This window comes from Silurus aristotelis, assembly GCF_946808225.1.
Source record: "Silurus aristotelis genome assembly, chromosome: 7".
Lineage (NCBI taxonomy): Eukaryota > Metazoa > Chordata > Actinopteri > Siluriformes > Siluridae > Silurus > Silurus aristotelis.
This window is the reverse complement of record NC_139580.1, coordinates 21928297-22000385: the sequence shown is the minus strand read 5'-3', so window position 1 is coordinate 22000385 and position 72089 is coordinate 21928297. Positions and strand designations below refer to the sequence as shown.

At 35.5% G+C, this 72089-nt stretch overlaps 2 protein-coding genes across 4 annotated transcripts; one reads left to right on the top strand and one right to left on the bottom strand.

Moving 5' to 3' along the window:
• Nucleotides 1-13082: 13082 nt before the first annotated feature.
• On the bottom strand, nucleotides 13083-22064 carry prr5l (proline rich 5 like). 2 transcript variants are annotated; one of them, XM_083546054.1, is made up of 9 exons: nucleotides 21844-22064; nucleotides 19693-19846; nucleotides 17894-17974; nucleotides 17678-17726; nucleotides 16572-16629; nucleotides 16267-16358; nucleotides 15985-16119; nucleotides 15647-15758; nucleotides 13083-14369 (listed from the first exon to the last, which is right to left on the bottom strand). In XM_083546054.1, exons 2-9 carry the CDS (start codon nucleotides 19803-19805, stop codon nucleotides 14023-14025), a joined length of 987 nt encoding a protein of 328 aa, XP_083402180.1. In that variant the 5' UTR covers nucleotides 19806-19846; nucleotides 21844-22064; the 3' UTR covers nucleotides 13083-14022. The 2 variants fall into 2 exon arrangements, with proteins under 2 accessions (XP_083402180.1, XP_083402181.1); XM_083546055.1 differs by lacking the exons at nucleotides 19693-19846; nucleotides 21844-22064 and adding an exon at nucleotides 18234-18386.
• An 18698-nt stretch (nucleotides 22065-40762) lies between these two features.
• Nucleotides 40763-55504, top strand: tafa5b (TAFA chemokine like family member 5b). 2 transcript variants are annotated; one of them, XM_083547360.1, is made up of 5 exons: nucleotides 40763-41119; nucleotides 41266-41410; nucleotides 48188-48337; nucleotides 54825-54952; nucleotides 55048-55504. In XM_083547360.1, the coding sequence occupies exons 1-5, from the start codon at nucleotides 41093-41095 to the stop codon at nucleotides 55054-55056; spliced, it is 459 nt and encodes a 152-aa protein (XP_083403486.1). In that variant the 5' UTR covers nucleotides 40763-41092; the 3' UTR covers nucleotides 55057-55504. The 2 variants fall into 2 exon arrangements, with proteins under 2 accessions (XP_083403486.1, XP_083403487.1); XM_083547361.1 differs by lacking the exon at nucleotides 40763-41119 and having other exon boundaries at nucleotides 41229-41410.
• Nucleotides 55505-72089: the final 16585 nt, after the last annotated feature.

Sequence of the window (72089 nt, the reverse complement as noted above, 5' to 3'; positions counted from 1 at the left end):
CTTTTTTTTTTTTTTTTTACTTGTTTGGCCCACTTTTAATATGAGTTACATAGTGTTGAAGTATGGAAAACAAGCCATGCTGGTTCATTAGGCTTATTGACTGCTTGCACAAGACAGATCTACTAGCTCAGTGGGTTAAGCATAGGTTTTCTGGTCAGCAGATCCCCACTTGGTTGTGGGTTCAAACCCCAGCTTATGCTTGGTAGTATAATTTTTTTTATATATATATAATAGTTTGTCTACTTTGTGATATTAAACTGTAAATCGATTTGTTAATTAGAGAGACCTGTTTAAAAGATTGCTTCATTTATTTGTCCTTTTTTAAACTTGTTTGGCCCACTTTTAATATAAGTTACATAGTGTTGAAGTATGGAAAACAAGCCATGCTGGTTCATTAGGTTTATTGACTGCTTGCACAAGACAGTTCTAATTGCTCAGTGGGTTAAGCATAGGTTTTCTGGTCAGTAGGTCCCCACAAGGTTGTGGGTTCAAGCCCCAGCTTTTGCTTGGTAGTATTTTTTTTTTTTATATAATAGTTTGTCTACTTTGTGATATCAAACTGTAAATCGATTTGTTAATTAGAGAGACCTGTTTAAAAGATTGCGTCATTTATTTATTTATTTATTTATTTTTTTTACTTGTTTGGCCCACTTTTAATATGAGTTACATAGTGTTGAAGTATGGAAAACAAGCCATGCTGGTTCATTAGGTTTATTGACTGCTTGCACAAGACAGTTCTAATTGCTCAGTGGGTTAAGCATAGGTTTTCTGATCAGCAGATCCCCACAAGGTTGTGGGTTCAAGCCCCAGCTTTTGCTTGGTAGTATTTTTATTTTTTATATATAATAGTTTGTCTACTTTGTGATATTAAACTGTAAATCGATTTGTTAATTAGAGAGACCTGTTTAAAAGATTGCTTCATTTATTTGTCCTTTTTTAAACTTGTTTGACCCACTTTTAATATGTTACATAGTGTTGAAGTATGGAAAACAAGCCATGCTGGGTTATTAGGTTTATTGACTGCTTGCACAAGACAGATCTAATAGCTCAGTGGGTTAAGCATAGGTTTTCTGGTCAGCAGGTCCCCACAAGGTTGTGGGTTCAAGCCCCAGCTTTTGCTTGGTTGTATTTTTATTTTATTTTTTTTATATAATAGTTTGTCTACTTTGTGATATTAAACTGTAAACCAATTTGTTAATTAGAGAGACCTGTTTAAAAGATTGCTTTATTTATTTGTCTTTTTTTAAACTTGTTTGGCCTACTTTTAATATGAGTTAAATAGTGTTGAAGTATGGAAAAGAAGCCATGCTGGTTCATTAGGCTTATTGACTGCTTGCACAAGGCAGATCTGATAGCTCAGTGGGTAAAGCATAGGTTTATTGGTCAGCAGGTCCCCACAAGGTAAGGGGTTCAATTCCCAGCATTGGCATGGTAGGCTTTTTTTTTTTTAATAATAGTTTGTCTACTTTGACAAATAAAAATAAAAATACTACCAAGCAAAAGCTGGGGCTTGAACCCACAACCTTGTGGGGACCTGCTGACCAGAAAACCTATGCTTAACCAACTGAGCTATTAGATCTGTCTCGTACAAGCAGTCAATAAGCCTAATGAACCAGCATGGCTTGTTTTCCATAATTCAACACTATGTAACTCATATTAGAAGTGGGCCAAACAAGTAAAAAAAAAAAAAAGACAAATAAATGAAGCAATCTTTTAAACAGGTCTACCAGGGTACTGGAGAGGAGAATACGGCCGATAGTAGAACCTCGGATTCAGGAGGAACAATGTGGTTTTCGTCCAGGCCGTGGAACACTGGACCAGCTCTATACCCTCTACAGGGTGCTGGAGGGTTCATGGGAGTTTGCCCAACCAGTCCACATGTGCTTTGTGGATTTGGAAAAGGCATTCGACTGTGTCCCTCGCGGCGGCCTGTGGAGGGTGCTCCGGGAGTATGGGGTCGGGGGCCCTTTACTTAGGGCTGTCCGGTCCCTGTATGACCGAAGCAGGAGCTTGGTTCATTAGGCTTATTGACTGCTTACACAAGACAGATCTAATAGCTCAGTGGGTAAAGCATAGGTTTACTGGTCAGCAGGTCCCCACAAGGTTATGGGTTCAAGCCACAGCATTGGCATGGTAGTATTATTATAATTTTTTTTAATATAATAGTTTGTCTACTTTGTGATATTAAACTGTGAACCGATTTGTCAATTAGAGAGACCTGTTTAAAAGATTTCTTCATTTATTTGTCTTTTTTCAAAAACTTTTTTGGACTACTTTTAATATAAGTTACATAGTGTTGAAGTATGGAAAAGAAGCCATGCTGGATCATTAGGCTTATTGACTGTTTCCATAAGACAGATATTATAGCTCAGTGGGTAAAGCATAGGTTTACTGGGCAGCAGGTCCCCACAAGGTCATGGGTTCAAGCCTTGGCACGGTAGTATTTTTTATTTTTTTTAAATATAATAGTTTGTCTACTTTGTGATATTAAACTGTAAATCGATTTGTTAATTAGAGAGACCTGTTTAAAAGATTGCTTCATTTATTTGTCTTTTTTTCTTTTTTTTTTTTTACTTGTTTGGCCCACTTTTAATATGAGTTACATAGTGTTGAAGTATGGAAACCAAGCCATGCTGGTTCATTAGGCTTATTGACTGTTTGCACAAGTCAGATCTAATAGCTCAGTGGGTTAAGCATAGGTTTACTGGTCAGCAGGTCCCCACAAGGTTATGGGTTCAAGCCCCAAATGTGGCATGGTAGTATTTATTTATTTTAATATAATAGTTTGTCTACTTTGTGATATTAAACTGTATATCGATTTGTTAATTAGAGAGACCTGTTTAAAATATTGCTTTATTCATTTTTTTTTTTTTTACTTGTTTGGCCTAATTTTTAATATAAGTTACATAGTGTTGAAATATGGAAAAGACGCCATGCTGGTTCATTAGGCTTATTGACTGCTTGCGCAAGACAGATCTGATAGCTCAGTGGGTAAAGCATAGGTTTACTGGTAATCCACTCCCCACAAGGTTGTGTGTTCAAGCCCCAGTTTTGGCATGATAGTATTTATTTTTTATTTTTTAAATGTAATAGTTTATCTACTTTGTGATATTAAACTGTAAATCGATTTGTTTATTAGAGAGACCTGTTTGAAAGATTGCTTCATTTATTTGTCTTTTTTTAAAAACTTTTTTGGCCTACTTTTAATATGTTACATAGTGTTGAAGTATGGAAAAGAAGCCATGCTGGTTCATTAGGCTTATTGACTGCTTGCACAAGACAGATCTAAGAGCTCAGTGGGTAAAGCATAGGTTTACTGGTCAGCAGGTCCCCACAAGGTTGTGGGTTCAAGCGCCAGCTTTGGCATGGTAGTATTTTCTATTTTTTATTTTCTTTGAATATAATAGTTGGTCTACTTTGTGATATTAAACTGTAAATCGATTTGTTAATTAGAGAGACCTGTTTAAAAGATTGCGTCATTTATTTGTCTTTTTTGAACTTGTTTGGCCTACTTTTAATATGAGTTACAGTGTTGAAGTATGGAAAAGAAGCCATGCTGGTTCATTAGGCTTATTGACTGCTTGCACAAGACAGATCTAATAGCTCAGTGGGTAAAGCATAGGTTTACTGGTCAGCAGGTCCCCACAAGGTTGTGGGTTCAAGCCCCAGCAATGGCATGGTAGTATTTTTATTTTTTTATTTTTTTTAAATATAATAGTTTGTCTACTTTGTGATATTAAACTGTGAACCGATTTGTCAATTAGAGAGACCTGTTTAAAAGATTTCTTCATTTATTTGTCTTTTTTCAAAAACTTTTTTGGACTACTTTTAATATAAGTTACATAGTGTTGAAGTATGGAAAAGAAGCCATGCTGGTTCATTAGGCTTATTGACTGCTTACACAAGACAGATCTAATAGCTCAGTGGGTAAAGCATAGGTTTACTGGTCAGCAGGTCCCCACAAGGTTATGGGTTCAAGCCCCAGCATTGGCATGGTATTATTATTATAATTTTTTTTAATATAATAGTTTGTCTACTTTGTGATATTAAACTGTAAATCGATTTGTTAATTAGAGAGACCTGTTTAAAAGATTGCTTCATTTATTTATCCTTTTTTTATTTTTTTACTTGTTTGGCCCACTTTTAATATGAGTTACATAGTGTTGAAGTATGGAAAAGAAGCCATGCTGGTTCATTAGGCGTATTGACTGCTTGCACAAGACAGATCTGATAGCTCAGTGCTTAAAGCATAGGTTTACTGGTCAACAGGTCCCCACAAGGTTGTGGGTTCAAGCCCCAGCTTTGGCATGGGAGTATTTTTTTTTTTAATATAATAGTTTTTCTACTTTGTGATGTTAAACTGTAAATCATTTTGTTAATTAAAAAGACCTGTTTAAAAGATTGCTTCATTTATTTGTCTTTTTTTTAAACTTTTTTGGCCTACTTTTAATATAAGTTACATAGTGTTGAAGTATGGAAAAGAAGCCATGCTGGTTCATTAGGCTTATTGACTGCTTACACAAGACAGATCTAATAGCTCAGTGGGTAAAGCATAGGTTTACTGGTCAGCAGGTCCCCACAAGGTTGTGGGTTCAAGCCCCAGCAATGGCATGGTAGTATTTTTATTTTTTTATTTTTTTTAAATATAATAGTTTGTTTACTTTGTGATATTAAACTGTGAACCGATTTGTCAATTAGAGAGACCTGTTTAAAAGATTTCTTCATTTATTTGTCTTTTTTCAAAAACTTTTTTGGACTACTTTTAATATAAGTTACATAGTGTTGAAGTATGGAAAAGAAGCCATGCTGGTTCATTAGGCTTATTGACTGCTTACACAAGACAGATCTAATAGCTCAGTGGGTAAAGCATAGGTTTACTGGTCAGCAGGTCCCCACAAGGTCATGGGTTCAAGCCTTGGCATGGTATTATTATTATTTTTTTTTTTTAAATATAATAGTTTGTCTACTTTGTGATATTAAACTGTAAATCAATTTGTTAATTAGAGAGACCTGTTTAAAAGATTGCTTCATTTATTTGTCTTTTTTTTTTTTTTTTTTTTTTACTTGTTTGGCCCACTTTTAATATGAGTTACATAGTGTTGAAGTATGGAAACCAAGCCATGCTGGTTCATTAGGCTTATTGACTGCTTGCACAAGTCAGATCTAATAGCTCAGTGGGTAAAGCATAGGTTTACTGGTCAGCAGGTCCCCACAAGGTTGTGGGTTCAAGCCCCAGCAATGGCATGGTAGTATTTTTATTTTTTTATTTTTTTTAAATATAATAGTTTGTCTACTTTGTGATATTAAACTGTGAACCGATTTGTCAATTAGAGAGACCTGTTTAAAAGATTTCTTCATTTATTTGTCTTTTTTCAAAAACTTTTTTGGACTACTTTTAATATAAGTTACATAGTGTTGAAGTATGGAAAAGAAGCCATGCTGGTTCATTAGGCTTATTGACTGCTTACACAAGACAGATCTAATAGCTCAGTGGGTAAAGCATAGGTTTACTGGTCAGCAGGTCCCCACAAGGTTATGGGTTCAAGCCCCAGCATTGGCATGGTATTATTATTATAATTTTTTTTAATATAATAGTTTGTCTACTTTGTGATATTAAACTGTAAATCGATTTGTTAATTAGAGAGACCTGTTTAAAAGATTGCTTCATTTATTTATCCTTTTTTTATTTTTTTACTTGTTTGGCCCACTTTTAATATGAGTTACATAGTGTTGAAGTATGGAAAAGAAGCCATGCTGGTTCATTAGGCGTATTGACTGCTTGCACAAGACAGATCTGATAGCTCAGTGCTTAAAGCATAGGTTTACTGGTCAACAGGTCCCCACAAGGTTGTGGGTTCAAGCCCCAGCTTTGGCATGGGAGTATTTTTTTTTTTAATATAATAGTTTTTCTACTTTGTGATGTTAAACTGTAAATCATTTTGTTAATTAAAAAGACCTGTTTAAAAGATTGCTTCATTTATTTGTCTTTTTTTTAAACTTTTTTGGCCTACTTTTAATATAAGTTACATAGTGTTGAAGTATGGAAAAGAAGCCATGCTGGTTCATTAGGCTTATTGACTGCTTACACAAGACAGATCTAATAGCTCAGTGGGTAAAGCATAGGTTTACTGGTCAGCAGGTCCCCACAAGGTTGTGGGTTCAAGCCCCAGCAATGGCATGGTAGTATTTTTATTTTTTTATTTTTTTTAAATATAATAGTTTGTTTACTTTGTGATATTAAACTGTGAACCGATTTGTCAATTAGAGAGACCTGTTTAAAAGATTTCTTCATTTATTTGTCTTTTTTCAAAAACTTTTTTGGACTACTTTTAATATAAGTTACATAGTGTTGAAGTATGGAAAAGAAGCCATGCTGGTTCATTAGGCTTATTGACTGCTTACACAAGACAGATCTAATAGCTCAGTGGGTAAAGCATAGGTTTACTGGTCAGCAGGTCCCCACAAGGTCATGGGTTCAAGCCTTGGCATGGTATTATTATTATTTTTTTTTTTTAAATATAATAGTTTGTCTACTTTGTGATATTAAACTGTAAATCAATTTGTTAATTAGAGAGACCTGTTTAAAAGATTGCTTCATTTATTTGTCTTTTTTTTTTTTTTTTTTTTTTACTTGTTTGGCCCACTTTTAATATGAGTTACATAGTGTTGAAGTATGGAAACCAAGCCATGCTGGTTCATTAGGCTTATTGACTGCTTGCACAAGTCAGATCTAATAGCTCAGTGGGTTAAGCATAGGTTTACTGGTCAGCAGGTCCCCACAAGGTTATGGGTTCAAGCCCCAAATGTGGCATGGTAGTATTTATTTATTTTAATATAATAGTTTGTCTACTTTTGTGATATTAAACTGTAAATCGATTTGTTTATTAGAGAGACCTGTTTGAAAGATTGCTTCATTTATTTGTCTTTTTTTTTTAACTTTTTTGGCCTACTTTTAATATGTTACATAGTGTTGAAGTATGCGAAAGAAGCCATGCTGGTTCATTAGGCTTATTGACTGCTTGCACAAGACAGATCTAAGAGCTCAGTGGGTAAAGCATAGGTTTACTGGTCAGCAGGTCCCCACAAGGTTGTGGGTTCAAGCCCCAGCTTTTGCTTGGTAGTATATTTTATTTATTTATTTTTATTTACTTTGTGATATTAAACTGTAAATCGATTTGTTAATTAGAGAGACCTGTTTAAAAGACTGCTTCATTTATTTGTCTTTTTTGAACTTGTTTGGCCTACTTTTAATATGAGTTACATAGTGTTGAAGTATGGAAAAGAAGCCATGCTGGTTCATTAGGCTTATTGACTGCTTACACAAGACAGATCTAATAGCTCAGTGGGTAAAGCATAGGTTTACTGGTCAGCAGGTCCCCACAAGGTTATGGGTTCAAGCCCCAGCATTGGCATGGTAGTATTATTATAATTTTTTTTTATATAATAGTTTGTCTACTTTGTGATAATAAACTGTAAATCGATTTGTTAATTAGAGAGACCTGTTTAAAAGATTGCTTCATTTATTTGTCTTTTTTTTTAACTTGTTTTGCCTACTTTTAATATAAGTTACATAGTGTTGATGTATGGAAAAGAAGCCATGCTGGTTCATTAGGCTTATTGACTGCTTGCACAAGACAGATCTGATAGCTCAGTGGGTTAAGCATAGGTTTACTGGTCAGCAGGTCCTCACAAGGTTATGGGTTCAAGCCCCAATGTGGCATGGTAGCATTTATTTTAATATAATAGTTTGTCTACTTTGTGATATTAAACTGTATATCGATTTGTTAATTAGAGAGACCTGTTTAAAATATTGCTTCATTCATTATTTATTTTTTTTACTTGTTTGGCCTAATTTTTAATATAAGTTACATAGTGTTGAAATATGGAAAAGAAGCCATGCTGGTTCATTAGGCTAATTGACTGCTTGCACCAGACAGATCTGATAGCTCAGTGGGTAAAGCATAGGTTTACTGGTAATCCGGTCCCCACAAGGTTGTGTGTTCAAGCCCCAGTTTTGGCATGATAGTATTTATTTTTTATTTTTTAAATGTAATAGTTTATCAACTTTGTGATATTAAACTGTATATCGATTTGTTTATTAGAGAGACCTGTTTAAAAGATTGCTTCATTTATTTGTCTTTTTTAAACTTGTTTGGCCTACTTTTAATATGAGTTACATAGTGTTGAAGTATGGAAAAGAAGCCATGCTGGTTCATTAGGCTTATTGACTGCTTGCACAAGACAGATCTAATAGCTCAGTAGGTAAAGCATAGGTTTACTGGTCAGCAGGTCCCCACAAGGTTGTGAGTTCAAGCCCCAGCTTTGGCATGGTATTATTATTTTTTTTTTTTTTTTTAATATAATAGTTTGTCCACTTTGTGATATTAAACTGTGAACCGATTTGTCAATTAGAGAGACCTGTTTAAAAGATTGCTTCATTTATTTGTCTTTTTTTTAAACTTGTTATGCCTACTTTTATTATAAGTTACATAGTGTTGAAGTATGGAAAAGAAGCCATGCTGGTTCATTAGGCTTATTGACTGCTTGCACAAGACAGATCTGATAGCTCAGTGGGTAAAGCATAGGTTTACTGGTCAGCAGGTCCCCACAAGGTTGTGGGTTCAAGCTCCAGCTTTGGCATGGTAGTATTTTTTTTTTTTTATATATATATAATAGTTTGTCTACTTTGTGATATTAAACTGTAAATCAATTTGTTAATTAGAAAGACCTGTTTAAAAGATTGCTTCATTTATTTGTCTTTTTTTTAAAACTTTTTTGGCCTACTTTTAATATAAGTTACATAGTGTTGAAGTATGGAAAAGAAGCCATGCTGGTTCATTAGGCTTATTGACTGCTTGCACAAGACAGATCTAATAGCTCAGTGGGTAAAGCATAGGTTTACTGGTCAGCAGGTCCCCACAAGGTTATGGGTTCAAGCCCCAGCTTTGGCATGGTAGAATTTTTTTTTAATTGTAATATAATAGTTTGTCTACTTTGTGATTTTAAACTGTAAATCGATTTGTTAATTAAAAAGACCTGTTCAAAAGATTGCTTCATTTATTTGTCTTTTTTTTTTTTTTACTTGTTTGGCCTACTTTTAATATAAGTTACATAGTGTTGAAGTATGGAAAAGAAGCCATGCTGGTTCATTAGGCTTATCGACTGCTTGCACAAGACAGATGTAATAGCTCAGTGGGTAAAGCATCGATTTACTGGTCAGCAGGTCCCCACAAGGTTATCGCTTTAGGCCCCAGCTTTGGCATGGTATTATTATTATTTCTTTTTTTAATATAATAGTTTGTCTACTTTGTGATATTAAACTGTAAATCGATTTGTTAATTAGAGAGACCTGTTTAAAAGATTGCTTCATTTATTTGTCTTTTTTTTAAACTTGTTTGAAAGAAGCGGAAAAGAAGCCATGCTGGTTCATTAGGCTTATTGACAGCGTGCTTAAGACAGATCTGATAGCTCAGTGGGTAAAGCATAGGCTTACTGTTCAGCAGGTCCCCACAATATTGTCGGTTCAATCCCCAGCATCACCAAGGTAAAATTTTTATTTCTCTTTTAAAATATAATAGTATGTCTACTTTGTGACATTAAACTGTAAATCGATTTGTTAATTAAAGAGACCTGTTTAAAAGACTGCCTTATTTGTTGGTCTTTTTTGAAAGGCTTGTTTGGCCTACTTTTAATATGTGTTAAATAGTGTTGAAGTATGGAAAAGAAGCCATGCTGGTTCATTAGGCTTATTGACTGCTTGCACAAGTCAGATCTGATAGCTCAGTGGGTAAGGTGTAGGTTTACCGAACACCTTGGTTGCCCCCCCATGGTTGTGTAATTTCGAGCCTCAGCATTGCTATATTATGTTTTTATTTCTCTTGTGTGTTGGTTCATTAGGCTTCTTGACTGCTAGCTCAATGGGTAAGATGTTGGTTTACCAATCAGAAGGTTCCCACAAGGTTGGGGGTACAAGATCAGGCATTGCCAAGGTAAAATTTTTATTTCTCTTTTGAAATCTACTAAGAAAGGTGGTTATAGAGGAGATCCAGGCTCTGGAAAAGACTCTATAGGACTACATCAGTTCTGGCAAGATTCCTGGTAAAGGCCAGTGCATGGAGTGCATTGAAAAATCCCCAGCACCACTTCAAGGGAGAGGTTGGGAGGCAGTAAATTTTTTTGTAAAAAATCGCATTGATTCCATGAAGCGAAAAATGTAAAGGTTAAAAGCCTTTAATGGATTTTTTTTTCATATGTTTGTTCAAGGCAACATGTTCAGAAACATTTTAGTTCAAGTTGCTGACAAATAAATGTTAAAGAGATTCAAGATGTCACAGATTCTTGTTTTTGTAAAATTGCCCAAATATCCAAACTTTCCAGGTGGTTGTACATGGTTGTACATCAAATATCTTCTACTTCTACCTAATATTTATATAGATATATTATATAGAAATATATCTTGCAACACGATTGATCACATGCATGTTCTGTTTTAATTTAAATAGATTCCAGTATGCAGGGACGATGGTGTAAATAAACATAAACATTCAGACTCTCAGAATTGAAGAGAGTTGAATGTGTTAAACAGGAAGCGAGGTAAGGCTTTTTTACTATTTACGTTCTTTGTAATTGTCTATTCAGACACAGGAAAAAAAATTCATAATGATAAATAAAAACAGTTAAATTCTCCCTTTTGAACAACACTTTAGTTATTCTCTGAATTTAATCTTCATCTTCACTAATGTTATACACAGTTATAATTGCATATAAATTGGATAATCTGCAGATAATTTATAATAGTTGGTGGTAAGACAAAATAGGGACGCCCCCACCAGAATAGAAAAACTGGAAAAAATGGTCTGAATTTAATCTTCATCTTCATTAATGTTATACACAGTTATAATTGCATATAAATTGGATAATCTGCAGATAATTTATAATAGTTGGTGGTAAGACAAAATAGGGACGCCCCCACCAGAATAGAAAAACTGGAAAAAATGGTCTGAATTTAATCTTCATCTTCATTAATGTTATACACAGTTATAATTGCATATAAATTGGATAATCTGCAGATAATTTATAATAGTTGGTGGTAAGACAAAATAGGGACGTCCCCACCAGAATAGAAAAACTGGACAAAAATTAAGCTTTCTAAACTTGTGTATTTCTGAAAATAAAGATGATTTTTGGGAAACAAAAAATCCAAAAGAGACGTCTGATTTAAAATTGTGGCCTTAATGTATTTAGAAATCGCTGTCCCCACGAGTAATCACCCAGTCAGGAGTCCCCACCATGTAGCAAAAACAAGTATGTGTGTGTGTGTGTGTAAGAGAGAGTTAGTATGCTCTTAGATTTATATTGCATTACAACATTTGACCTTATACATGGCGACTTTAACTTACACAAATGAGCAAGGCCAGCTCAAGGGCCCAGCAGTGACAGTTGGGATCTAACAACTTTCCAATCAGAACCCTACATCTTAACCACAGCATTAGTCTTTCTTTCTTTCTTTCTTTCTTTCTTTCTTTCTTTCTTTCTTTCTTTCTTTCTTTCTTTCTTTCTTTCTTTCTTTCTTTCTTTCTTTCTTTCTTTCTTTCTTTCTTTCTTATTTTCTTTCTTTCTTTCTCACACTCTTTTTCTCTCTCTCTCATTTTAATAAAGAACAGAATCTGAGTGCAAGTAAACAAATGTACATGCTTATTCAATTTGGGCATTTTGGGGGATTTTAAGTTAAAGTTTGAGAAATAATTTATGAGTTACGATGTCCCTGATTCAATCATAGTTTGAATAGGCTCCAGAATAATTAACAGTTTCAGGTTACAGATGACAGATGAGTAGTAAATTTTTTTTTCACTTTAAAAAAAAACTTTAAAAAGAAATTTCCCCACTGTGGGACGAATAAAGGTTTATCTTATCTTAAAACTTCATTTATGTATTTACTCTAGGCCCAAGCTTACAGATTGGAGGAAATATTATGGTAACAGATGGGCATTCATTCTTCATAGCTATTATTTTTAAAAATCCGTTTAAGAAACTATTTAGTAGAGTAATGGAATTGAGATGGTGATATAACCTGTCCTGTGGTCTCTGGCAGGGCACCATGCTCATACACACACAATGGCACATTCACTGACACTTATGGGAAATTTTGAGAGTCTGACTTCTATTTGTTGTGTGCTGCCTAAACTTCAAATGTTATATTTTATTTCTAAAACATGCTTTTTAAAGTTAAATTAAAACTGCTACTTTTCTACTATGCAGCCTTGCAGACTTTGGATTTTACTTCAATTGCAAGATGTGGAAACTGTTGTAATAATCGTTGAATCAGTGCTTCTGGAAAAACCCTAAATATTCCTCAGAATATTTAAGATTCAGTTGCCAGAATATATACCCCTATATTTACTTTTTAACTGTTACCGAGTAAATCCAAGCTTCTGCTGATTATGTTTAAAACCCTGCATGATCTCCCATGGAGCTTTCTCATCCTTACACTACAACTCACCCGCTCAGATCCTGTGGTACAGAACCTGGAACATCTGTTCATCTCAAGACAACTATTTACAACCATGTTTAACACATTATGTTATTCTTGATATTTCATTGTGTGACTGATCAGAATCCTGCTATCTGCTGTTAACCAAAAAAACCAGGGGAGGGGTATTTATTCTCTATAATCTTTCAGTAAATTGTAAGGCATATAAAATGTCAAATCAAAACTGTTTTGTACACAGATCAAAATATTCCACTTGTACTGTTATCAGTGGTCATACTCTCATTAAGTATCACCTTCACTCTTCTCAGCAGGGTCAAACCCAGCAACACTGCCACACAGATTTTCTGTGCAAGGATCAGCATTCAAATAAGGCCACTAAAGCTCTTTAACTGCTTTTCTATTCTTGGAACACCACGTTGAATAAGAGTTGATTTTAGCCCTGAAGGAAACAAACCTACTGTGAGTGTCCCATTGGAGTGAAGACATAATACACTACTATGCTTGGAAACTTGATGTGTGTTGAAGGTGCCTTAGACATGCAGTCATGATTGTATCTATAAAAAGTATAGTGACTGACCAAGAATACAATATTATACAAAGGGACACTTTATTACTACAAATGTATACAACACTGCACATCGATTGAAAGACAATATTTGTAAATACACCCAAACTGAAATTATAATTAAGACTAAAACATTTCATTAAATAAATTACTCTTTTTACGAGTACATCAGCAACTCCACCACAAACAAATTCTACATTACATAGTAAAATGGCTCAAAATAAGAAAGTGTCACACAGTGTAGTCAAGTCAATGAATCTAAATAGCTGAAAGGCGCAAAAAGATTTTGCCTAATACCTTTGCCTAATGCATCTGTGTAAACGGTGTAAGCTCAGCAGAGCAGAAATTTCACATAGATTTGCCACTTCTACAGCAGAAAAAGAGCATGGCTCTTAGAGCAAAATACAGGACACGGCTCAGCTAATTATAGTATTCTTTAACCCTCCCACATGCTTTAAACATTCAACCAAATAATAATGTAGTTTCTAAGTAAGCAATACAGCTGTTCATCTACACAAAATGCGTTGTAACAGAAACTTTGGCAAAATGCAAAAAGCATACCCTCTTCCACCAAAAGGTAAAATATGTACAGGTCACAGTTAAGTATTGTTTTGTGTACACCTAATAAATTACTACTTCTACAAATGTATAGCTGATCCACTATCTGATTTTGAGGAAGTGGTATGCTGCTGAACACTCTAGGCAGAAAAAAAAAGGCCCAAACTTAACATTAACTGCTGTGGTAATCCATATTACTCCAGTGATATAATTAATATAAATAACTGAAATAATGACAGTTCTAGGATTGGTTCTATATTATGATTCTTACTTATCTGGTCTGCAGCATGTTGCATGACCAGATAGTCAAGCACTGCCTTTTAGTGTTCATATAGTGACCAGTCAGTACCACAAGACATTATCACATTTTGCTGAAAAGCATACTCCATTATCCATTAGCAATCAGTTTTCAGCTCATCTCAGCAGAGTTTTGCAATATGTGTGATTTTGTTGCAGTTGACTGTGAGTCCAGTATTACCAGTTGATTGGGGAAAGGCCTGTGGGAAGCAGTTGTTTTTGCCTTTGACACCTGGCCATTATCACCACCATCAGTTCGGTTTGTCAGGGAGAGAAACTGGATGTCTGACTGAACATTGGCAACTGTGTGGCGCCTTATTCCTCCAGTCCTCTCAAGATATGCCTCGCCTTCCTGCTCCACAAGAGGCGTCAACGATTCTGCAGCAAAGTGTGTGATTGTGATCTCTGGCTGGCCAAAGTGAGGGGCACTATCCAAAGTAGAGTTTTCCGAATGACACTCTGGTGCAAGAGTAGAAAGGGCTGGTTATATTATGTCAGTATGAATATGGCATGTAATTGTAATAATCTTAAGAAAGAATGTAAAACATACAACCCACAGGCTGGGGCTGTGCTCTAATCTAGCTCACTAAATAAACTGAGAATTGTGCACCATAATACAATTGAAAGATAAACAATAAATAATTTCTGTTTTTCCACTAAATTAGAGCACTAATCATGGGACTACTACTACTACTACTACTACTACTACTACTATCAGCTACTGAAAAAATTGTTATACATTTTTTCATTATTGAAGAATTGTATACAACTGTGTAAAGGTATACAATTGTATACAATTCTTCATTAGGAAGCTACTGTAGAATTTTACAGTATAGCCAAATCACACCTCAAAGGTTATGTTCACGTAATATAATGATAGTTGCCTATAATTATCATTTGAATTTCTCTAATGAATTGAATCCTGTTCATTTGCTTTGTCTGTATGTACATTTGAATAGGAAAAACTTGCTTATTTTATGCAGTTATTCAATTCGTCAATCGTATGAAAAGAACACAATAAAATAAATTATGCAGATTCAAATTAAGAGTTTCGGGAAACATTTTTATCTAGGTGACTCTAAAAGTGACATTGTTGTACCAGAAACTATGATCTCCTGGGGAATTTCACACACAACAGTCTCTAGAGTTTACACAGAATGATACAAAGAAAAAACAATAAAAGCCCTGTGAGCAGAGGGCCTGCAGGGTGACAGGCAGTCAAATGAACAGGTGAAGTTAAAAAAAATAATAATCACCTGAACATTTGCCAGTCAGCTGTCCAGATTGGGTGATTCTGTGCCCATGATTCCTGTCCTTGTCTGACAGTAGCACAACCTGATGGGGTCTTCTACTATTGTATCGTATCCAACACAATGTTTTATGTGTTGTGCAATCTGATTATGCTTTTTGGATCGCAAAGGTTGTAAACAGTGTTTGTAAAGAGGGTAAACATCTTCTAAAATACTCAAACCAGCCAATCTTGGCCCGGATCTGAATGGCTTTTTTGCATTGCATTTCTGCCACATGATTAGCTGATTAGATTGTATAAACGTAAATGTGCATGTACACAATGAGTGGTCAATTCATTTGAGAATTCAAATTGTTAATGAACATATTTGTTGTTTAAGTGTTATTGATTTATTAAACAGATTTTTTTTGGTCCTGCCAACTTGATACCTGAGGTGTAGCCTGTGGGGTGTGGCATGTAACACCCCTGGAATAATGTAAGATCTTACCTGAATTGGAATTCCTGTAGAGGTAGTTACTCAGGTAAGGTGAAATCACCATATCCACTAGTCGCTCTAGAAGGTAGTACTGTTTACTAGGCCCACTAGGCTCATGAATGCCCTGTGATAAATATAGTAACTGAGTGCTACATTGTACACTTGTGCAATGTGTGTGCATGTGGGCATACATATGTGAGTTGACATTTATTTTTTAATTCTCTTTAGAGTGCATATGGCATTTGAACACAGTTTTATTTAAATACATTTAAATGAAACAATGAGCCACCATCACAGAAATATGTGAATGTCTTTAAATAAAGTGCAGAACAATATAATAAAATTACCACCTGCAGTATGAGAAGCATCTGCACTATGGCAGGAGGGTATGAGGTGGTATGCAACATGTTCTCTAGAGAAAGCTTCAGCAAGACTTGGTCCCTAAAACCCAGCAGAGCCATCTGTCTCACAGTCAGCTCCTGACCCTGTGAGCATGCATGCCCATACAGGCACACACACACACACACACACACACACACACACACACACACACACACACACACAATCACCACATTGTCTATGGACTAGGTCTGGCTAACAGCATTTTTTTGTAAATGACACTACTCAGTTACCTGAACAGGATAGAATATGGCTTGAAGAGTTGGCAGAATCTCTGTGAAAAAATGTATCCACATCTCAGACAAAACCTGGAGACAGTTTTCTTCTGGGAAAAAAAAAAAAAAAAAAAAAAAAACAGAAGAGAATCTCATCTTATATTTAGCATACTACTCCACAATAACTTGTGATATACCTGAGTCAGAAAAATACATTCACCACCATACAATATTTCTAAAAACATAAAAGAGTCTTTTGACCTGCTTTATTAAAATGCCTTGATAAACATTATAACAACACCTGTACATAATTCAGTACTGACCCTCATGAAGCTGGATTTTCTCCAATATATGTGCCAGTCCTTTGTTCAAAAGCTGATCCTATGTAAAATTAAAACAAAATAATGTTAGTTATTTTTTTAAGTAAACATATATGAAAAATCTGTCATTATTTACACTATCTTTTATAATTTTTATTATACAGCAATACAATTTTCAAAACTATATCTGGAGTAGTCTAACAAGTAATCAACTTTTCAAAAGGTTGGAGACAATGTTGGAGCACCATACACAAAGTTTCAAGATGCTTTGTATCTTATTTATATGTCCATCTTAAATTTAGAAGCATGTTTCCCTTAGGGTTCAAATCTGGAGACGGAGATAGCTAAAACATTAATATTTTGTTTCTGGAGCCATCTTTTGCATGATATTTATGCAAATTTGAGGTACTTTTATTTGATAGCATGCTTGAAACACTTTTACTTGTCTGACTCTAACACATAGTTTACAGTGTGGGTCTATTAATGGCTATTAATGCTAATGATGTGATCTTTTTGGGTTGTTCTCAAAAAGGGCTTTTTTTGTGTTACAGTTCCAGAGAATGTGTAATTATGCATGTGATTTTCTTTGGTGATTGTGAAACTCAAAAACGATAGAAAAATTTCAATTGTGTCATTCAGAAACTATGTACCTGACTATTTTTTACTATACCCTTCACTGTATAGGGCAGATCAATATGGCTAATGTCCTTCTTCAGGCAAATTAAAAAAATAACTTTAAAATTTTTTATTAAATATCCTTAATATTTAAGGTATTTCATACGAACAGATTATTATTTTTTTTTATGTATAATACTTTGTAGTATTTTTACTAAAATGTACAAAATATTAAATACTTAAATTATGCTATCAATTAGTATTTACTAAAATGTACAAAATATTAAATACTAAAATTATGCTTTCAATTAGTATCAATTTTGCTGTGTTGTTTTAAATACTATTATAAACTATTCTGAGAAGAATAATTGTTTTAGAGGAAACAATATTAATTTTTATATAAAAATTTTGTGTTATAACTATTTAAGGCAAACATTTTAGCTTTTTTCATGTGAACCTTTCATTTCATTATCAAAAGAAATAACATGTTCCACCTGAAAGTATTCTGTGATGAAGGAACCCAGTTCTGTTCTTTGAAGCCACCTGAGAACACATGATATAACAGAGCGATATGAGCAAAAATCCAACATAATGTCCTATCACAATTAAGCTTGCACTACAAAATGAAGAAAGAACATGATACGTTAACATTAAAAAAGAAATTTAATATTTCAGTGCAGATATGACATTTATTGTTTATTTTTGCCCACCTGATGCTTTCATTCAGACTATACAGCTCATTGGCTTGTAGCCCTCCTTCTTGAAATACTTTGATGACAGCAGTTTGGACACTGGAAAGAACATCAAGTGAATCAGCTTCTAGATCCAAATGTGCTCTCACCCTTTTAATATGGAAATTTTAGCACGCAACAAGCAGTCAAAATTGCACAGTCATGCAGTGATAATACGCAGAACTTCCTCAAGGAATGTGCCACATTCCTTCACAAATCCTTTCTGACTAAATGAGGATGTGTATTTCCGTCTCTAAAGCCACCATACCCTCCATTTTCGGCCCTATACCCCTTAACAAATGAATAACATCCTGCTCACCATTTCCTGAGTGTGTGGCAGCAGTAGCCCTGTTTCCAGACAGATACAAAGAGGGCAAAAAGCATAATAGACTACTTGTTTTTTTCCGTGTACATGTGCACAGTCAGCATTCAACCAATTTTACATAGTATAAAATATGTACCTCCAATTTTTATAGCATATGCAAACCATGAAACGATACAACTAAAGGTGTAAGGTTTTTAGTATTACCATGTGTCTTTAGCAGTGATTTAACTCTACTAAAAGTTAAATCAGAAGCTAGGTGTTTTTAGTCAAAAAGGAATTTTGACTAAAAAAGAGGAATTTTTATTAAAAAGGTTTTATATATTTTTCAAGAAGCACACAAATTGAGGAAGAATTTACTTTTACTGTTTCACTGTTGCATATTTCCTCTGAGCTGTGATATGTTAATTTTAATTAATTGTCCTTACAACCTCCTGAATGTGTTTCACCTGGCTAAGACAGGAATAGTTTTGGTGTCTCATGGTCAACAAACATCAAAACTGCAGAAGTTGTGACAGTATTCAGCAGTGAAGCTACAGGAAGATACAGGAAACTCAAAATAGAGTAGTCTAAAAAATTGGTTTTAGTTGTCCAAAAATTGTGGCACAGAAGTTTGATCACTTATCTAACATTTGGCTACAAATATTCTCTGTTCATCAGCGTCAAATACACTTTAAGTAGGCAAAAAAATAGTTAGCAGAATTAATGAGTTCATGTGAGCCACAACACATTCATCATGTTCATATGGTGATGCATAAGGCAATCATCTTTTCACCTCCAGAGACACTGACTTATTGAATGGTAATTGTGAATTACTGTTGCAAACGGTCAATTTTGGTTGACATTTGCAGCAACACTCCACCCCAGGGCTGTTTCTAGTTTGCTCTTCTGTAGAACCCAGTTAAAATTCTTACAATTTTGAGACATTTTGGAAAAAATAGAGCTGCTGCGTATACTAGTTCGTGAATATTCACAGTAGGCAAAAGGTAATAAACACAAACCATAAATGAAAGAATGGCTCACAATAGTGGTGCTGACCAATTTTATGTATAGTTTACTGTAACAACACAAGAGCCTGCAATGGAGCCTGGTTTGGAGCTTGGATGTGCACAAAATGTGCATGTATTACACTGACCCCAAAATATAAGCTCTTGCATGCTTTATATATTTTAAATCCCTACATTAAACCAATAGCCTTGTAAAATCTGAATAATTATGTGTCATTTGTAACTCTGTATATTATGACAATATTACAATAATCAGTCAAATGTATATATAAAAGTACTTTGTTTAGTTTATGTTTTAAAGTTCACAGAATCTGGTTAAATTTTAATTTTCAGGTGTTTTATTTAAAGGACAAAAATAAATAAAAATCATTCAGTATTACATAAAGCAAATTCCAAAGTCCTTTATACATTATTAGGATGTTTATGTATCTGTAGAAGCTTACACCCACCTATTCCAGATACTTGCATTGGAGAGTTGTAGAGATGGTGAACTAGCGTGAAAGCGGGCGAGGTCTGACAGCACTGGTGAGCTCATAAAGCGTGGACGCCGAAAAGATCCCATCACACACTAGACTGTGAAGGCCACCAGGTAACAGTAGAACACTAGTGGATTCAAATTAACTCAAGTCAGCTTGTACTTCCTCTGTAGAAAGTAACTCACGTGAGAGAATTCAGTACAGAAACGGTTAGAGTTGTTTGTGCTGTATTTATCTGTGGTGACTCACAAAGATATATATGTATGTCATTCTGAAAGCCACATACAGCGCCTAAAACAGCCGAGCTCACTTCCTTTAGTTTGAACTCTTCCTGCCTAACCCCTGCACGATGATGTGCCAGCATGTCTGGCGTATATTTATACAGTATCGTTTTTCATTTTATTCAAGTAATGAACATTAGTGGTCTGTTACAGAATTCCGATGCTGCTGATGCATGCGAATATGACAGCTGTCTCCTTCATGTCATCCCTCCCTCATCAACCCTTGCTCGCATATTTAATGAATGTGTTGTATATTTCTGACTCAGGCCATACTGCTCACACATATCCAGGCAGCACTCCACCCCAGCACACTCAATCCTACGCACATCTGATACCAGATTCAACGGTCTAAAAAAGTTTGACAGTACTTTGCCAAAATGCTAAATGTAACTGAATTAGAAAAGACATATTTCCAGGATATATGGATTTTGTAGTGAATGAATAGCTAAAAATTATATAGTACATTGGAACTTTGTTTAAAAAACAAACCTAAAGACTAAAATCCACTTTCCAAGAAGCCAGTTTCCTTTAACTGTACTCAACCTGATGTATTACACAGCTTAAGTAAAGGCATAACAAGAAGACTGTAAACGAAAAAGACACTCTTGCTTGCCATCTGGTAAACATGGGCATATAAGCTTGGCAGGATTATGCCCTGTTCTGTTGATTCATGAGCAGCCTTTAGGCTCTTGGAAACACACTATAATGATAGCTTTCCAGTGAAAATGCATGATATCCATCCACATGATATTATATTACAGACCTCCATTTATTATGCATTCCCTCCAGACCCCAGTCATGAGGTACAACTCATAGTTTGTTTACATCTGGGCCTTTACTGTTTTGAGGCAGTTTAGATAGAGTGTTTTGAACTTTTTTAAGCTTATGAATGTACTGTCATGAGAAGACCTTCACGAGGGTTAAACCAGTTAATGAAATTAAACCCACAGGTCCAATAACTGAGCAGGGACTTGATTAGATCATGTCATGATTAGCTTAGCTTACATGAAAGCAACAGTAATATTTTAGGGAACTGTGAGATTTGAATAGGATTCAGAAAACAAACCATTCGTGTTTTCCTACAAATGAAAAAATAATAATAACAATAATGGTTTCATTTTCCTGCTGAAAAATCCAGCATAGGCTGACCAGCTACCAGCTGCCAAAACACAGGAAAAGCTGGTCAAACTGGTAGGCTATCCTTGCCAGATGATAATTCTGGTAGATAGAAACATTGTGTGAATTACTGCTACTAATGCAATATTATAGACTAATTATTTCAAGAAAATAATATCTTACTATAATATGCGAGGTATAGGAGGAAAAAAATAAAAAAATATGTTGCTAGGGCTGGTCAAGTAATCAGGTAAGTGGAAAATTACTTGGTTTACCTGTTTGACCAGCTTAGTTTTGGATAAAGTTTGAATAAGCTGGACTATTCAGGAGAGTACAGTTACAGTCGTACAGTACCACTCATAACTATAACGCCCATTTAGACTTTTCTCTATATTACGGTTCATGAAGGTATAGAAAGTACGCATGACTTTTAAAGTTTTAACTTGTAGCTGAGATCAACATCAGTGCTGACTTTCTCAGACTTGAAGCATCACGGCATTCTCTTCAAGTTGGCAAAACAAATAGAGCAGCAGCAACAGCAGCAGCATCTCACTTTCCTTCAACTTTTCAACGATGACACAATTATTCACAACGAAAATGATGATCATGTTCGCTACTAAGAAATGCCACTGCATCTCGGACAATGTAGCTGCCTGCACATACACACACACACACACACACACACAAACACGCGCGCGCGCACGCACGCACACGCACGCACACTCACCGAGCCTTGTTCGCAGCTTGAATAAAGTTGTCTCAGGGTTTCTCACACATTCCTCTCTTAGATCCTGCAGAAAGACACAAGTGTCCGTCAAAACATTAAAAATACGGCCGCTAAAGCAGTAAAGACTGAAAGACTGAATACAAGACGATTAAGTGAACTAGCTTTGTGTGTGTGTGTGTGTGTGTGTGCGTGTGTGTGTGTGGGAGGAGTTAGTGTGTCACACACTACTGCTTCACTTGATCCGCACACAAGTGGCACTTTTCATGACAGAATACGCGTTTTGCGTATTAATTTGAAGTTTAGCCTCTGGGTCTTGTTTCTTATCAACACTGCAGAGTCTCATTCCACACAGTGTCTCCTCAGACTTTCTTACAGCACCTTTGCTTCAGATCTTTCCAACGAATGTGTTCTCACTCTTTCAGTGCTGATTAATGTGAACAATACTATCAGATATAGAGCTTCCAAAGTCCTGAAGTCATGTGTGCTAGTGTAAAAGGACAGGCACTAAAATAGTTTTTGGTCTGGCTTTACACCAGTTTTTCTTTTTTTTTTTTTTTTACATTTTTAGGACAAACTATCTATCTATCTATCTATCTATCTATCTATCTATCTATCTATCTATCTATCTATCTATCTATCTATCTATCTATCTATCTATCTATCTATCTAATCATCTGCCTGCCTGCATGCCTGTGATTTGTGATTGATTGATGGAATATTAAAATAAAATAAAAAAATCTGAATTGGGAAATGTGATCTCAGTGGGATAGTTGTGGGTGCCATGCAGGATATTTACTCAGAATTCAGTACTTTCCAGTGAAAAAAATCCAAGCAGTTGTGTTGAAGACATGTTTTAATGAGGAGAGAGCTCAGAGAAGAATGACCAGATTGGTTATCACACTCCAATTAAAATAAGAACAGTAACAGTTTAATCATTTATTTTAATATTTAATGTTAATAATATTACTCAAGTTAATTAAATATATTTATATTTAATTATTATTGTTTAGTGTAGACATTTTTTTTCACATTTTCTTCATTGCTTCACTGTGTTTTTATGTTGTTTACCATACAGTTTTTGCTCAGTCAGGATATGAAATAATTTTAAAACTAATGCCCTAAATTAAGAATGTATGCTTTAAAAACCCTAACTGGGTTGTATTTGAGCCTTCAGATTAAATCTACAGTCTACAAGTATATTTTCCCTCCTCACAATTTCACCTTCTTTTTCATGGTATATAAACCTAGTTTTAGAAACTCTGCTGATTCATTACTGTACTGATGACATCTGGTTTGAGGTCATTATCATTCACATGATATTTCTGATATCTGCTTCACCAGCTGTACTTGTTTTATGCAGATTGCTTGGTTTATGCCGAAGAACTTTGATATTTTTTACCCTGACTTGGGCATTTATGGGTAAAAAAACAACTTGAGTTTTTCTAAAACTTAAAATTAACACTGCACGCGTGTGACGCCTAGTGGTCAAACCCGTGTACCTGCATCCGGAAAGCCACAAAACGAAACAATTCAATGATCTGATTACTGTTATTATTTGCATATATTTTCATGTACCAACATTTGTTAAGCATAAAAAGATATTAATATATTTGTACATTTAATGTGCATTATTTATTTTATATCCCTATCCATATTTTAATTCATAACTTTATTAAACTCCTTGTATTTATTTATTTTAAACATGCCATTTCCAAAGAAGACTACAATTAATGCAACACGTTTAGCCGTTTAAACACACAAATCATTGGATAAAGTATCAAATATCCACCAACCGACCAGAAGTAATTACACCGAAAGCAACAATTGAATGCAGGAGTTATATTAAGCATTAGTACACAGGAGTTTCTGTTCCTTTTAGTTTGATTTGAAAAAGAAAGTATTTAATCAGCATTTCAGTTACTCAATAAAATCATTTTTGTAAAACCACAATGCCACGATTAGAATTAATTGTATTGCATTAGAGGGAAGAAGCTAATTTTTGGCCGTTATGATTGTTATGAGAAAGCGCGTTTTTCCACGCAAAAGTTAATATCTGGCAGCAGAATCTGACACAAAAGTACAAATTGACTTTATCTTCAGAAAAAATAATACAATTAGCACAAAAACTTAACCCCTTAAATACATGGTCTATGCTCATATTTAATAAAAAAAAATATTGTTGAATAAAATGTAACTGAATTCATTCATTCATTCATTCATTCATTCATTCATTCATTCATTCATCATATTCTTCTTCATGCTCTTTTACTTCTTCTTCTTCTTATTGTTATTTTCCTTCTTCTTCTTCTTCTTTTTCTTCCTTTTCTTTTTTTTCTTCTACTTCTTTTTCTACTTCTTTTTCTTCTTCTTTTTCTTCTTCTTCTTTTGGCTGCTCCCGTTAGGGGTCGCCACAGCGGAACATCCGTCTCACCACAGTCCTATAAACTTTTCGTTTCACTCTTGAAGATACTCTTCTATCACAAATCACTCCTGCTAGCACTCTTCTCCACCCTGCTTGCACTCTTTTCTTCACTTCTCGAACACATTCTCGATTACTTTGCATTGTTGACCCCAGATACTTATACTCATATATAACTGGATTCATATTTTCTCAAATTACACCTCATTTATCAATATACATATTATCAATATGTATATTTTTCCCGAAACACGTGTTTTTATGTGGTGCTTTTAAGTGGTAAGTAAACTAATAAAAATTCGTATGACTTATCCTATAATGCACTGTAGATGGCAATATAAGACCAATTTGAATTGCTTAAGTCTTTCGATATGTTTGTTTGGGCTGTATAACATGGCAATCTGATAATAATATATTAGATATATCTACTGAAAGATATCCGTTAAAAATATCAAATGAATTATTAGGAATTATTTCACTGGGTTATAGCTAGAACCATCTACTTAAGCTTGCTCTTGAATGCAAATAGTTTCCTTCTTTAATCTTTAAAGGTCTTTTCAGAAGGGTTTCACCTGTCATCTATGGACATATCGCTCTATAGCTTTTCTTTACATGTAATCCCTACTCTGCCTGATTCACCTATTTTACAGTTCAACAGGCACTGGTATTGAAAACCCTTGCTTCAGAAACCACTCAGCAGGAAAAAAGGTTCCAGTCAGAATATTATCAGAATGACTTTATAAAATACTGTAATTATCTTGAATGAATAGGAAGTTTTTCTTTAAAAAATACAATAAAAATAAAATATAAATGTGCTAATCCATCTACTTTCTACTCAGCAGGTGCAAAAAAAAAAATACTAAAGGATGTGACCAATCATTTGCACAGTAAGACCTCTGGTCCTGACCACAGGGTTTATGATAGTCTTTCACAAAGATTTATTAAGGCTAGTTTTTACACAAAGAAAGATATTTTCTCTGGACAGGAACATATTCAGCCTTAAGTGATTTATGATGAAAGAAACTAATCCAACTAATAACTTGAAAGAAGCAACATTTTCTTTGTTATATTTTTCATTTTGTGTCTCTGTGGTGGTCTTTATGAATGATACATTATATAGGTTTTTTGTTGTTTACAAACTACACTTTTATCCTTACTTTCTTAGATCTGTTATCATAATTATGTTCTCATACATATAATACCTTCAGTTCAACTTAACTTTGTAAGCACAGAACTCACTGTATGAACCAAGGGATACATTCATCATGCAATCTTTGCTTCAGAATCCAGTTTTCTAAGTACAGGTGTGTGTGTGTGTGTGTGTGTGTGTGTGTGTGTGTGTGTGTGTGTGTGTGTGTGTGTGTGTGTGTGTGTGTGTGTATGTGTGTGTGTGTGTGTGTGTGTGTGTGTGTGTGTGTGTGTGTGTGTGTGTGTGTGTACATTAACATGTAGATATTTTTCTGTTTGTCCGTAGCAGTGAATTCTAGAGGAATATGCATGATACTGGCTATAAAATGACACCTACAGTACATATACATTATTCCATTTTTAATTTTTACACACCCTGAAAGAAAAGGTTGTTAGGAACATTACTGTGCTTCAAAGCCTGTGAAGGAAGTTATAGGAGCAAAACAAGCACCATCTCCATGGTATATAAGAACATACAGGTGTAAAGGCCACATAAACAAAAAAGTCTAATTATTTGGTGAAAAAATGAATGACCACCGTATGATTCTGTTTTAGTTTGATGCCTGAAACTAGTTAACAAAGTTTTCTAGTTAACTAAGAATTTAGATTTACATTTGATGGTAGCCCTGCCCAAAGGAAGTGCTTTATCATCCATTGCCCCGTTGAAAATAGTACAAATATACTAGAGACAAACAATGTTATAAAGTTTAATCACTGCTAGAACCGAGTTAGTTTTAAAGTTAGTATTTATATTTTGTAAATTTTACATGAAATACATTGTAGGGTCACTGCTTATTTATGTGTTCAAGAAAATAAAATAAAAAATATATATATATATATATATATATATATATATATATATATATATATATATATATATATATATATATATATATGTAGCGAATTTAATTTCAAATGGTGGTAATAACCAATGAATGTGCATATTTTCAGGGAGTGCTAGCTGAAATATAATTTTTTTGTATGAACATGTGTTCAGCCCTCTTAGCATTCAATGATCCTAAAGAATTGTAACACAGGAAAAAGAACTGTGACGAAGAAAGAACCTAATCCAGCCATTACTAAGGCTAAGAATAATCCTGCTCCACATAAATGAGACTCTCTGATACCCTCCACAGACAGTGCTTTCTATCAAAGGGGGTCTTTGCTGAGTTGCCAAGCATAGAGGCTTCTTGTGTAGCACCACTGCATGTGTGATGAGGGAGAAGTCCAAACCAAACTTTCTATTAAATGGTGAAGTTAAATAATTTTACAATGAAAAAATATTAAACACATGAAAAAAAATTATTAAATAATTAATGTTTACCTGACCCATTTAACTTTTAAGTAGAAATGGTACCATTTATTCATTACATATAACAACAATAATGCAGGCATGTTCAGCTCCTTCAAGAATAGCTAATTTCCCAGCAGAAAGCTGGAGTAGAATTGTCTTTCCTGACATCTCACATTTACTCACTTTTCACTGGCGCTGAATGTCCAGCTCCCCCATGGTCACTGGTATCCACAAATATACTTCAGTTTCAAAAGTCAGAAAAATGTAGCTTAAAACAGAATTGTTGTTACTTTTTTCAGCCTTTTGTGCTTCATGGCCAAGCAGAACATAACAATGAAACTTTATATTAATGACAGGGTAGGTGCATGGGGCCAAATATGTCTTGTGACTTTTTTGATAAACCTGATGGCAAACTAAAACACTTGGCCTGCAAATTCTCCAGAGCACAATCCCAGAGGAAAGAAATAACTCCTGAGCCAATTTTTGTCTGGGGAGTTCTTCTGCTGACTGGGTGCTCACATCAGCAGGTTTGTGGGTAATTATTTTGGTGTCTCACCTGCTGTACCAGATAATTTAATTTTAAGTGTTTAAGTTTTCTGTGTCATTGGCATCCAGTAACCTTGCAGGCTTCCATCACCCTTGTCGAACAAATCACACACAATTGGCACTTTGAAGTTGTCATTCTGCAATGACTGCAACTTAGTTTTTTCTCTGGGAAACACATCTTTAATGCATAATAATGTAAACTTTCTTTTGGATATTTCACTATTCTAATTCTGATTTTGTGATTGTGCAGAAGATTAGACTTTTTGCAAGTCAGTATTCGTTTAGTAAATGTCATAACACATAAATGACCAGTGTACAGTTCTTACTGGTATTTTAGTATTGACCATCACACAAGATCTCCTGCCCTTCATCTCCACAATCATCAATGGGTCATTAACATCTGGCTATGTACCAACTACCTTCAAGCAAGCAAGGGTCATTCCCATCTTGAAGAAACTTGCTTTGGATCCATCAGACATCAACAAATATAGACCGGTATCACTTCTCTCCTTTCTTTTTAAATCTCTGGAACGCACTGTTTTTAACCAACTGTCTGTCTATCTCTCACAGAGCAACCTCCATGATCCTAATCAGTCTGGGTTCAAAGCAGCACATTCCACAGAGATGGCACTTTTGGCTGTTTCTGAGAAACTGCATGCTGCTCGGTCAGCCAAGCTGTCATCTGTACTTATCTTCCCGGACCTTTCAGCAGCATTTGACATAGTCAACCACAAGACACTTTTGTCAACCCTCAAGAGCCTCGGTATCTGCGGAACAGGATGGGAATGGTTTGCTTCCTACCTGGAAGGTCGCTCATACCAGGTAACATGGAGGGGATCCACATCTGCCCCGTGCACACTCACCACTGGTGTCCCACAAGGCTCGGTACTTGGTCCCCTCCTTTTCTCCCTCTATACCCACTCCATTGGTGAAGTCATATCCTCACATGGGTTTTCTTATCACTGCTATGCAGATGACACTCAACTAATCTTTTCTTTCCCTCAATCATATACCACAGCTTCCGCTCAGATATCAGCATGCTTGACAGACATATCTTCATGGATGAGTGCTCACCAACTAAAACTCAACCCCAGCAAAACAGAACTGCTGATCATTCCAGGTGATTCATCTCCAGGTCAAGATCTCCAAATAACACTTCATGACTCTCTGCTCTCCCCTTCAGCCACTGCTTGTAACCTTGGGGTAACTATGGACAATGAACTGTCCTGTTCTGGCACCGAGGTGGTGGAATGAACTTTCCCTAGATGTCCGTACAGCAGAGTCCCTGACTATCTTCAAGCGACGACTGAAGACCTACCTCTTCTTGAAATACTTAAATTAGCACTTCCAAGCTTGTAGAATTCAAGGGTTATATTTATATTAAGTTTGTAATCTTGCGTACCAGTGTTGATTTATTTATTACTAGAGACTCAAAGCACTTTTGTACGTCGCTCTGGATAAGGGCGTCTGCTAAATGCCGCAAATGTAAATGTAAATGTAATGTATTGGTACTGTTAGAGGTCTATATACTTCACTTCTTCTATTCACTAAAAACATACTATAAAACAATACAAATTGAAATCAGAAAAATGTTATATACTATTTAGTCTTATTTGCCCCTTTTCTGTGAAAGGGGTACTAGAGGATGTGTTATATGAAATCTTGAATAATAACACAATTAACACTGGCACTACATTGTTCAAATGCTGTACCAATATTGGCAAACTGCTTTGAGCAAGGTCCTTAAGCCTGTCTGCTTCATAAAACTCACCCTATATGCTCCAGCTTCTTTACAAGCTAATGAAGGTAAACAAGGTAGCTGTGCGAAGACTTTCACTGTAGAGTACATGTGGTACTGATTCTTCTTTTATTCTTTTTTTTTAATCGCACTTTACCATGCTTCGACAATCCCACAGGGAAATTCTGCTATTTCTGCTGATTTTCATTTTGCATTATGCCTCAGTAATGTTGCTGACCAGGAATGGACAAATGGATATACAAACATACAAACAATCAAACAAAAAACATTCAAATAAATAAATAAATTAAATAAAAACAGTAAAGCAGCTGTATGGATCTTGCAACCAAGCTATATGTAAGAATATGTATACTACCTAACCACATACCAACTAGGACACTGAGTAGTAAAGGACATTTGGAAAAGTGATTGGAAAAATAGACCTTAGTGGAAGCTTGCAACCCATGGAGTCTGATATCTGTATTTCGCACACCTAAAGTGGGATATTGCAAGTGTGCAGACTAACAGAATTTGGTGGTCAACCTCTAGGGAGATTCTGTGACTGCAATATACTGAAAAAACAAACAAACTAAATAAATAAGCAATGAGTGAAAATAATTATTTCTATAAGCAAGACATTTTTTTGTAAACTGTAATGATTTATAATCTAACTATTCTATTTTGAGCATGTTTTAAGCCACTTAGGTTCCTTTCTCATGCTATCTCAGACTTTCTCTTACCACAGACATTCTCATTATGGATCTATACCTAGAGTACATATAGAATTATGTAAAGCAGCTGTTTCTGTAACAATTCTTGTTGTTGAAATTGCATCAGATATCAAATTGTTTTATGGATGCAGTGGTGAATCCCTCTGGAACCACTGCATTACTGAGGCATGGCTGTTGGGAAAAAACAAATGACTCAGAAAGGATGAATCATTATCATCATTCACCATTTAGCATCATCTTAGCAAATCCCTTGTGAGCCATTCAGAATAGACTTCTCCATTTGGACCACTATCCACTTATGTTGTTTATAATTTTAGCATAGTTAATGCACCAATATTTTCATATTATTTGCTTTTTAAATTTTGTATGTATTACTACACACTGACATTAAATTTCCTTGCATCAACACATAGCTAATGCCACTTATCAAGGAAATTATCAAACTTTTAATTTTTTTGGAGACAGAAAAGGAAAGAAGCAAAGAGAGATAAAGAGTGAAAATGTGATGAAATTGCTTTTGATGTAATTTGGTACAAACAGTTGCGGGAAATAAGATGATTGCCTTGTCAGTTTGTTTTTTCATAGCAAAGAGAACGACAGAGAAAACACCAGCCCTATGTCTTTATTGATTATCAAACAGCTGATAGTTATTTCAATCTCTGAACTGATTTATTTGGAAAAGGAGTAATACAATTGTAAAGTAAACCAGGAAATTATATGTGAACTGCATTTTGAACTCAGATGTAGATGGCAAACCAGAAACAAAGGGGTCTGCGTTAATTCAGCACTGGTCATTTTTGACTGAACTCTTATACATTTTAAAATATTGACTGCAATACAAAAAAAAACACTATTAATATAATTCAAACCATTAATTAATGCTCAAATGCATCAAATCCATCATCTGTTACTGGAGGTTTCTGTCTGCTTCTATGAGAACTTCATTCAATCTTCTTTATATGGAACATGGACACACTAAAAAAAAAGAATCGAGGGAGGTGATGGAGAGAAACATAAAGAGATTAAATGGGCAAATGCAAGGACTAATTGCTACCTAGGAATGGAGTCAGAGAGAGGTTATATCTGATCTGGTTAAACTACATGTGGGATGAAGTAACTGTATTTGATTAAGGATTTGATCATTTATATGTATATGGCCTTAGTCAATGCTGACAGCTCCCACTGTCCAATTCCTTAATGTCTAATCTAATTCAGTTTTTCCTCTTATATGGTCTTACATGAGCAAATCTAGCTTTTTTCATATCTTAAAAATAATTTTAGATAAGTGCATACTTAAAGCATGAATTAAAATGAATCAATAGTTCATCCCTACACTAATGTCAAGGCCACCACTGCCACCTGTAGATGTTCATTCATATTTATGAAACATTAAGCAGGCCATAATGCACAGCTGAACATGTCACAGAGAAGCATTTTATTCACAGGACCACTTAAGCATGAACTTAAGTGGCACAATTCCAGTAACTTTATTACTAGCAATAAATGTATTTCTTTTCCCTGTATTTCTTTTACTTTACTTTACCTTATTTTAGTGAAATTTATTAGAAGGATCTTGGAGGGAATAACTGCTAACTAGGTGCTAGATAAGATGTGTGTTTAACAACACATTAATAACAATAACAATACAACAACAACAACAGCAGCCCTGTTGAATTGACAGTCCTTTGAATAATGATAATGATCATTTGAATGACAAACAAATTAATTTTTATTAGCAAATCATTTTGGATACCAAGAAATGCACCTCAAAAAAGCAGAATCATCTGTGCAACACACTCATTCATTCATCCATCATTGCCATTCAAGATGATTAATTCTATTTAAGATGTATTGGATAATTTTTGTCTATGTCAATTTAATCACACTGAAACAAAATGGTTATGATAAAGAAAAATGTTGGCAATTCACAGTCTCTCATTCCAGCTTGAGCTGCTAGTTTTTTCATATCTTTCATTATTTTTCCAGTAGTTTGATTGGGTATGCCAAATTACCTTTTGGGTTGAATGTGTGTGGACATGGTGCCCTGTGAAGGGTTAATGCTCCATCCAGGGTGTATTCCCACCAAGACTCCACCCTTCCAAACACAGTCTTACTGTCCTGTTGTCTTTTGTTTTGCTTTATTCTCCCTGCATCTGAAATAACCCAACTATATTTGATATGTCCATTATTTAATCTATATGCATGTGTATTTAGATGTATAAAAAACTTTTGGTTTCCAAACTAAACTAAAATAAAAGACCAATTTCTGTACTCTATACTGACATAATTGTACAATTTTTTACACCGTTAGTAGACAATGAGGTACAAAATAATACAAATAAATATGGCCAAATAGGAAGGGTAAAGAAGATATTCTAGACTTTCATAAATATTTAGATTACTATATCACTTTAGTTTTGTACTAGATACAAAGAACAACCCTAACATTCTAATGTCATATCAAGTACAAACAGTTTCAACAAAACAAAAGAATAGAATGTCCCACCATAAAACATAAAAGAAAATTGCTGATGAGTGAGTAGCTTGTTATAGGATTTTAAAATTAGCATCAAATACAATCTATTCACCTGAGAAAAAAATACCCCAATATCTGAGGTCGTCTGGTGAAGCACCAGAGTAGTAATTTATAATCATAATGAAAATTAACATAACATAAGATTAAACAGATTTATTCAACTAACATGGTTGTGTATACAACATTTGCTAAAAATGTTTGTCATATAGTGCAAGTCATATTAAATCAGCAGGCACAAGAATAAACTTTTTGAATGCCATTTGCAACCATTTGAGACTATAAATAATGATGAATTCATCTAGAATAATCTTCTGCTTCTGAATAGAAGAAGCAAATTATAATGTGTGCAGGAATAATAATTGACTTGTGTATGCTCAGCATTATATAACCAGCAGAATGTCTCCAGGGTATAGCATTTAACCATATTCAATATTTCAGTATAAACTCAGAATCAGATAATGAACAAGGCATAAATTTACTGTATTAGTAGAGGGAAACACATATTTCAGTATTGTTGTGGACCATCAAAAGCTGAATTTAACACATCTACCCTGCATAATGTACCTGATATTCTGCAGAGAGAGAGAGAGAGAGAGAGAGAGAGAGAGAGAGAGAGAGAGAGAGAGAGAGAGAGAGAGAGAGAGAGAGAGAAAGGGGGGGAGAAAGAGAATTATAAAGCAAGAGCGCTTACAAAAGCCTTTTAACTGACGCAGGGGGAAGAATTCCCCGAAGATGCTTTTTCAGCTGAAGCAATGAAATAAAGGTTTTATTTATACATCTAAAGATTGGCTTTATTAGACTTTGTTTCATTACTAAATCCAGCTTTCTTGGCTATTGATTTATTTTTGTAGACTTAAAAGTGACACTAAATCATTTATAATAAGAAGCTTTATAAAAGTTGGAAACGTCATCTTCTTCTCTGAAAATACGAAAATAATAGACAATACTGACCATAAACACTGACAGAAACTAGTAAATACTGTATGGTGTATGTTTAATTATTTTCACCTAAAATAATTTAAAGGAAGCTTTTAAATCTGATCCACCATATGAGGATTTGTTGACTTGATTTTCCTGACCATCACAGCAGATTATCACTTAGGTAGAGCCTTATATTTTATATTTTTCTTTTTTCTTTTTATCTGTAATGTTGGGAAATTAGAGCAATGTGTAACAATATTAGATTTTATATTATAGATATAATAGAATAAAATCGCTTTCCAAACATTATGCTATTTTTTTTTTTTTATATCATGGTGGATTAGATTAGATTAGATGTTTTCTGTGCCATCAGGATCACAATATGGAACAGGTTAGTTATAGTTTCTGTGCAGTGTAATAATACATAAAGTGCAAATTTATTATGTTAAGACATGATTGTGTCGTTATAAGATACATTTTTAATGCAGCAAATAAGCATTGACTTCGGTTTCAATTTTCACCTGATTATAACATTCACCTTTTTGAAAGAACAGTTATTGAATAGGCCAAGGGAAGCAAGTTCAGCATGGTACAAACATTTCTGATTTGTTGTTTCAGAGATAGCTGAATTATTTGAAGCATAGGGTGCTTTATTTCACACTCAGCTGTTAGTGAGTTGTGCTGTGAGCCACTTGCGACGGTAGCTCAAATGTGTTTTGGAATCCTGCAATTTCCACTTTTCAAATGTGTCCTTCCCAACAGGAGTGGTGATTATTTTTTTAACCCTTAAAGCAGAGAGAGAGAGAGAGAGAGAGAGAGAGAGTGGGGGGGGGGGAGATTTGTGTGTGTGTGTGTGTGTGTGTGTGTGTGTGTGTGTGTGTGTGTGTGTGTGTGTGGGTGTGTGTGTGTGTGTGTGTGTGTGTGTGTGCGTGTGTGTGTGTGTTATTACACCTGCTAGTGTGCTTGGGATTTTTTTTTTATTGCTGTCGTCTCTCTTGATTCAAAATATTGAGGAAAACATTGCTCTACTTAAAAAGAGTTTTATGCTGTTCTTTAGGTGCTCAGGAGAGCTTTAAAGTTAACTGAATATCTAGGGGAACCTAAACAAGTGTGTTGAAGTATTTTCATGCCAATGGTATTGCAAGCAGAAGATTTTTAATGAATCTATTTGTCTGTAGTATTTACAATGTGCTTAGTAATATCAGTTCTACCTCTGTAACTCTGTCCCTGAGTTATTTAAGTTATTCACATGACTTAGCTAATGTAGCTAATTATTGCCTGCCAACTTTTCTTACCCACAAACCCAAATTCTATTCACTTTAAATTGATAAAAGCAAACAAGCAAACAACAAACAAACAAAATAACAAAACAATACACCCACACCTTGTCCATCCACCAACAGGCTCAGACATACAAACAAACTCAATACAATCTCCTCTTGAAATTATGCTTTATGGTTTGCCTTGAAAATGACCCACTGTGCTTTGCATAGTAATAATAACAAACAGGTATACATTTATGCTGAATTTAGAATTAAAATAATCTCAAGTGACATCTTTACAATAAAGTGCCACATTGTAGTGCTACATTAAGTATTTTTCACAGTGCCTCTTAATGTAATATTGCCATGTGATTATATATCTCAGTCAAATATATTCTTAAACAGTAAGTCAATATCATATGAGCATTCATTCTTGGGGCCTTTTACTATTCTTAATTAATAGACACAACTGAAATGCTTATTTTTAATTATTTCATACATGAAACATATTTCATAGTGTTTACAGTTTACAAGGTTAATGCTGCCAGCCCAGATGCTCACCTTTCTTCAACTGTGATTTCTCAACATTCTGTTTATTTTTACTGCTAGCAATTATAGTCAGCCATAAACAGTCAGAGTTGACAGTCAGCATGTTAATGTTTTCAATGCAACATGAGACGTGTCTTGAGTTCCACAATCTCAGCTGTAAGTGCTTTAGTCTCGAAACTGCTAAATAAGGCAGAATTTAGGAGGATCAATCTCAGAAATCATTGTGTTATTTTAATTAGTGGCATTAGGAATGTGAAATGCATGCAAATTGACTGTGATTGCTACATCCTTGAATACTTATACAGTATGTCCCAAGGTAACATTTCAACTGTACGTGGAACTATCAATGTTTTTGATCTATCAATGCTCAGAGACCATAGACCAAACCATATTAGTCCCATATGACCCTAAGTGCTAAATATATTAAATGAACTGGAAGTTTGTGATCAGTTTAGAAGATCAGAACAGTTTATTTAACCATTGTAATGTGTTAGAAAGCTGCCAACGTATTTTGTGTTAGCGGGTCAAATTTGACCCATGACTTAACTAAAATTGACTTAAATACTCAAAGATCAATGTTATTATCATCCAATATTGTTTTTTACCTTATAGCTAACTTGTTATGCATTAATAACCATGTAAACATTGTTTTAAATGTTATTTTTTTGGCAACATGGATTATTTACATGTGAATATTCCACTCGTTTTAATACAAACATTTTTAATTCACTCATTATATTTGTTATAGTAACCCAGCCATTAGGGGGGCACAAGCCAGTGTACTCTTAGTGCCGGTCCCAAGCCCGGGTAAATGGGGAGGGTTGCGTTAGGAAGGGCATCCAGCGTAAAACATGTGCCAAATCAAATATGCGGATCACAAATGAGAATTTCATACCGGATCGGTCGAGGCCCGGGTTAACAACGACCGCCACAGGTATCGTTAGCCGACAGGGTACCGGTGGAAATTGGGCTACTGTTGGCCGAAGGAGCCGAAGGAGGAGAAGGAGAGGAGGAAGGCGTCTACAGAGACGGCAGGAAAAGGAGCAGTGTAGGAGAGTAGAGGTTCGGGTTGGTACTTTAAATGTTGGTACTATGACGGGTAAAGGGAGAGAGATAGCTGATATGATGGAGAGGAGAAAGGTAGATGTGTTGTGTGTTCAGGAGACCAAGTGGAAAGGGAGTAAGGCCAGGAACATTGGAGGTGGGTTTAAACTGTTTTATCATGGTGTGGATGGGAAGAGAAATGGTGTAGGGGTGATTCTGAAGGAAGCGTACAGTAAGAGTGTAGTGGAGGTGAAGAGAGTTTCTGATAGGGTGATGATCGTGAAGGTGGAAGTTGAAGGGATGATGATAAATGTCATCAGTGCCTATGCTCCACAAGTTGGCTGTGAGATGGAGGAGAAAGAAAGATTCTGGAGTGAATTAGATGAAGTGGTAGATGGTGTACCTAGGAAAGAACGATTGGTGATTGGGGCAGACTTTAATGGGCATGTAAGTGAAGGGAACAGAGGTGATGAGGAGGTGATGGGTAGGTATGATTTTAAGGAGAGGAATGTGGAAGGGCAGATGGTGGTAGATTTTGCTAAAAAGATGGAAATGGCAGTGGTGAACACGTATTTTAAGAAGAAGGAGGATCATAGGGTGACGTATAAGAGTGGAGGAAGGTGCACACAGGTGGATTATCTTCTGTGTAGGAGATGCAACCTGAAGGAGATTGGAGACTGTAGGGTGTTGGCGGGGGACAGTGTAGCTAGACAGCATCGGATGGTGGTCTGTAGGATGGTTTTGGAGGCGAAGAAGAAGAGGAGGAAAGTAAGGTTTGAAAGAAGAATAAGATGGTGGAAACTGAAGGAGGAAGAGTGTAGTGTGAGGTTCAGGGAAGAGGTCAGACAGGGGCTCGGTGGTGGTGAAGAGGTGCCGGGTGATTGGGCAACTACTGCAGGAGTGATGAGGGAGGCAGCTAGAAAAGTACTTGGTGTGACATCTGGAAATAGAAAGCAAGACAAGGAGACGTGGTGGTGGAATGAGGAAGTGCAGGAGAGCATTAGGGGAAAGAGGTTGGCAAAACAGAAGTGGGATCGACAGAGTGATGAGAAAAGTAGGCAGGAGTACAAGGAGATGCGGCAGCAGGTTAAAAGGGATGTGGCGAAAGCCAAGGAAAAGGCATATGAGGAACTATATAAGAGGTTGGACACTAAGGAAGGAGAAAAGGATTTATACCGATTGGCCAAGCAGAGGGACCGAGCTGGGAAGGATGTACTGCAAGTTAGAGCAATAAAGGATGGAGAGGGAAATGTGTTGACTAGTGAGGAGAGTGTGTTGAGAAGATGGAGGGAGTATTTTGAGCAGCTGATGAATGAAGAAAATCAGAGAGAGAGAAGGTTGGAGGATGTGGAGTTGGTGAAGCAGGATGTAGATAGGATTAGTAAGGAGGAAGTGAGAGCAGCGATTAAGAGGATGAAGAATGGAAAGTCGGTTGGACCAGATGACATACCGGTAGAAGCGTGGAGATGTTTAGGAGAGATGGCAGTGGAGTTTTTAACCAGATTGTTTAACAGGATTCTGGAAGGGGAGAGGATGCCTGAGGAATGAAGAAGGAGTGTGCTGGTACCGATCTTTAAGCATAAGGGAGATGTGCAGACCTGCAGTAACTACAGGGGAATTAAGTTGATCAGTCACACCATGAAGTTATGGGAAAGAGTAGTGGAAGCCAGGTTGAGAGAAGAGGTGACCATCTGTGAGCAACAGTATGGTTTCATGCCGAGGAAGAGCACCACAGATGCCTTATTTGCTTTAAGGATGTTGATGGAGAAGTATAGAGAAGGACAGAAGGAGCTGCATTGTGTATTTGTGGATTTAGAGAAAGCGTACGACAGGGTGCCGAGAGAGGAGTTGTGGTATTGTATGAGGAAGTCAGGTGTGTCAGAGAAGTATGTGAGGGTGGTGCAGGACATGTATGAGGACAGTGTGACGGTAGTAAAGTGTGCAGTAGGTACGACAGACTGGTTCAGGGTGAAGGTTGGACTGCATCAAGGATCGGCCCTGAGCCCTTTCCTGTTTGCAGTGGTGATGGACAGGTTGACGGACGAGGTCAGACAGGAGTCTCCCTGGACTATGATGTTTGCAGATGATATTGTGATTTGTGGTGAGAGTGGAGAGCAGGTTGAGAAGAGCCTGGAGAGGTGGAGATATGCGCTGGAGAGAAGGGGAATGAAAGTCAGTAGGAGTAAGACAGAGTACATGTGTGTGAATGAGAGGGAGGGCAGTGGAGTGATGCGGTTGCAGGGAGAAGAGGTGGAGAAGGTGGAGGAGTTCAGGTACCTGGGGTCAACAGTGCAAAGTAATGGAGAGTGTGTTAGGGAAGTAAAGAAAAGAGTGCAGGCAGGGTGGAGTGGGTGGAGAAGAGTGACAGGAGTGATTTGTGATAGAAGAGTATCTGCAAGAATGAAAGGGAAAGTTTATAGGACTGTGGTGAGACCTGCGATGTTGTATGGATTAGAGACAGTGGCATTGAGTAAAAGACAGGAGGTGGAGCTGGAGGTAGCAGAGCTGAAGATGTTGAGGTTTTCGTTGGGAGTGACGAGGATGGACAAGATTAGAAATGAGTTTATTAGAGGGACAGCACATGTAGGATGTTTTGGTGACAAGGTGAGGGAGGTGAGATTGAGAGGGTTTGGACATGTGCAGAGAAGGGACATGAATTATATTGGTAGAAAAATGCTGAAGATGGAGCCACCAGGTAGGAGGAAAAGAGGAAGGCCAAGGAGGAGGTTCATGGATGTTGTGAGGGAAGACATGCAGGTAGTTGGTGTAAAAGAGGCAGATATAGAGGACAGGGTGGTATGGAGACGGATGATCCGCTGTGGCGACCCCTAATGGGAGCAGCCGAAAGAAGAAGAAGAAGAATTATATTTGTTATAGTGAAGCCGATGGGTATTTGTTATCTGACTATAAAAGATTATTATTGGAACATACCTCCAAAATTAATCACTTGTGTTTTTTTTCCACTTAATATTATTAGCCATAGTGACATCTGTTGTAATATGGGTCAAAATTGACCCTCACGGTTTTATGTTAGGAAAAAGATAAACAGCAATCTAACAACAGCATGTTTTTCTCTCTCTCTTTTAAAATGAACATTAAACAATGACAACATAGTCTGTGTGTTTGTGCATGTGTGTTAAAATTTACGTTTTTAATACTGAACATTGATTGAAGGTGTGTGTGTGTTCATATGCATGAATCACAGTATGTGATTGTTTTAGTGTGCTCCTTACATATATGTTTCCCACATGTGTGGCATGTGCTCCACCCATTTGTCCCAAACATCCCTAATGGGAGCAAGCTTGTCATTTACACGATGAGCAGCTCTTGCCTCTCTATTGTCAAAGAGGATAACTCTTAAAACACATGAAAGATCTGAAGTGACAGCTCGAAAAATACTCCAGGGTGACTCAAATCCCATAAATTTGCTGTAGCCTCATTACAAGATCCGTACACCCCAGCAATAACCAAAAGCCACATGTAAACATCCAGGTGTGTTTTCTAAATAGATGGTGGTATAAATAACTCAAATGCTGTCTTGATAACGAAAATGTGACACAGCATATCTAGTAGGCCCCGGGGTCATTCTGATGATGTTCTCAGTTGGTGCTCTGCCTTGGTTGTCATAAGGGATTTATGACCATTAAATGTCACTTTTTTTTATTTGAAGAGTTCTCTTTGAGCATCTGTGCCATATTCATCAGATGTGTCTTCTTGTTCCTCATCCTCATCCTCAGACACCATCCTTCTCGTTGTCACTTTGCTCTCTGTCCTCAATATTGATTCCATGTCCAAAGATATGGTCAATAACCTCACATACACTAAATATATGAGCTGTCTATGATGTTATTGACTATATCTTTGGTCATAAAAGTAAGTATTGTGGACAGAGAGCAAAGTGACAGTGAGGAGGATGTTTTTGAGGATGAGGATGATATGGAGTATGATCCTGAACAAGAAGACACATCTGATGAAGAGGACAGCTCAAAGACACTGAATCCCTTGGTCATGTTGAAATAGACAATGCAGAATGAAACTGATAACACACATGAGCCTTAATTTATAGATAACAATGTTTAGACTATTCTGTTCATATTGTTCAAACCCTAACCATATAAATGATGAGTATCAGTATTCCACAAGAAAAGTTGTGTTCCCATGTGTTTAGAAGACAGGGAGTGTGGGAAGGGGTAAGATGAAAAAAAGTAAATAGTGTTTTATTTTACATATCATAACTTGAAAACAGGTCAGATTTGACCACAACACAATATAAGGGTTAAAATGGAAATATTAATTTGTAAATTAAAAAAATTGACTCGTTAGTCCTTTAGTCCTTAGGCTAAAGAAAGACCAAATGACAAAACGATGGATCTGAAGTTGACCATTCGCTCCTCCCTGCAGAGGTCGGAATCGCCTTTAGAGTGACGTTTTAAGACTGTAGTGACGTAGCCTAAAGAGTGGTGTATGAGTAGAAGTCGAAACCTACGGGGTTTTCGAGCAGAGCTGTTCCTTGAACCGCGTGAGCAGCACGACGCACAACAATGTCAATCTATCCAGGAATATGCGCATTTGAAAAAAATCAGTAAAAGCTTCGAAATCTCGGTCATACAGCGTTATATATATATATATATATATATATATATATATATATATATATATATATATATATATATATATATATATATATATATAAGAGGTATGCTTTAATGCCCCCTGCGTTGAAGAGAATGAGGACGACTTGTGTGTGCACCGAGCGCGTGAGAGAGTGAAGTGGAGCACTGCGCTGGAGTTGGTCTAGAGATCACAAGAGCGGGGGGGGCGGGGGGTTTCCTTGTCATTTGGCGCTACTCGTGCGTTTTTTTTCATTCCAAAATGGACCGTAATGAGAGTTGAGAGTGAGCTACTGATATCCAGGCTGTTAAAGACAGTTTAAATTACGTGACATTTATTTGAATTTTCTCATCACAGTTTGTCCGATGGAGCACCTGAACTTTTTTTTTTTTCTGTGAGCGTCTCCCTGCATGAAACCGGTCGTCTGTGAGCCGACAGTGGTATCAAATAGATATTTTCTACTATATATATATATATATATATATATATATATATATATATATATATATATATATATATATATATATATATAAGGATTTTTTTTCCCCTTTTCCTTCGTGCATTGGGACAATGCCGCACTGAGTGGGTATGGGATCTGTGCTGTAACGCGTTTTCGGTGTGCAGACGGAGCGCGGACATGCAGCTCGGGCGGGCGGTTTGCGCGCTCGCGGCCGCGGCTTCGGCCCTTCTCCTTATTCTCTTCTTTCAAGCGCGCTCTCTGCGAGAAGGTATTGTAAATTACACTGGCACACGACATGTTAACTACATGGAGTCTAACTCTACTCAGCATAGTCTGTAATATATCTACTGGATCATTGTCCAACATATTGCACATTTTCTTGTTCTCCAATTTATGGAAATTTGAAGGACAGAATGCAAGTAATTTCTATTGGTTTATTATTGTTTAGGACCACTGCAGAACAGTGCACTCACTAGAATAACATTTTATAGAAACAGCATCGAGGGGGAACAGCATCTGTAAATGTTTTTTTGTAATACATAACAGGGTTGAGGTTAATGAAGATAATGCCATGGTTAACCTTTTGATTAAATCTGGGTGCCTCGTATGTTAAATTGACACTCTGACATCCTCAGTACACATGTGCGATGCTGTACAATATCCATTTTGAAAGATTACAGACTTTGGATGCAAGGGTACAAACCAAAGTAACCAGAAGTCCATGGTCTGCCATGGTTAGGGGCATGCAATATTATTATTTCATTATATGATTAACATTAGATGTTTATCATAGGTCTTCAGAAGGAGCATCTGGTGTTTTTTCTAATGTATTCAGCCCACCCAGCCTATAATAAACACTGCATGGTGGACAGAGCTGAGGAATTCATCAGAAATTTGTGGGGATAATGCTGATCAGACCGTAGAATGACCACTGACACTAATCTTGTCCTGAAGATATAAGTGTATATACAGGATTGTGCTGGCTTGCTGCCATGGTAAAAATCACCACATGTTGGCTTGGTTACCACAGTAACAGGGCAGTTATTGAATAAAATTGAGCAGTGCATAGATTTGATTTTTATAAAATCGGAAAATACATATGATGCGTTCCAGCATAGTAAAATTTGGCATTTGCCAAAGCACTTCTCATTTTGCTCACACTGAGTGATGCTGGGTGGTAAAATTGGCAGGCTAGCTTGCCAAGCTGGAGCATTTTTCATATTGTTCAAAACCCTTATCTATTTAAAATGTCATGTTGGCTTGTTAAATGTGTTAAATGTCATTCACCACAATATTTTTTTCAGAATAAAAAACGTAGATGCTAAATAAGCTGTTAATTATTTTGGTATATTTGTACTCATACAGTATAATTGTTGTTTGCATACTGGCAATTATCTATAGACTTAAGTAATTAATATCCCTTTGATCATGTATGTTGGTCTCACTTGTGGATTTGTGTGTATGCATGCCCACATTTGGGTTGTAGATTTTTAAGTTTAACCCACAAGCCTGGGCTCTTTGTTTTTATTTCAGGAATTTTTAGAATAATTATTTAAAATAAGTAAGATTTTTTTTATTGATTATTAGAATCATAATATGAGACATTTGGATGCCTATTTCTGTCACCCATTATGGATCATTGATATTGTCGCATTATAATACACCATATAAAGTTGCTTTAAAGTAAAATATTGTACTTTTTAATAAATGTTTTGCTGAGACAGTGTTTTACATGACCACATTTAAACTACAAGTGGCATACTCAAAAATTAGGACTGTAGCATTTATTTAACTGAGATGACCTTATAATAAACCCGTCCTCTCCTGGGTCATACCAAGCTTTTGATAGTGGGATTTCACATCACATAGTGAGATTAAAAAAAACAGGATTTTAGTGTAAATCGATAAAAGATGTAACAAATGTAACATGAATGCAAATGTAACATGAATATTCGTTATATACTAAGCTATTAAAATATTGTCAAAGAATAAAACCTTTAATAAATACAGCTTTGAATCTTTTCAAAGGGACACAACAATTGTAAATATGTATTGCAAAAGATGTGCTTAACATAAACATACAACTTTCTCACTTCTACCTGAGCATGGTTTTCTAGTTATTGTTTGATTAAAATGACCCAACTGATACTTTCAGTTAAGTAACTGACTACTGAATAGCCAATACGAGCTGAAAGTGAAATTACTGAACATCTGTAGTTAATATTTTTATTAAGGATTTATGCTTAATATGTTTAGTTATGTGAACAATTATGTAATATAATGGAAATTGTATTATGATCTTTGCAAAGTGGCATCAAGAAACGAATACGCTGTTATATATAATTTTAATGGATTCCTATTGTAAAAACAAGGTAAACAACAATGTCAAACAGGTAATAATGCCTAGTTCTTTTAAATTAACTCACAGAGACAACTGACATATTATATGATTAATTGTGCAAGTTTTAAAAATAAGAACTGTTAAATGATTAGCGTCAAGTTTTTACCAAGCAGTGAGATTGATTGCAAAGAGCAGAAGACCTGGCAGAAACATAGAGTCTTGGCTCAACTGGTTTGGCACTAGTACCAGTGACTGGCTAATGAATGTTGCATGCTCCAGTGAGCAGCTGGCATCTTCATTTCCATCACCAACTAGTCTCACCCATCCTCAGAGTTTGAAGAGAAGATGCAGGGAGGATAGGGGATTAAATTACACTGTTTTCAATGTATTCAGATATAAAAAAAAAATACTCCACCGAAAAATTATTTTTAATCACTAAACGTTTGTTTTACTGATGCGCCAAATCAAATCAAGCACCAAAAACAGTCATGATGCACACACCTGCCAATTAAAACCATCCATGTGGAAACAGCAAAAGTTCAGTTTGGTGTCCTGATGATTTACGTAATTTAATACACCATAATTACTTTAAAACTTTTACAAGAATATTTTGTCTTCATGCTTTATGTTGATTATAGTTTCACTTATAATAAACATACAGTTGCATTAAGCATCCATATTTGTCCATGCCCATGTTGATTAAAGTATTAAAAATTCGAAAAGTATAAATTTTAGGTACATTTAGAACAGATAAAAATGTGCGATTTAGTTGCGATTAATCATGAGCTATCTCATGACAATCATGCGGTTAATTGCTTTTTTTCATAGTCACTGAAAAAACACACTCAATGGCTAAAGGTTGAATCAGCAGGGTTATTATTATATAATTTGTGTCAGTGACTATGGAAAAAAGACAGAATAATATAAAATAACATATTTATAACAAGCATTAATTTACTGTGTAATATGATTACATCTTTTGTGATTGCACTGGAATGCTGATGGCATAGTGATGCATTCTTCAGTGTCCATTCTTGGTCCCCTGATGGTACATTCACTTTTCACTCCATCACTTTTCTGACAGAGTGTAAAGGATGGCTTCTGAATTTCTGATCAGGAGAGGCAGCACACTCTCCTGCTATGAGATGCGTGCTTGGCAGCTCTTTCATCCCTAAAACGCTGAGCTGAGGTATGCATAGAAGTGTGCAAGAGATTTAGGAAAAGGAACTCTGTAAGATTGCAGACATTATGTTGTCACAAAGGCCATTCACCCAGACAGAGATTACTTATCATCCATCTTAAATTAGGCTACTTAACATGTCTAAGTGTCATTCTTCAAAAGTTTCTTGCACAAGTGTCAAACTAAGGCTAGAAAAACGACAGAGAAAAGGAAAAGTTTCTTGCTAATCATTCTCATTTATGCAAGTTATCCTACTCCCAGTAGAGGAAGAAGAGGAAAAGTAAACAGAGTTGTGGGCCACACAGAAAGAAAGAGAGGGGGCTGTTGTGTTTGTCCTATAACGCAGGCCAGGCTTGAACTGATGAATGCACAAGGTATTAACGGAGGAGTGCTTGAAGTCTGAATTGATTCAACACAGAACCATGCTTCACTGGCAGCATGTTGATGAAGCTCCATGAATGGCTCCATGGACTCCAGCACCCTTTAGACCCCTGCCATTATGGCCTATTTTGTAGATTATGGAGGGAGGGCAGTGATTTTCATTATGGGGCGAAATACGGACAGAAATAGAAAGAAAATAAATTACACTTATTTTACTAATGTAATGTTTAAACCAGTGTGGGATTTTCAGAAAAAAAAAACCTTGACAGCAGAGTGACAAGTCTTGTCTATATCAAACCAATATGCTGCACCCTACAGCAATTTGAACATTAACAGCCTTATCACAGCATCATACAGCATACAGCATCATATATGTACAGTGAGGAAAATAAGTATTTGAACACCCTGCTATTTTGCAAGTTCTCCCACTTAGAAATCATGGAGGGGTCTGAAATTGTCATCGTGGAGAAATTGTCACTGTGAGAGACATAATCTAAAAAAATTAAATCCAGAAATCACAATATATGATTTTTTAACTATTTATTTGTATGATACAGCTGCAAATAAGTATTTGAACACCTGAGAAAGTCAATGTTAATATTTGGTACAGTAGCCTTTGTTTTCAATTACAGAGGTCAAACGTTTCCTGTAGTTTTTCACCAGGTTTGCACACACTGCAGGAGGGATTTTGGCCCACTCCTCCACACAGATCTTCTCTAGATCACTCAGGTTTCTGGCCTGTCGCTGAGAAACACGGAGTTTGAGCTCCCTCCAAAGATTCTCTATTGGGTTTAGGTCTGGAGACTGGCTAGGCCAGGCCAGAACCTTGATATGCTTCTTACAGAGCCACTCCTTGGTTATCCTGGCTGTGTGCTTCGGGTCATTGTCATGTTGGAAGACCCAGCCTCGACCCATCTTCAATGCTCTAACCCTGGGAAGGAGGTTGTTCCCCAAAATCTCGCAATACATGGCCCCGGTCATCCTCTCCTTAATACAGTGCAGTTGCCCTGTCCCATGTGCAGAAAAACACCCCCAAAGCATGATGCTACCACCCTCATGCTTCACAGCAGGGATGGTGTTCTTGGGATGGTACTCATCATTCTTCTTCCTCCAAACACGTTTAGTGGAATTATGGCCCAAAAGTTCTATTTTGGTCTCATCTGACCACATGACTTTCTCCCATGACTCCTCTGGATCATCCAAATGGTCATTGGCAAACTTAAGACGTGCCTGGACATGTGCTGGTTTAAGCAGGGGAACCTTCCGTGCCATGCATGATTTCAAACCATGACGTCTTAATGTATTACCAACAGTAACCTTGGAAACGGTGGTCCCAGCTCTTTTCAGGTCATTGACCAGCTCCTCCCGTGTTGTTCTGGGCTGATTTCTCACCTTCCTTAGGATTATTGAGACCCCACGAGGTGAGATCTTGCATGGAGATTGACAGTCATGTTTAGCTTCTTCCATTTTCTAATGATTGCTCCAACTGTGGACCTTTTTTCACCAAGCTGCTTGGCAATTTCCCCATAGCCCTTTCCAGCCTTGTGGAGGTGTACAATTTTGTCTCTAGTGTCTTTGGACAGCTCTTTGGTCTTGGCCATGTTAGTAGTTGGATTCTTACTGATTGTATGGGGTGGACAGGTGTCTTTATGCAGCTAACGACCTCAAACAGGTGCATCTAATTTAGTATAATAAATTTAGTAGAAGTGGACATTTTATAGGAAGACTAACAGGTCTTTAAGGGTCAGAATTCTAGCTGATAGACAGGTGTTCAAATACTTATTTGCATCTGTATCATACAAATAAATAGTTTAAAAATCATATATTGTGATTTCTGAATTTTTTTTTTTTAGATTATGTCTCTCACAGTTGACATGCACCTACGATGACAATTTCAAACCCCTTCATGATTTCTAAGTGGGAGAACTTGCAAAATAGCAAGGTGTTCAAATACTTATTTTCCTCACTGTATTTCACCCAACACAGGCAAGTGGTAAATTATAATTATACCCATTTATAGACATCAAAAACATGACACACATTGATACAACATATTGGCACATCTAGCCATGGAAGAATGGATTTTAGTGCTGCTGGAATACATAATTATGAGCATCTTTAGCAGGTACGTTTAAGAAGACACAATTGTAGAGAACAATAATTTAAGCTGAGGCTGCTGCTAGTTTGGAGATTTCTAGAGTGAAGACTTCCTGACAGTCTGTTCAGTTAAAACATTTTTAGCACTTGCAATAAACAAGTCACTGTAACCACACTGCATTTAATATGTGTAATTTACCAGATACTGGAGCACTGTAGTGTCATGCAAACTATCAAGGGTGCTTAATATTTTTGGAGAAAAGTACAAAAACTTTGAGAACTTTTTTTGAGGAAAAGAGGAAATGTGTGGGTAGTGGGAGGGGAGAGGTGGTGAGTGAAAAAGAGAGAATCAAATCACTGTTGAAAATTCCAGTAATCACTAAAGCTCTCAAGCAACTCAGCTGGGTGAAATAGATTGGTGTGAAAGTACTTTCAGATTTTATGATGAACGGCTTGCAAAAAGGGTTGTCTGGAGAAACGGTTTCAGTTTTTTTTTTATGGCATCTTTGACGAGCCCTGCAATATTTCTTCTGCTACTTCTGCTTTAAATGTAGCTTGAAATACGGAGTGTAATAAAGGATGCTTTGCATTCTGATGAGTCAGTAAGGCAGAGAAAAAGGGAGATGAGAGAAATATTTGCCTGTGGAGCAGAAGGAGATCTCTATATGACTTTAAGAAATTAGTTTTTTTTTTAATGATCACTTACATAAGTATTATATCCTCTAAGCTTTCTTGTGTGTTTTCTGTTTTCAATAGAACATGATAAGGGAAAAACTAATTATTATTTTCATGCCCTGAAATAAACTGTAAAAGCTTTAATTGTAAAGAAAGACTGACTGCAAAAAGTAAGCAAACAGTTATAAAAAAAAAAAAAAGGGCCATTCTTAAACAAGTATACCATGCTTAACCTAATCAGTCAATCCTTATAGGGTCTTATATAAACTATCATAATTCAATGGGACACCCCAAGCTTGAACTAACCTTAATTCTGAAAGTAATTCTGATAAAATATGTTTTTACCATGTCTTTTGTCTCTTTAATTGCAGGTCAGCTGGCAGCAGGCACATGTGAAATAGTCACACTAGACCGAGACAGCAGTCAACCAAGGAGGACCATCGCAAGGCAGACAGCCAGGTGTGCCTGCAGAAAAGGCCAGATTGCCGGCACATCCAGAGCCAGCCCAGCATGTGTAGACGGTAAGAGCCAGGCGGCATTCATCCACGCATTGGTGCCACTGTATCCAAGCCCACTGGAGCACACCAGAGTAGTGTCTGATCCCATAGATTATGCTGTCTGCTCACCAAAAGGCTGTGTGAAGCATTACTCATAAGATTATGACTATTGCTATGAGTTTCATCACTGTCTCTTTCTGAATCAAGGCCACCTGTGCAGGATTTCAATCAAGGTGCTGGAGTCTGGGGAAACCAGTACCTTGTGGGGATGGGATTTTGATTGTGACCTGAAGGGTTTGTACATGTGGTATGTCTTAAATATAAAACTTATAGAAATGACATGTTTTACAAAAAATGCTCTTCAAACATGCTTTTAGTTAATCTCAAATTAGCCATGCATAATGCTTAGGTGCAGTTTCATTCATTTGGCTTCTCTGTTTTATACCATGACAGGGTGAAGCTATTGATTTCTGTGCAGGGTGAGAGGGGATGAATAGACACTATTGTCAGACAACCATAGTATCCTGCAGCCCGAATGTTGGCCTTGTGATCTCCACACTGGATTGATGATAGCTCTTCAGAATGACTGAACAAAGTATACTGTTTATCTGTGTCCTTTGGCTCTTTCCCTTCCTTGTGAAAAGTCAGGTAATCAGAAGTCAAAGCAAGCAAAGCTACCCCTGTCTGCCATTGTGCCATGCCTTTTTGACAGGTTCAGTCACGCGATTGCTGCCAGCATGTAAACACACCTTGCTGTTTGAAAGTGAGCTATTTTTCAGACAGATGAAGGGAGTATGATAGGAAAGCCAGTGGCCTTCCTAGATCCACTAGAGCATAGTTAAAAAGATGATGATTGGACTCTTGGTCAACAAACACAAATACTGCCAAAGGCCAATTTATATTATCTTTGGTTCAGTAGTACAATGTGAAATTCATTAACATTAATAATATTGTTAGGCACTTATGATTCTATGAAATATAGTGTTAATTTTAATTAGCTCAAGGGTATAGCCAGCATGAAAGGAAACTTTTCTACTTTGCTGTTTTATTAAAGACAGCTATAAAATATTTACTCACAGATAAACATGAAAAAGAATAGGACGCATAGGTCATATACTTTATTTAAAGGTTCCTGTTTAGTTCATAGGTAGAATTATTTTTTTTTTATGTTGCTTGAGGTCAATCAAGAATAAGAAGAACATGTTTTTTATTACTTAATCTGCATATTTCACTAGTAGATTTTAACTAGGAAATAATTATTTATTTATCTAGTATATTTATATACTATATAATTATAGTATTTAATATAGTACTATAATATATAAATATAGTACTTGATAAAGTACTATATTTATATAAAATTCATAATCAAGAAATCCAATTTATAATTGTATAATGGATATTTCAAGATTAAAGTTGCTTCTTTTACTCTGTATTATCATAAAATATATTTCTCTATATGTAGGTATAATATAAAGACAATATTTTAATTATTTAATTGTGAGCATACAGTATCGTACATTTTTAATTTACATTTTGTCTGCTACTCGATGATAGTCCTTAAACTTAAACTTAAAAATTCAGTCAGATGGCAGACATGAAGATTCTGAAAGCTCTGTCCATGACTGGTATGGTGTTAGATGTTAAAATAAGTGACAATAAAACATTTTCTGCAGTCTTTTATAAAAACAGTCTTGCAGTTTCTTAAAATGTGTCAGCTTGTGCAGCTTTTTCAGCAGAAAGACTGCTTGGTTGGTCCAGACAAATTAGTTTAATTTACTATAAATTTACTAAGAATGCCTGCTGCACAATGAACACATCCCTTCCACGATAAAGTATTTGCAGGTGTTTAGGCCTGCTGCAAATTCAGTTTCGAAAATATGCCCCAATTTTCTCAGAGTTTACTGAAGTTGATACAATATGCAAATAATCTAATTAGACTTCACATTGTTGCACAAAATGTCTTATATTAACAGAATTTCAAAAGTACTATATTTTGCCTCAATAACTCTAGCACTGCACTTCTAGTAACTGGAAATAAGGGCAGATATAATTGGTTGGTTTGAGAACAATAGTCTCTTCTTTTTCCAGTTTTGAAAAACACACAGAGAGAGAGAAAAAAGGTTATACCAAGCTCCACTAAATTTAAAAGGAAATTTGACTCTGGCAACATATCTTCATATTACATACATAATTTAAAAGGCTGTAATACTTCTTGCAATGTAATTTGTTTGGTACACTTAAACAGTTTTTGTTGTTTTGGGCTGAAACTTTGAATCGCTTGCAGGTTAATTAAAAAGGCAGCAAAACACAGGTCATGCTGGTCAACCTAGGCATGTCCAGTATTGTGTAACATAAACAGGTTTGTGTTTTTCATTTTGCTGGAATTCAGCCACAGGTCATATTACTCCAAGAAAAGGGCTAGGTCACTTTCATTAGTCCTCTGAGGTCAGTTAATAATAAATTACCGTCATTATATATAGTATGTTATTTGTCAAAGCAAAAGGTTGAATGAAATATTGCAGAGGTAGTAACACTACTCTTTTTGCTTGACATAGTAGCAATAACTTAAAAAAAGATTACTTAATATTTTTAGAACTTAAACTTAAATATAAAAAATCATTTTAAGCTAAATGTCTCAGGCCACAGACTTTCTTTAAGGTTTACAGTGGCATTGAATGCTGTCTATTTTAGTTTCATGTGCAATGCCCTGATGTTTCTAGGGAATTCTGCTCAAAATGGGATTACATTTGTAAGGCTTCACTGACATGAGTGGCTTATTTTCCTTGTTTTCTCCCTCTTAATAACCGGTAAAATTAATTTATTAGCAGACAAAAATATAAGCACAGCTACTGGAGAACCATATCGACCTGCTTTTTGAATAAATAAAAGCGTTTTGGAACAGTATGAATTATATTGTTTTTTTTTAAATAGATTTGTTGTGATGAAGAACCATGTAAAAAATCCTTCAGTTAATTAGATTCTTCATTGAAACATGTTTGGCCATAGGGAGCAGCAAAAAAAGAGGACTCCTGTTTCTCTCTTTGTGTAATTTTACTTACTACTCACTTATTTATTGCTAAATATGAAAGTCCATAGAGCTGCCCTTTTCTCTATATTTTTCTAAATATTTATCAATAATATCCATATTTTTTTAGTAAAACATTCAACATTCTGACATCTACACTACTAAAAATTTAGATAATTTACAATAATAGGTATTGTACATAAGATTTGCTGATTTATATAGTACAGTATCTCTCTGCTAGATTTTGTCACTAATTTGTTTTTAAGACCTTTTTTGTCTTTGTGGATGGATTAAAACTATGAAGAGGTATTGCATCTTGCTAGAGTTTAGTTAACTATGAGAGGAATGGCCGTTATCACACAGCCCTTCAGAGAATCTGCTGATGGCTCATTAGTGCAGTGGTCTGAAAGTAGCACTCAGTCCTTTGCACACTGAGAGGTAATAGGATGCTCTTTGGCACTTGTTTGTTTGTGTCTGTTGATTGTTGTCACTCCATTAGACAGTATTGGAGCAATGTCAGACAGTATGGTATTTGCATACTTATTGCAAGCAGCCAGGTTCTGAAATGATTACAGATACAATTATTGACATTATCTGTTGGATTGTCACTTCAGCACCCAACTAATGGACTGTAATAACAGGATACAAGTTCACAAAGCAGAAAGATAAAAGCTTTCTGTGTTGGATGCTTGATGGATCTTGGAGTTTTCTGGTTGTATAAAAATGACTGGGGTGTGATTGCTGTGATTGTGCTTTCTTGTTGTTGTTTTACAGTAACAGATGTAAAACAATTACAGTTGGTGTTTTATGTATTTTATGTTAGACTTACATTCTACTTATTATTTTTTAACATTTAATCTTGATAGTATTCTTATATCCGTAACAATATGTTCCAGCATTAGAATATATTTTTGAAGGACACTACAAAGAACATAGCACAAAGGGAGACTACTACTACTACTTCCCACTGGATAAGGATATCTGCTAAAAATGTATATGTACAAGTGAAATGTATAAAGGCATTTATTTTTCACTTTATGTTATATTCTTCATATGCTAAGTTATTCTGTGATTCAAGACAGTATAGGCTACTATATATATATATATATATATATATATATATATATATATATATATATATATATATATATATATATATATATATATATATAGGCTATTAGTACTCTCATCTATCTGAACAAAAGTGAACTTTCAGTTTTCGTATTAAATAAAAAAAAATATTTTTGATTGTGATATATTTTATACAAATATACATCCCTGTGTTTTAAATATCAAATAATCTACCACTCTCTGAAGTATGCCAGTGAACTAGTCCTGCATAAAAATTTTTTACCAATATGTTGATTACAGACTGAAAATCTAAATACAAATTAATGGGATACCAGGAATAAGCCAAGAAACATTTATTACTTTAATAATATAGTGCTGTTAATTATTTGCCCTTTCCTGTATTTACTTTTTTATATTTGTAACCCTGAATGGTTTAAATATTTAATTTTTAAGGTTTTTTTACTTGTTAACTGAAGAAAAAAAAGTTATTTAATACCCACTGGCCCTGTATGTAAAAACGTTGTTGCCTTTTAGATTCTCAATTAATTAATAATAATTCATTGATAACTGGTTTTAATTAAATTAGGCACCACCAGACTAGATTACTGACATCCCTGTTGAATTTAAACATATAAAATAAAACCTTTACAGCAATATCAAGTAGTTCAAAATGTTTCAAGAAGCAGCACATTGTGCCACAAAATTTGGCCAGATATGAGAAAGGAGGTTATTGGATACATCAGTCTGGAAATTAATACAAGGCCACTTCAAGGCTCTGGGCCTTAAGCGAACAACAGCAAGAGCTATTGACTCCAATTTAAAGAGAAAAAAATGTAACCATGACGTATCAATGACTAATCCAGGAAGTCACATAAAATCCCAGAGGAACATCCAATGAACTAAGGCTTTGCACACATCAGATTGGTTCAGCGTTCTTGATTCTACTAGCAGATAGAGACTGGCATAAAGTATAATACAGTATACTAAAATCATAACATGATAACAATCAAACATGGTGGCAGTAGCATAACACATCTGTCATCCCTCTGTGATCTGAAGCTCAAACACAAAATAGGGTATCCAGCAAGACATTCCGCCAAAGCACAAGAGAAAGTCCACCTCTGATATTTAAAATGTAACAAAATTAAGGTGGCCTAGTAGCAGGGGTGGCCTAGTCAAAGTCTTGACTTGAACCCCATTGAGATGCTGTATCTTTCATGCAATTCATGCTTGAAAGGCCTCTAATGTGCAAGAATTAAGGCATTTCGAAAAAGATTTCTTCACAGTGATGTGAAGCACTGATCAGAAATCTTTCTAGAAATGCTTTAATTCTAGAAAGATTTCTCCACTGATCAGAAGCTTTGTGGCACAACCAGTTATTACATGTATTCATTAAATGAAAGAACCCTTTATAGTTATGTTGGTGTTTTCTTATGTTGTCCTTGTCTTATTTTAGATTTTGTATGAGAACCTAAACAAATTATTTATATTTTCACACCTTATATGTGTTTTTATTTTCATTTAACCCTAGAGTGGCTATTTAGCTGTTCTTAATTATTAACAGGTTTATGGTTTCATTAATTTCTCTCTCTCTCTCTCTCTCTCTCTCTCTCTCTCTCTCTCTCTCTCTCTCTCACAGACACACACACACACACACACACACACACACACACACACACACACACACACACACAAACCTCATTTACTTCTTCCTTCCCTCTCATAGGGACAATATGTCATGGTATGCAAATGAACATACATGAGTGCCCCAGATATTAAAAATAGACATTTGCAGTTGATTACATGTAAAAATCTTACCCTAGGAAAAGTTGCTATAGTGTTCCATATCTTTAGAAGGACTTATTAAAGTGTAGCCTTATGTTTTTCTTTGATAAGCTTATATCTTTGTCATACAAAATTCTTGAATGTTCTCAGTTATATACTCAAGATCAGTGTGGATTTTATGCAGAATAACAAATCAACCTAGCATCAATCTGAACATTTTTGGTGACCACAAGCCACCAGAACAGCTTCAATGTACAATGTCAATGTATACGTCTTGCTATTCCCTTGAGCTGTCTAACAAACCTGTACAAAATCTGTCAAATATATGGTAACTGTGAAGACCATAACGTGATTTACATTATTGCCATCATTATACTCATCAAGCAATTCAGTGAGCCCTCATCGCCTGTAAATGGAAATTTTGTTATTCTGGAAGAAACCACTTTCAAAAGGATAGAAATATTTATAAAGGTAATCAGTCAGAATGACATTGTATTGACCCTTTCCTCTGAGGGGACAAGTTGGCATAAACCTTGCCAGTATAAAAGAGCCACCAGCTTTTCTGTTAATTTGTTACCTGTCTGAATGAGTAATTCTTGGTGATGCATGTTGTTTTTCTGTTTTCAGCTCATATCGTGAGAAGCAGGCAGTGGTGTGAGATGTTGCCTTGCTTGGATGATGAAAGCTGTGACTTGTTAGTAAACAGATCAGGTTGGAGATGTGCACAGTCTGGAGGCAAAGTGAAAACTACCACAGTAAGCTATTGGCCTCTTTTTGCTGCTGTTTGTCTCATTAATTTATTGATGTATATTAAAACATATTTGATCACAAAATTTTGGTAATTTCTTAGGTATCCTGACATCAGCCGTAGTTGAAGCTTCTGAGAGAAATTGCCGGATGCAGATGCCCCACCCCATCCTTTATGGCTACAGCTACTATTAATATTTTCTAGTCTGTTGATACACCCATCAATAAGGCAAATTAAGATCTGCTCCTGGTCCTGTGTAGATGATCAGATTGATCCCAGAACAAATAATGGATCTTTCACAGAAATGTATAGATGCCTACTGCTGAACTGAACAAGATTGTGGATTTATTATGGAGCTAGCAGAACAATTATCTCTTTCCAGTAATAGGAAATTGTACAGACCAAAGAAAAACTGAACGGACACCATGCTTCCACGGGGAAGTATTTTGGTGTTGTGAGTTACCAGTGAAAAATATAAATGCACAATTAAACAAACAGAAAAACACACAAATGTACACTAAACACACATACACCTGGTGGCACAGAGAGGGAAAAACACTTGGATTTATCAGTTGGTCCTTATGCTGCATAATGAACATAAATCAGGTATTTTTGGAAACCGCAACGACCATGCTAATGATATTTGAAAAGGAACTTTGGCGGAAGACTAATAAATATTTTTTTCAAAGGCACAAAATGTATTTAATATTTCATGTAATTTTCTAGAGTTGCTTATTTAATAATATTAATGATGTGGTCATGTGTGAAATCATAATCAGACTTGTCTTTGCAGATCTGAACTGATTTCCAAAGATCAGAGCATATTATAGACAACAATTATGGAATATTTCAGCACTGTATAAAGATAAATGTCACAATAGATACCCTTTGTCATGCGATTGTTTTTGTTTCAGTCCAAAGCATATTATATCACACTAACTGCTCTAAAAAGCATAATATCTGTACACTTGGTATAGGGTGTGTCTCTGTGAGTTTTGTGTCAGGTTCTGCTTTTCGCCCTTGTCCTTCACTTTCCCAAAGTTCAGAGTCTGGGGAGATATGCTGCTGTCATCCAGGCTTTAGGCTTCATTTAACATCACTAACAGTATGCATACATTACATAGGTCTCCTTATTACTGACACACTGCTGTTGTTACTATGTTGATGTTTTTCCTCACTATAAGTGATTATATATTAGTGCTGAGGGGTTGTATGTTTTAGAGGATTCACTGAATACATTTTCACAGAACACCAGAGTATTGAAGGAGAACTAGCACCTGTTTTTCATCTTTAGTAACCTCTGTGAATTTCTAATGCATTAGCAGGCATAATTTTTTTTGGATCTTAAAAATCAACTCATCTACTATATAATCCAGTCATCTAAAACGAATTTAGTAAAAATGAGACACTATCATTAGGACATTATCAAACAATTAGTTTAATAGGCCTGTAGAAAAGCATGAACTCTAAAAGTTTTCATACACTTATGATCTTAACTTGACATGACATATTAAACCCTTACAAATTTCAATAATACAAGACGGAAGCCTTACTCATTTGTCAAAAAATACAGACTTGGCCAGTTCCTGTTAAAATCTCATATGGATTCTGTCAGCTTCTATTAAGGATGAGATTGGGACAATGAGTAAGAATATGTATAAAGAAGAAATTCAACTGTTTATTGTGTCTATTATGGAAACTTTGTCACTTAACAAACGAGCCGAAGATTAGACCTCAAGTTTGAACTTCACTAAATACAAACCAATAATCACTAAGTCTGAAAACTTTAACTTAGATTAGAGGCTCCTAATGCTTAGCTACAAATAGGTGTTTGGTAGGCATACCTTACAAATCTTTTGTCAAATGTGTCACATTTTGTATATTTCTAGCATAATATAATTCAACAATGAGATTATTTAGACTAATCCAGAGTATTTTTTTTTTAAATTGTATTAATTTTTTAAACTATTATTATTTGTATTATAGTTTTAGTTAGGTAGAAGTCACATTCACTGGTACATATCCATTACACTGCGCTTCCATATATTACATTCCATTGATAAGGAAATGGCATCAGCAATTTAAATGAAAACAATTAGAACAGGCAGAGATGCATATTGTTAATGGAATTCAATTGCTCTGTTATTGAACGTCACAATAAATGGCCAGGTCTCAGCTGTGCTTTTGAATAAACTCGATTTTTCAGAATTGAAGGGAGAGATTAAAAGTGATGTATGTATAATTGTGAAAAATATAAACCCAGGCGCTTTTTATAGTGCAAATTTCAGTTTCACGGGAAACCAGAAGAGAACTCTGCAATTATAGATAATTATGTAGTAATTATAAATTTGCATGATAAAGCCACTGCTTATATAATGACCTGACCAACAACTTTGCACCTGGAATAGGCACGAGTAGAGGATGGCAGTCTACCTCAGTGCAGGATACATTTTCAAAGATGCACACACGTTTACCTCATTTTGTATTAATTACCCTCTCAATGGAACTGCTACCAAGCACTTATAGAATTGTACTTCAGGCCGTTGTATTATTCCGCAATTCATTATCTGTAGGCAATGTTGTAATTCCCCTGCTAGATGACTAACATTCAGAATTGGTCCATTTGAATCACAAGTGACTATTCACTGGGAACACAGACATTCTGAAGAATGGGAACAAACATAATGCTCAGTGCAAAAGTGATCTCCTTAATATTTAATATTGATTACTCAGGTATTACCTTTAAACCAGGTTTTTATAAAAACAAGATCCACGGTTAGGTTTTATGAGTTTGACAGGCTTAATTTTGGAATATGGAAGTTCAAAAATAATATATGAATACTTAGTAGACAAGGTTTTACTGTCCAATGGTTTTACTATATATGATTTTGCCTAAGATAACTAATTTGTGTAGCAAGTTAAAACAAGTACAAAATATACTTGCATGATTGTAAAACCTTGCAAGTCAAGCAGAATAATAAACATGCAACACAAGTCCTGAAAGATCATGGAATGGTTGGAAGCAAAGGGATTATCTGTCAATGTGATTAATCACACTGAAGTTAAATATTTCTATTTAGAATGGTTTATAATTGCACTGGATTATGGTTAGGGATCTCATTTTCACTTGCTGTCAGATTAGCCAAAGGTGCAAATGGATCCAGTCCCTTGCACTTCTGTGCATTTTAACCCCCTGGAAGTGTATGAACAATAGCAGCACCAAAAAGGCCTAGGGCTTTTTCACAGTTTAACTCAAACACCATTAAAATCATCACATGTGCAACACTCTGAACACTTTTTAATCTAAACACCACTGTAAACAGACCTTCAGCTGATCAATGGCTAGAAAAGGATTTACATAGAAAGAATTGTCTATTGTATTTCCAAGCATCTGCTAAACTGATTGGTTTATATCCATCTCGCCAGACACATTAATGTCACCTTTCCACATCAGTGGCTTTTATCACAAAACAGACAAAGTGTGCAAAGGTGAGAAACAGGAAAGTGTTCTATAGGGACATAACAGAAACTAACACAGTATAAAGAGAACAGAGCTCACAAAGGATGATTTTTTTAATGATATTTATTTAATGATTGTCCACAAATGGCAAAAGTGATGGCTGAGGTAAATTTATCTTGCATCTGCAACTGCCTCTTTTTTGTTTTCTTGTATATAATCAGAACAGACAGCTCTGTAAAAAGGTAGCAGCTTATTTAAGCATATTTGTTGTAATATTTTCATCTTTATTCATTCATTTCTCCTATATATCTGCACTGAGCTTTTCCCAAAAAGATTATTATTCCTGGTGATCGTATTATTCTGCTGCAACACATCTTTGTGTGGCTCCGGTCTTGTCCAGCCTTCTGAATCACTCCTCATTGCTTGATAATGGAATGTGGCTGACAGCTGACCGCTGATGCTAACAATAACATGACAGCATGACACTCAGGACAAAAAGACCATCGAATGATAAATTACCCTCTTCAATTGTCTAACCAATAGCCCTTTAGGTCACACAAACAGTTTGACGTGACATTTTTCCTGTACTGTATAGGCAAACTGCTGTCAATCAATTAACACCCCCTCATTTTAGCTGCATATATGAATTAAAGGAAGTTAATTGCAGAGTAGACACACATCAACACAAGGTCAGGAGAAAGATCAAAAGGAGCAAAATATAAGCAAATGTATTCATAAATAATTACTCTCAGGGCCGATGAACCAGGTAAACCATACCCTCTTCTATGACATATTACATACTTTAATAAAGAGTTCCAGCTAAAAAAGGAACATATAATACCTATAAAACACTATACCTTTAGGTAATAATATAAATCACTAGTTAAATAACCAGCTCAGTACTGTAGATAAAAGTTCAATAAAATCTCAGCTTTTTTAATTTAAGATTGATTCAGAGATTAAATATATATCTATATATCTAGACGTACTTAATAAAATAAAGAAGGCAGTCATTGTTTCTGGGTAAGCTTGTGATGTCTGTATAGTGGGTGAGTGAGGCTAAGACTAAATGTTAATTAACCCATGAGAAGACAGGGGAGAGAGACACCTTCACGAGAGAGACAATTTATTAATATAAATTGCATAAAAATACAATTTCCGTTGTATTGTGTGTGTGTGTTTAGTTCAGATTGTTGACCCACCTGAAAAATCCTAACAGCAGACACCAACCAGTTTTTATGCAGGAAAGTGTTTGGGTAACTGTGCATTTCAGTTCCCCAAATTACACAAACTGTTGTCAAAAACACTGTCTAAATTTAGATTTATTTAAGAAAACTCGAGGCACACACTGAATAGTTCAAATTAATATTGCGGCAAAATATTATTTTATTAAAAGTTGACATTTGTTTACATTTAGATTACTCGTTGTGAAAAAGTCAATATTCAAGTATGTCAAGCAAGTTGATTTTTCCAAAATAGCTGTATAATTTTGAACTAAATTGCACAAATGAAGAATTGTTATGGATTGAGTAGAGACAAGGTTGAAAACGAATAAAACAATGAAGAAGCAGTACTCTCACATTCTATTGGGAAATTGGAGGTGTTGTTGCAGCAAATGTCCTCCCATGCCAACCGAAACTAAATGTCTGTGTTTCTAAGATTGACAATTCACAATGGCACTTGTTCAATACCTAAATGTGTCTACTGTGCAATACCAATGGAGAACACTTTTAGGCCCACATTTAACCCTGCAGTATTAGAAACTTAATTTGCACCTACATACATTTGGTTGGAATCAGACATACCTTATTATCATATGTCAGTTGGATTAATGTTAGGTAATTATCCTTTCTGGTGAATAATTTGTTAGGTACCAAATTTGAAACATAGTCATTTTGGACCAGGCACCTAGCATAGTCTGATCTTTATCTTTACAGTCTTAACTTAATTTCCCAAGTTCTCCCATATTACACCATTGCTGTGCTCCCTCCACTGGCTTCTAGTAGCTGCTGGCATTAGATTAAAAAAACTGATGCTAATCACTGAAGTCATGTTCTGTTTGAGCCAAAAGCATAGCTCTATTTGACCCATCACCCCTCAAGGGTAAGAGGAAGACATGCATCAAGACTTTTCCGAATGGTGGCAGATGGTCCCATATGGTGGATTTGAACCCCTGGCTGTTCAAAGAGTCACTGTCTATTATCAAATGAAGACTGATCAAATACCCCTATATTAAGGACTTTACACTACTGACAAAGTACTTATGAAAACTCAGTAAATTGGTTTCTTACTATTTTAATTAGTTTTTGAACTTTTGTCTAAAATTCTTTTTTTTATATTTTTAGACCCTTACCCATATTACGCTATGTAAGATGTATTACATACAACAAAATGATGTCTACCCTTATACTCTAAGACTCTCACATAGTCAACTATGCAGAAAATACTCTTATTTTAAAAATAATGTGTGGAACTATGTCTGAAAAACATCATTCTGACCAATGAGCAAAAGAACTCTGTAAGGCCAAGGAGTGGAGGTGCCTCAGGAGTTTTCAAAACAATCAAAATAATCTTTTAACAGTTTAAGACAGTTTTGGTATAGGGTAATATCAAATATAGCTTCAAGCTAGGTTTGAACTTGGACTTATCACCAAGGTTAAAACATCACAAACTAAACCACTGCTGTTTCCCTTTCCATAAAAAAAGCCTTACATTTTTTAACTCATTAAATATTAATATCCTGTTTAATTAGTTTGTCATATTACTGATCCCACACAAAATGCAACCTAAGAAAAGATGTATTTATCATTTGCTTGGAAAGTGGCCTCTAACAAGCTGGGGAGGTTCAGCTCAGTCATCTTGCATTATACAAATGCATGAATTATTATTTTGCAGGGAGGTCTATTTATTATGTGTATATTGTTGCCCAGCAGCTATTTCTAATTGTAGCTTTCCAGGAGTGCTTAGGTTCTGATGAATGTAAACTAATCCCAGGTGTCAACTACAGCTTCAGGCACTATTTATCATGTGTTTAAAGGGCATGCTCATGAGGATATAAACAAGAGACAATATACTTGTCTTCAAGTATATTAGAGCAATGCTTTAACTTGGTGTAAAAAAATAAAATAGAGGAGGTTGGGGAAATTCCAGACTGTTCAATCAACTTAACAGTAATAACAGTGTATTATCCTGTGCTTTCAATAGAAAATGACATAGTAAATGGGAAATGGTTGCAGGAGTGTAAAGGAAACATTAGAAAGATGATTTCTTCTCAGATTAAGGTTTTTGGGTTTTGTTTTTTAGATTAGCTGTTCTATAATCCTTAATGGAATCTCTTTCCACAGTTTTATTCATCAGTGTTTTTGAGCAGCTAAAAAGCTTGAAATAGATCAGTAGATAAAATTTATTATGTAGATCACATTGAACAGTTTGTGTTATACCTGACAGTTTTTGATCACATTTAATGACCCGGTTTCCCTGGTAATTATGCATTTTAGTGAGTTTAATGAGAAGATTATAAGATTGTAAAACAGATTAATAAAATCTACATATAATTAAATATACTATAAACATTTGCATCTGTGCCACAGACTTAGAACAATGTATTGTCATCTTTACTTTTGTACATCTCTGAGATGAATCACTGATATCCAGCTTCCTTCAGGAAAGTATTCCTTAGCACATAGCACAGACGGAGTTTACCCTCCAGCTGTCTTAATACAAAATAAACTGTAAGACAGGGCATTGGGCAGCATCTGTCCAGCTGTCAGGGAGAAAAGTCTTAGGGGTGGAACCACAGCAGGAGCTTAGTAGCAGGTGTGTACTGGATACAAACCAGTGCAAAGCCCAAGGGAGTGTATAGACATTGAATGCTCTGATCTTCTCTGCTGTATGTGGGTTCAACCCTGAACTAGACAGTTATCCATAACCTGTTATTTTTGGTTGTTTGTCAGTGAAGGTAACCACAAAACAAGATCTTAATTTATCAACCTATATTTTATCTTTATAGAAAGAACTGTACAGACTAGTTATTTCAAACTGTGGTGATATGTTTGTGGGGGAAATATATTATATTTTCCTTTCATGTATCATTTGTGGATTACAGGATTTATCAAAGATCAGTTCCCTGAAGCAATACTGTTGAAGTATTTTTAACATCAAATTTAGTTTAGTGTTGAGGATTAAATCTCTCTCTCTGCATCAAATGTGGCCTTCACTGTCCTTCATATTTCACTGTTCAAACTACCAAGACAGAGTTAAAGCTTAATCACTTTTCACTCTATTGTTCATGCAGAATATTATGTGTGACACATGAATATGTAAATTCTGTTTGTTTGTAGATGGTATGCAGAAGTTATTCTGATAAGGAAGGCTCATGAGACTGAGTGACATCTCTCATCACAGCAAGAACACCTTCTGGATTTTTTTCATCGGAAAGCATGCTGAGAGTATTCCTCTTCATATAAACAGGATTTTTGCTCAAGTTTTCTTTTATTCTTTTTTTCTTTGTTCTTTAAAATTAATTTATTTATTTCCTCGCTGCTTTCCTTCTTCCATTCATTTTTAAAAACTTTTAAGAGCTAAAAGTAAAAAAAAAAAAAAAACATTAGTGCCATCCATTCACCCATCTTAAATACATACTGTATTCGACCCAGATCTCTTGTGACAGAGAATCATGTCAGGGTAGTAGGGCTAGAAATCCAGGAAAGGTAAGCAGGAAATTACAGGTGTGACACAAAGCCTGTGGAGTGTTGCTGGGCATGAGCAGATGGATCAGACATGATTACAGCATGGAGATGGTGGAACCATCTGTCTCTCTGACTGCTTATTATGGTGAACTCAGATAGTGAATCATTAACACAACACATGCAGCAGAGATGAAGCCTACTCAGCTTTTCTAACTCAGTGTCTGCAGGAAGTAACTGTTTAGAACTGCTGCATTTGGGCATTTACAGTAAGCTATTTTAAGTGCCCCTGTTACCATGTCAAAAAGCATATGGTGCATGTGGTGTAAATTTTAAACTACCTTAAAAAAAATTATATTGCTATTAAATGGGTTAAGAGTCATGATTTGACTCCAAATGCTGACATATTTCCTTTTGAAACATGATGTTTCAGTGACCATGTGTTTAAGTGAAGTGTTTATGTGAAATAATTTATGCAACAACCAACAGTGTTCGGGATATAACGCTCCCACTAAACATTAACAAAACAGACAATAGCTTGAAAATGAGAGCCTTTTTTTTTTTTTTTTTTTTACTGTGGAGGATTTCCCATCTTTCAACTTAAACCTTTGGTTATGGTTTGCAGTGTGTTTGAGGTCTTCATATTGGCACCTAACGTAATGAACATAATGAAATGAAATGAAACAGATATAAAATAAATATATTTGCTTTAAAAAAAACAAGAGATTGACTAGTAGCTAATGTTTCTACTATAGAACAAGACATATAATTTTAAGAGAGAAAGAGAAAGAGAAAGCAACCAAATAATGAACCATATAACGGCATGCAAATTAATCACTGTGCTTAAATAGATAAGACTGCAAAAAAACAACTCCTTTACTTCTTTACGCTATTAATGCAGTAATTGGCGTATTTTATTTCTTAATTCAGTGTTAGAAATCATTAGCAAATTAAACTAAATATTGTTTGCTTTTACTTGTTCAACTAAGAACACAAATAAATGCATGTACCACACTTATTACTGCCCCTATATTTAATAACTACTTTTAATTTTAACCTAAACCACAGAAAATTTCTTTAACTTTACAAGAAAACTCTTAAAAATGGAAGCAGTGTCCGATTTTGACATCCAATAATGTATACAATGATCATGGATAATTTGGTCCCCATAAAAATATAATATAAAAAAAACTTTCCGTTTACTCACAGTTTTCAGTGTGGAACTATAGTGACCCGTCTAAAACACTGAGCAGGACATCTGCTACAGAGTGCAATTATAAACTTCCCTCTTGAGACTGAACACTAGCAGAAAAAAAAATACGCTAGTGGTGCCAATAGACAGGTGCACTGATTCCCAGCAGCCAAACAAGGGAAAAAGAAAAGAAAGATACTGTTGGATTGCTTGTAGTTTACATTAACTGGGAAACAAGAAATAAACTTTTGTAAGTTTTGTTATTAATGTTCCCTTAAAAGAAAATGTCTGGGTTTTACAATCATCACACCAGTCACTGGGGTTAGCACAGGCCATCTTTCATCAGACAGTCTGAGAAATCCTTAAAAGGGCTTCTGGGTTAATAGAGGAATACTGAGCTGATTAAATTTAGCTTATAATTACCATGGGGCAGATCAAATATTAGGGAATTGGGAATCTCATCAATTCTCATCATACAGTATATGACCAATGGTTAGTAAATACTTGACCATAACACACTTTTGTTCTTTTTGTTCATCCTTTTCCAGATTAGTCTCCACTTTGTTATTCTAATTAAATAAGTAAATGAATAATAAAATAAATAATGTTGAAACATGACTATTGGGATTTGCTCATTCAACCTCAAGTGCATTAGTGAGATTAAGAAATGATGTTGTTTGAGGTGGTCTGGGGTGCATCAGTGTTCCAGTTCATCTCTATGGTGTTCAATAGGGTTAATGTCAGGGCTCTATGCCGGACCTTGTTTGGTACACATGGGCATTTCCATGCTGGAGCAAATTTGTACTCCTGTAGTTCTAGAGTAGGGAAATTTCATTATACAGCATACAAAAACATACTATACAAATGAGTGTTTCCAACTCCAATTTGGAGGAGGACCCACAAATGAGTGTGATAGTCAGGAGTTAACACGTGGCCATGCAGTGTAAATCTGCATGTGAATCTAAACTCTTAGGACCACCATGACCTGTTCATGACCACTTTACTAAATGTATTGCATTTAAAGGATCTCTGCACATGTACACTCATTAGTAAAGACATTATAGCGGAACACCAGCTGCACACCTCAACACTAATTAAATTGAGCTATTTCTTTTTATCAGGTATTGAGTTCATACTCGCTCTGGTGTTATCATTCTGTTAAACATTTCAAGGAGAGAAATTAACCAAGGTCATACCTATCTTGCAGCCTGTTGTAAAATATTGTTTTGATCATCTCTTATTTTACACCCAAATCTAGTAGTCATTTGCACTGTAGATGAAATATGCATATAAAAATTGTTACATATTTAATCATAATTTTCAAATGTTCCCAAAACTGAAATACAGTTAAATTATTGGGTCTTTATCTTATCTTATCTTTTGACCAGTTAATGACAAACTGGAAATGTATCAAATTATTTCATCCTAATGGCAAATTAATTACAGACTGTACAGTATATAATGATTGGGGCCATTAATAAATATCTGACTATTCCCATAAGTCTCTAGGGCGTGTGCATGTGTGTATTACCCTTTGAGCTATGAAAAAGGCAGACTACTAAATCAATGCAGTGAGTCATAAATTATTAATGCTTACTTAATCCAAAGCAATTGCGTTTAATTAAGTGAAGCTAGCATATCTTTTTTGCAGAAAGGTGCTGTGAGGTCACAAAGGCTTACCTTCGAAATTCATTAGCAAACCATACAACCATTGCTCATTACTCATAAAGGTTATAAAGGATACACTAGAGAATCATACTAAGGAATCCCAATTAGGTACCTTGAGTGCAAAAGTAAAGGGTAAAAATCAACTTTTAATGTAGACCCTGACAAAAACCTGACAAAAAAACTCATTAATTGGAGGATGACATTGGTTGATCAGTTGGGTGTTTTAAAGCAGACTTCCTTTTCGGCACTATGTGCCTTGTTTGCATGTTTGCAGTTTCCTCTCTGTTTTTTTATGGAGAGTAAATGATTTTTGCTATCAAAATCATTTGGGAAATGAATTCATTTTGCTGAAGTATCTTAACAATTACAGTGGCATCAAGGTTAATTGCCTAATCTGTATTGCCATAGAGGCATCCTGTTGAAATCCCCAAACAATCTGTTTTAAAATGGGGGGCCAGAAGACACCCATAAAAGAGGGAGGATTTGACCTACATAAAGTCGTTAACAAACACATGTACTAATGATCATAAAATTATATTGGAAATATTGAAATCTAATCTATAAGCAAAAAAAAAGTGTGTGCTATGGTTATACTTAGGAAACAGACCAGCATTTTTATTTAATTTTTTATTTTTTGCAACATTTACAATATAAGATCATGTCTGACAGTCAACAAGACAGTAATTAGTTGATGTCTGTGTAGTTGTACAGTTTTAAAATGTCTGGGAATTACTTGTTAGTTGAGTATTTATAATTCATTAGCCTGCTAGAAGAGACCAGTCATTGTGAGCATCTCTTTCACATATTCATACTGTTGACATAGACAAGACATTTCTGGGCTGAACAGAGCTGATGATGGATTACACTCTCATTCCCATACTGCTCATTGGTAAATAAAGACTCAGTGGACATTCAATCCAGCCATGTGGCCAGAAATGGCCAAGCCACCTGCTCACAATGCTTGCAAAAAGCCAGAAATGATTTCGCTAACCACACACTTACACCAATACAGTATATCCCTAAAAATATGTGAACAGAACCATCACAATGTATTTGATTGTTGAACATCCCATTCTAGACTCAGTCACTCCTTTGCTGATTTTTGCAATGTACACACAGCAAATGTAGACAGTACTTTTTATATAACTGCTGATATACAAACACATACATTTTCATAAAGAACATGATTAGTGTTAGTATGTGAGTCAGCAGTTTCATGTTCATAGAAAGGATTATGAGGCAATACATAAAATTTCAGTTTAAAAAATGATGAAGGAGCCTTCCTAGGTTTGAGCCAACATAATGCAAATTTTTTTCAGATGCTTCACTATTATGCATTATCAGACTGCCACTGAACTGTGGGTTATGGGGGCTTCTCATCATCAACATCTTTGCTGATATCTCATTTCTTTTGCTGAGGCACATGACAAAGAGGGTGTCAACCCTATCAAGGCTGAAATGAAACCCGCTGAAGGATAACTCTTCCTCGTGATGCAAGGCACAGTGCCACTGACTGGTTTATTCCACTAACATTGACTTTAATTTCATATTTAATAATCAGTCATAATGCTGTTGGGATGAAAGTGATTAAATGTCTGTCACATCCAGATACCTTTTTGTTCATGTGCATATAGTGACTTGCATAAGTATTCATCTCCCATTAAGTTTCTGTTTTTTGTTATGTTATCAAGTAGAACAGAATGTGACTTAATATTGATTATATTTTAGCTTTTAAAATTGAGGTGGGAATAAAATCTATAATATAAAATAAAATTATTTGCAAATAAAAGCATGCATGATTCATACATTTTGATACAAATTGGAGTGATATTGCCAAGACAATTCTGGTACAAACAATTGCTGCCCAAAGTTATAATAAATAATAAATAACAAATGGGGTCCACTGGTGTGCAGTTAAAGTGTCACATATACTCAATATATACATACCTGTTCCTGGGATATCAGCAAAAAAAACCATATCTAAACAAACAGAATCATGAAGAAAATAGAGCTATTCTATCAAATCAAGGTGTAGACCTTTGATCAGTATTAAATACAGCTTGGTTATAAATATATTTATAAACATTAAACAAATTATTATTGTTATTATTTAACATATATCTTTAAGAATTAGGCAATTAGTAAAGAGGGCAGGAGCTGGGGAGGTTCACAGGTCAGATGGGAGCTGTTCAAATTACACCCAACCATGGCTAAACTGCTGGACTTTCTTGAAGAGTAGCATTAAAAAAAAATATTGTTTAAAATAGTTGTATCTATAAGACCATATTTGAACTATTTGGCATTGACATAAAGCACTACAGCTGGCTGAAATTCAAAATTACAGATTCTATACCATATGCAATGCATTGCATAATTCTGTTCAGGGCCTCCACAGTTCCTATAAGCCTCTCTCCATGATGACCTCTGGGATATGAAAAGAAGACTCAATGACCTGTATAAATTCCAATTCCAAGGCAGTTTCGTTTTTTTTTTTTTTTTTTTTCCTGGAATCCAGATAGAGACCTGAAGATTAATGATAAACTAAATGAAGGTCCCTAGTGACATTAATGAGCTTGACACAACTGAATAAGATGCTGGTCCCACACTATGACAAACACAGCAGGCTGAAATGAAAAGCAGCAAACAGGCAATAAATCCCATGCAACACTTTCATGAATTTGGATGTTGGAAAGCGATCATGCAAGCTAGGAGGTACACTCATGTGTTATCATAGCAAAAATATTTGCCTGGGCTGCATCTTGAGCATCAATGTGGAAGGTAAGTCATTTTACGGTTACTCCTTGGGGAAGTTGCTATGAGTGTCTGCTGTTTGTCAGCAAGCAGGACAGGAACAGGCTGGCCCCCAGGAAGTTGTGTCAGTGGTGAAGCAGCCCCTGGTGTATATATCCTAAAGAGAAAAAATGTGTTGTTAAGGTATATTTTTTTGTAACCTGGAATAGAATTTAGGAAAGATCCTTTAACAGCTTTAGCAACTTGGGCTCTAATAAGTATGTGACATATGATCTTCTTCCAATTGACCTGTTCATCCCAGAGTATAAGTAGCACTAAATATGGACCTTTGGAGCATTGTAACAAGCATTGACCTTTTTTATACATCCTAATGATTGGGTGGATATTTGATACACAGTTAGCCAATTTATTCTGGAAAAACCTAAAAACTCATCAGGGACAGGATTGCACACAGCTGGGGGCAATGTAAGAGTAAGGAATATATGCGCAATAAATGTTTTTAATTTTGTTTAGTCTCTACATATATCTTTTGTTCATAGCCAATATTTATTGTTTAAGTTTTTCAATGAGAAATAGCCACTTGACATACAGTGTATTAAAACTGACTAGAAAGTTATAACTGAGTCCCGACAATATAAAAAGAGCATCGATGTAGCACATTATACTTAAACAATGACCTTCAGATCAAAATATAGTTGAATTCAGCACAAGAACTTCCGCATTCTGGAAGGCATTACACTTACTGTACAACCAGGCAGTGAGAGATGCTGGGTAAGATCAACTTCCCAGTGCCCTCAACAGGAGGAGCTCATTATAATGAAGGAACTATTCTTGGGCATGATCACAGCATTTCACGGATCAAAGCAGGCAGCACTGCAGATAATACGATGCCTGTTGTCACAGAAGTAAGCAGCCAATCTGAATTATTGTCAAAAGCTATCAGTTTTCTTACTTTGAGTATGTGTAAAAGAACATCAACGAGCATCCAATAGAGTGGAAGGTAATTAGCTATCAAGGCTCAGCTTCAGGTATTGTCAGCAGAACCACATGACTGCTCAGTTATAATTAAATGTCATTATTTGTGAAAACTCTTAAAAGAAACAAAAGCTAAACATGTCACAGACTAACACTTTGCTGATGAGTGCAAAATAATAGTTACAAATGTAATGATTTATTTTTTACTACCATCAGAGAAGCAATTTACAACTTACATCTTCAGATTTTGCCACTGGAAAGGCTAAATGTTTTTCATGATAAATGTCTTTGCAGGATGGAGTGGCCATCAATTTCATTTGCATGCAATTTTAATATTTTATTAATATCTTAATGAATTATTAGTTTAATTGATTAATGTAATGAAATGTCCTGTTGTCATTTTGATTATATTTGTAGGATAATAACAATAAGTAAATAAGTCATAATAAGACAGTGTTTACAGTGAAACTATTTAGAAGTGTTAAGCGTTAAAAAAATAAATACACTATATGGCTATGTTTTTGGGCACCTGATCATTAAACACGTGGTTTTTTTCCTAACATATTGTAGCAAATTTGAAAGGTTCCCTGGTGATCTAGTGGTTAGGCTGCGGCGCTCTCACCGCTGCGGCCCGGGTTCGATCAGGGAACCGACCCCAGCCATTAGGGTTGCACAAGCCAGTGCACTCTTAGTGCCGGTCCCAAGCCCGGATAAATGGGGAGGGTTGCGTTAGGATGGGCGTCCAGCGTAGAAACGTGCCAAATCAAACATGCGGATGATGGGATGATTCCCCCTAATGGGAAAAGCCGAAAGAAAGTTTTATTGTAGCAAATTTGAAAGCATCCAATTGATATAAAAAACATGTATACATTGTATATATGCTACAGGGGTATTACAAAGGGGTATTACTGGGACTAAGACATTTAAACCTGGCCAAACAATGCCTCTTGCACAAAGCAAGGTTCACAATGGAATGGCCAAGGTTGGTGTAAAGTGGAATGAATAGACCCCAACCTCAATCCTACTTAACACCTTTAGGATGAACTTAAACGCAGAATGCTCCAGAGGCCTCCTCACCCAACATCAGAATGAGCACAATACCCCAAACCAACACTCACATATGGGTATTCTGGACAGGTGTCTACAAGCTTCTGGCCATATAGTGTATATCATATGCACATATATCATATCTGGTGGTAAGACAAAATAAAAAGATAAATGATCTTTGGTTACCTTGTCCTTACTGTGTGACAATGAAACAAGTCTTTTTTGTATGCACAATGTATAACATTTAGAGTTTATAAATTCTTGACAAAGAACAAAAGCGAGCCTATTATTCACTTGCATGGCTTAATGAACATTGAGTATCTGTCAATCTATCCAGTGTCACATTATCATATGTGGCACATTTGATTAGCTGTGACGTGACTGCTTACCTAGTTTGCAAAACATAAATCTAGAAACAAGGTTGTTCTACATAGACAAGCAATTTACAAATGTGTCAAAACAGCAAGCTCAGTCGGTAGAATGCTAAGCGGTATAAGTAAACTGTGTACTTTTTTTTTTTTTTTGCTATGAGAATTAAATGTGTGATTTGATAAATATAGGATGTCTTTATTTTATAAATATATATATATAGCATTATTTGCTACTGGAAAATCAGATTTTCTTCACAGTAAACATACAATTCCATTAGAATGTATCTGAATCTAAGAATATTGACTTGGAGTACAAAGGAACTATACTAAATGTTGAATTAAATTCATGAGGACTTGGTAGCCACCTGGTGGTAAAATAGTTGTCTGGGGATCTCTTAGACTTCAGCAATGAGACTGCAGCAGAGAATGATCAAAGTTTCCTTATGCATACCAGAAAAAGGCTATCTGTGCATACAAACCAGTACAGTAGGACACAATAATAGTCATGAATACAGATTGAAAAACACCTGTTGCTAGGATTTTGTACACTTCACAAATCCACTTTGCATTGTGATGAAAATACACAAGTGTCATTTAAGGCAGATGTATAAATCAGGGGTGCATCAGCACCAAAATTCAGGAGAGGGGTCTCACAGAAACCCAGATCACCCCATAAACTGCAATTTTAAACACTTGAAACAACTGATACCCTACTGTAATGTACACTGATTGATGAATTTATCAGGAACCCCATAATCATGCAATTATCTAACCAACCTAGGATGCATTCAAATTATTTAATTATATAACACCATAATGGGGACACTCAATTACTTTAAGCATAAATGGTTGATGCTGCCAGATATGGATTTTCATGCTCAACCATCATTTTACACCAAATGGTATGAAAAGCAGAAAAACATCCAATTAGCATAAGCTTTATGTGCAGAAATTCCTTGAAAACAAATAGATCAGATGAAAATGTTCAGATTGGC

Excerpts from the sequence above, each read along its gene's own strand:
- prr5l (XM_083546054.1), bottom strand. The coding sequence starts at position 19,805 with ATGGGATCTTTTCGGCGTCCACGCTTTATGAGCTCACCAGTGCTGTCA. Across the intron at positions 15,759-15,984 it reads AGATGCTTCTCATACTGCAG|GGCATTCATGAGCCTAGTGG; the intron begins GTGGTAATTTTA and ends TATTTATCACAG. Across the intron at positions 14,370-15,646 it reads CTACAGGAATTCCAATTCAG|AGTGTCATTCGGAAAACTCT; the intron begins GTAAGATCTTAC and ends CTCTTGCACCAG.
- tafa5b (XM_083547360.1), top strand. The coding sequence starts at position 41,093 with ATGAAACCGGTCGTCTGTGAGCCGACA. Across the intron at positions 41,411-48,187 it reads AGCGCGCTCTCTGCGAGAAG|GTCAGCTGGCAGCAGGCACA; the intron begins GTATTGTAAATT and ends CTTTAATTGCAG. Across the intron at positions 48,338-54,824 it reads CAGCCCAGCATGTGTAGACG|CTCATATCGTGAGAAGCAGG; the intron begins GTAAGAGCCAGG and ends TTCTGTTTTCAG.